Source organism: Giraffa tippelskirchi, chromosome 9 (assembly GCF_054371585.1).
Source record: "Giraffa tippelskirchi isolate mGirTip1 chromosome 9, T2T-mGirTip1v1.2.pri, whole genome shotgun sequence".
Classification (NCBI taxonomy): domain Eukaryota; kingdom Metazoa; phylum Chordata; class Mammalia; order Artiodactyla; family Giraffidae; genus Giraffa; species Giraffa tippelskirchi.
The window spans coordinates 161,741,642-161,812,920 of record NC_137283.1 but is presented as its reverse complement, the minus strand read 5'-3'; the positions used below and the strand labels follow the sequence as shown (position 1 = coordinate 161,812,920).

The 71,279-nt window shown below is 48.9% G+C and overlaps 1 protein-coding gene and 2 long non-coding RNA genes across 6 annotated transcripts in view; 1 reads left to right on the top strand and 2 right to left on the bottom strand.

Moving 5' to 3' along the window:
- LOC145519769 (uncharacterized) overlaps positions 1–2,285 on the bottom strand; it is an 8,314-nt gene extending 6,029 nt beyond the window's left edge. The window contains exon 1 of the long non-coding RNA XR_014063900.1: positions 1,614–2,285. This is a non-coding gene — a long non-coding RNA (uncharacterized LOC145519769). The remainder of the gene's footprint in view (positions 1–1,613) is intronic.
- Positions 2,286–2,323: 38 nt separating this feature from the next.
- Positions 2,324–10,924, top strand: LOC145519766 (uncharacterized). 3 transcript variants are annotated; one of them, XR_014063883.1, is made up of 7 exons: positions 2,324–2,385; positions 2,923–3,150; positions 7,640–7,869; positions 8,268–8,407; positions 8,793–8,903; positions 9,623–10,066; positions 10,485–10,924. XR_014063883.1 is itself a non-coding variant. In XM_081524468.1 (6 exons), exons 3-6 carry the CDS (start codon positions 7,851–7,853, stop codon positions 9,686–9,688), a joined length of 336 nt encoding a protein of 111 aa, XP_081380594.1. In that variant the 5' UTR covers positions 2,324–2,385; positions 2,923–3,150; positions 7,640–7,850; the 3' UTR covers positions 9,689–10,924. The 3 variants fall into 3 exon arrangements, 1 of the variants encoding a protein (XP_081380594.1); XM_081524468.1 differs by having other exon boundaries at positions 9,623–10,924; XR_014063884.1 differs by lacking the exon at positions 8,268–8,407 and having other exon boundaries at positions 9,623–10,924.
- Positions 10,925–32,642: 21,718 nt separating this feature from the next.
- On the bottom strand, positions 32,643–70,883 carry LOC145519765 (uncharacterized). Of its 2 annotated transcripts, XR_014063881.1 has the most exons (7): positions 70,647–70,883; positions 56,823–57,120; positions 56,565–56,715; positions 55,802–55,982; positions 39,966–40,108; positions 33,245–33,488; positions 32,643–33,019 (listed from the first exon to the last, which is right to left on the bottom strand). It is a non-coding gene; the product is annotated as an uncharacterized LOC145519765 (long non-coding RNA). The 2 variants fall into 2 exon arrangements; XR_014063882.1 differs by lacking the exons at positions 32,643–33,019; positions 33,245–33,488; positions 39,966–40,108 and adding an exon at positions 49,724–50,204.
- Positions 70,884–71,279: the final 396 nt, after the last annotated feature.

Here is a 71,279-nt window from a genome sequence, read left to right as displayed (position 1 = left end):
TCCCCAAAACTGAGATCACACATTTCTACTTTTTTAAGCCATCCAGTTTGTAGGACTCTGTTAAAGCAGCCCTACAAACTAATACTTCGCCTTCAAGTATCTCCATCCTAACCTATAAGGGTTGGCTCTTCACATCAGGTGGCCAAAGCATTGGAGCTTCAGCATCAGTCCTTTCAATGAATATTCAGGGTTGATTTCCTTTAGGATTGACTGGTTTGCTCTCCTTCCAGTTAGCTGACTCATTGGAAAAGACCCTGATGCTGGGAAAGATTGAAGGCAGGAGGAGAAGGGGGTGACAGAGGATGAGACAGTTGGACGGCATCACTGACTCAATGACATGAGTTTGAGCAAACTCTGGGAGATACTGAGGGACAGGGAAGCCTTGCGTGCTGCAGCCCATGGGGTCACAAAGAGTCAGACATGATTGAGTGACTGAAGAACAACAACATCAACTTATAAGAACTGATCTGGGGAAGGACACTTGGATCCAGAGTTCCTGTCTGGTCCGGAGGGCTCACAGAGCCCAAGAAAGACTAAGGCCTTGTGAAGCTTCTGTCTTCTGGGTGAGTCACTCCAGGTAGATGGTTCCACAAATAAATAAAGTCTATCACTTGTTTCTTTTCACCACTGTCAGGTTTACAAATATCATCTTACACTACCCTCACATCCTCATGCAGAGTTAGTACTACATTCCAAAGACGGAAACAAGGGTCCAGAGCCATGAATTGCTCCCAAGGCAGGGCAAACATCAGACACGTGTGTGTGTACACGTGTGTGTGCGCGCGCGTGCGCGAGCGCTCAGTCACTCAGTCACATCCGACTCTTTGTAAGCCCATGGGCTGTAGCCCACTAGGGTTCTCTGTCCATGGGATTTCCCAGGCAAGAATACTGGAGTGGGTTGCCATTTCCTTCTCCAGGGGATCTTCCCGACCCAGGGATGGAACCAGCTTCTCCAGTGGCTCCTGTAGTGGCAGGCGGATCCTTTAGCAGTGAGCCATCTGGGAAGTTAAATCCAGGTCTGTCTGACTCCACCATCCAGTCCACTGCCTGAGTCTCCCAGAGGCTGCCAGCCTACATCCTCTCCAGAAGGGAAGGGGCACTGACATGAGAGCTTCTTTCCTTTCCATTGCTGCTTCACAACAGTTGCTTCCTCCCCTTCTTGTTAAAACTCCCGGACTTTGGGTTAGTTCTCTCTTTCTTGCTTTTAAGTGTCATCTTCCCCTGACAACCGTCCTAAGCTCCCTGGAGGAATGTGTGAGCCCACAGTGACGTAGCCCCTGCCTGCTTTCTCTTCAGGTGCAACCGGCCCCATTCCTTCTCTGTTCCCCACACACACCCGACATTCCCCAGCCTCCTGGCCTCTGCACTTGCTGTGCCCTCCACCGGCCCTGTTTTCTCTCAGCTTTGCTGGGAGGAAGCCCATCTGCTCTCCCAGGGTGGCTGAATGTCCACCTAATAGAGCCACTACCCTGTCTCCTCGTGTTTTCTCATTCACTCAGGTTCAAATGTCCCTGTCGGTCACCTGGCTTGGGCTCTGAGGTGGGGCAGTGGGGGAGACCAGCTCCTGATTCATGGAGCTGGCGCCCTGGTGAGAAGGAGGGGCGAAGACTCACAGGACCGCGCTGAGCCAGAGGTCAACCCTTGCCTGCTGAGGTCCATGATTTCCACTCTTGGTGTGATTCTTGACTTTATGAAGAAAAAGCCTAGACTCCCTTCTAAAGCTAGTTGTCTCGTGTCCGGACTCTGTTGCCAGAGAACTACTGATGATGATAAGTATTCAAAGGCCACATTAATTCCAGGTGAGGCCATGAAACGGGCTTGGATAACGTGTGTGCCGTGTGCGAGCTCCTCTGATTCTGCACAAAGGCAGCAGGCAGGCAGAGGCCCCACGTCCCCAAATTCCGGACAGGAGTGCTAAAGCTGAGCGCCCAGAGGGACAGGTCAAGTCCACCCCTGGCGGAAGGGGCCTGCTGGGGGGAAGGGAGGGGCGGTGTGGAGAGTCAGCCCCATCGAAGGCCAGCCTGCCCAGTTCCACAAGGAAACACAAGCCTCCACAGCGAAGATGGACCCATACTTCAAAGAAGCCAGAAAAAATGCATTTTAAACCGTATGTCCAGGCACTTCATTTGGTGCTGATGCAAGTCCCTGCTCGTTAGATGAGAATTCTGGCCTGAGTTTGGCCCACGGCTGTCGGTTCACCCTCACCGGGGCTGCAGCACCACTTCTACCTCCTTCAGCTTTACAGCCGTCCCCACCCTCCCGCCTTCCCAGGATGCCCCACGGCCGGTGGTTGTTACAGCGGATTCCCCACATCCGGGTCCCTGAAGACGCTGGAAGTAGAGCCGGACGGAGCTGGAGGTTACTGCGGTCCAGCAGTGACGCCCGGTGAGCGGCTTCCTCCGCCACACACCTGGAGTAGGGCTGAGGCTCCGAGAGAGGCTTCCAGGGAAGGGTGGAGATGGCATGGCGAGAGGGGGGCGCGCAGGAGGGGAGGTTGGAGAGGGTGGGGGAGGGGAGGGTGAGAAGAGGAGACCGGCCTCTGAGGAGAGCTGGGGGGGCGGTCTGCGGTTTCCACGGAGGTGACCGCCGCCACGAAGCAGCCACCCGGTAAATGAGGTTGACAGTGTGTGAAGCGGAAAATGTCACCAGCAGAGAGACGCGGTGAACTTTCGTTCTGATTTAAATGAATGGGAACTCAAGGAGAGAAAATCCTTGCAACGTTCCGAGGACTGCGCAAGGTTAGGGTGTGGGCCTGACGCCACCGCTCTGCCCGGTGTGATCCACTTCTGTGCGCCATGCTTGTTCACGGATGAGGTGGAAATACTTAGACACAGAAATGCTTCAGTTATTGGGATGTCGTCGGCCTCCCGGGCTTTGGGCTCCACGCTCACAGACTCATTTTCTCTTTGCCATTCTTTGCAGTCACAAACCAGAGCCACACAGGAGGCCGAAACCAGCCCAGTAGCGAAGGAGCAGCAATGCGGTGGCTGACCGGCTGGTGGCCAGGGGTGCTGGCATCTGTGCGGCCGCGGAAATCAGCAGGCAGCCCTCTGAAATGTCTTCTTGTGGACAACACAGGAGGAGGGGGCAAGCCCCAGACAGCAGTTAGGGAAGGATTGCTTCTGAGATGATCGAACCACAGCGTCTTAGGTACAAGTGCGGACAGGCCCTGTAGGGGGTGGGTCCCTGACCTGGGTGGGAGGAAGGGACGTCACCCGCCGAAGGAGAGGGTGGCTGGTGGCCCACCTCTTCTGGACACGTCTCCCTGCTTACACACGCGCTCTCTATTCACTCACCTCCCTACAACCCTAAAGGAACAGATGGTAAAGTGGACCACACCTGCTGGGGAGAAATCAGGCCGCCTATTCCCTTTCTGCATTTATTACCCTAAAAAGTCAGGCTCACACAGTAAATGCTGTGCTGTGCTTAAGTCATGTGGGACTCTTTGCTACCCCCCAGACTGTACCTGCCAGGCTTCTCTGTCCATGGGGATTCTCCAGGCAGCAATACTGTGAGTGGGTTATCATGCCCACCTCCAAGGGATCTTCCCAACTCAGGGATCAAACCCAGGTCTCCCACATTGTGGGCAGATTCTTTACTGTCTGAGCCACGCAGGAAGCCCAAGAATACTGGAGGTGGATAGCCTATCCCTTCTCCAGGGGAGCCTCCCCACTGAGGAATCAGGCCAGGGTCTCTTGCATTGCAGGCAGATTCCTCATCAGCTGAGCTGCCAGGGAAGCTGGTAAATACCTGACACTAATGACCTGAAGTGAAGGTGGACAGGGCGTGTGGACATTAAATCATGATCCAACAAGAAGTCCTGATGGGAAAGAAGGCAAATGGATTAGAGGACGAGAGGGAGACTGTTACTGCAGGAATGTTTCTGAGATGTTTGGGATGCTGAGATGGCTGTTAGCAGAGAGCTGAGGAGCATCACCTTTAGAAGCCTGAGGAGTAAAGAGGTAGGTGAGGAGCTGCCAGGAGAATTAGCATAAGAGACATAAGAGTAATGGACACCTTACATTACACTTATGTCTCTTAAGTGAAGAACCTCTTAATGAAGGTGAGAGTGGAAAAGTTGGCTTAAAACTCAGCGTTCAAAAAACGAAGATCATGGTATCTGGTCCCATCACTTCATGGCAAATAGAAGGGGAAAAAATAGAAACAGTGACAGATGTTATTTTCTTGTGCTCCAAAATCACTGTGGATGGTGACTGAAGCCATGAAATTAAAAGACACTTGTTCCTTGGAAGAAAAGCTACGACAAACCTAAACAGCATATTAAAAGGCAGAGACTTTACTTTGCTGACAAAGGTCTGTGTAGTCAAGGCTATGGTTTTTCCAGTAGTCATGTAGGGATGTGAGAATTGGACCCTAAAGAAAGCTCAGCACCAGAGAATTGATGCTTTCAAACTGTGGTGTTGGAGAAGACTCTTGAGAGTCCCTTGGACGGCAAGGAGATCAAACCAGTCAATCTTAAAGGAAATCAGTCCTGAATATTCATTGGAAGGACTGATGCTGAAGCTGAAGCTCCAAGGCTTTGGCCACCTGATGAGAAGGGCTGACTCATTAGAAAAAACCCTGATGCTGAGAAAGATTGAAGGCGGGAGGAGAAGGGGATGACAGAGGATGAAATGGTTGGATGGCATTGCCAAGTAGATGGACATGAGTTTCAGCAAACTCGGGGAGATAGTGAAGGACAAGGAAGCCTGGCATGCTGCAGTCCATGGGGTCGCAAAGAGTTGAATACAACTAAGTGACCACAACAAAGTGTGATGGGAACAGATGATCCTAAGTGGCTCATCCAGACTGCTCTGTGATAGTGTGAGTGTTAAATGTGCCCCAGGGAAGCTGGGGCAGAAAAGGGAAAACTGTACATGAAACTAGGGTGGTCTTTAGAACTAGACGCTGCACTGGTGTCATTTGGGCTAGCCCTCAGGTTTACTTTGAATCAAAGGATGGTATTTTTTAAATGATAATCTATTGAACTCATCGCAACCTTGTTCAGAGTCTCGGAACAGTGCCTCTGTGGACAGGCGATGGAGATCATGCCGCTTCCTCTCCCCAGGACAGCCTAGAGCTACAAGCGGCCTCCCCTCCGTAGGGATGGGCATCCTCCTGCCTTAGGGACAACTTCCGGCCATTTAGCCAAACAGTTCCAGCACTGCCTCCCTGTATGGCCAATGTCTTCTGAATTTCAAAGCGAGTGTCTATTGCCTTTTCATGGGTAGTGTTTAGTTTCTATACACTATTGCAAGTTCTTTAAGACAGAGAAGAATCCCACACCTCCTAACCCCCTCCACCTCCTTTCTTGTCAGTCACTCTGTGAGCAGAGGGCTTTGTAGTGACCTCAGTCCTGCACCCCAATTCCTTTCCAGTCCCAAGAGCTAAGAAATAGCCATTTCGATGTCTATGAGTTTTGAGGAAAACTAGTATTTTCAGTCAGTAACAACACACACGTAACTGTGTTTGAAAAGGAGAAAGTACTCTGAGAATGGATATTAATGACAAATAACTGCCCTTGCTATTTGTTACTTGGGGCTTCTCTGCTGGCTCAGAGGGTAAAGAATCTGCCTGCAATGTGGGAGACCCAGGTTCAATGCCCGGGTCGGGAAGATCCTGTGGAGAAGAGAATAGCAACCCACTCCAGTATTCTTGCCTGGAGAATCCCATGGACAGAGGAGCCTGGCAGGCTACAGTCCATGGGGTCACAAAGAGTTGGACATGACTGAGCAGCTAACACACACACACACACACACACACACACACAGTCCATGGGGTCACAAAGAGTTGGACATGACTGAGCAGCTAACACACATGGGGTCACAAAGAGTTGGACATGACTGAGCAGCTAACACACACAAAAACACACACACACACACACACACACACGACTGCCCTCTGGCCATGCTTCCCAAGGTCATCCGTTCCAGGCGGGGTCTACAAGGAGGCAGAGTGACATCCCTTAGCCCCCTGGCCCATCTGCACCCCTTGGCCACCAGGAGAATATCCCAAGTACTTTCCTCTAGAGGAGGTACATGTTTGTGCCAAGGATGCTGCTGCTTGCTGCTTTTGGAGCAGCCCCCCAACCCCCACGGCTCTCTGTGTGGGAGCCACATGGGCTGAGCTACTGTTGAGGACAAGGACGATGGGGATGGTGAGGGTGGGCTGCCAGCCCTGCAGGCGCCCCCCTGAGCTGGGAGCCTACTGGGAAAAAGCCTCCTTCCTGTTTCAGGGGTCAGCCCTTGGGATGGGTCTGTGCGTAGCTGCAGGGCTCCCCAAACCCACAGAGATTTGGGGGGCATTTCTTTGCTGTCATAGTTTGGCATGGGCTCCCCTCTGTGTCCTTGGGCTTCTCTGGTGGCTCAGACAGTAAACAGTCTGCCCACAATGCGGTAGACTGGGTTCAATCCCTGGGTCAGGAAGATACCCTGGAAAAGGGAATGGCTGCCTTCTCCAGTATTCTTGCCTGGAGAATCTCATGGACTGAGGAGCCCAATGGGCTACAGTGCATGGGGTCACAAAGAGTTGGATACGACAGTGACTAAAACACACACACACACACACCCGTGAGCCATGAGTGTGGGCAGAGAAGGTGAGGAAAGCCACAGGTCCTCCAGAAGAGTCTGAACCTTTGAGTAAACATCATTTGGGTTCAAAGTGAGACCCACCAGGAGTTCCCTGGCAGTCTAGTGATTAGGACTCCAAGCTCTCGCTGCCAAGTCCCAGGTTCAATTGTGGTGGGGAAACTAAGATCCTATAAGCCTTGCAACACGGTTAAAAAAAAAAAAAAAAAAAGACCCTCCAACCCCATGGCTTTCCTGTGACCGGTAAGAGCTTATGAGGCTCATCCTATGCCTGTTACCTCACTAAGTTCTCACAGGGTTCAGAGAAACTTATGGTCCTATTTTATCTAATTTGACCAATGAGCAAATGGAGAACCAGAGAAGTTAAGCAACCTGCCCAAGCTTTCAGTGACGAGATGAAGATGTAAGTTCAGGTCTGATTCCAAATGAGGTACTTTTTACAGCTCACAGTTTTACTTCATCTTGATCTCTGATGGGGAGAGGTGAAACTGGGGCAAACTTGTTTCCACAACAAGGATCAGAGAAGTCATCCAGTGTGGTTTTCAAGTCTTTTTTTCTGTTTTCAATAACCACAATTGTGATATTGTGATCAATTCTCTGGAACCACGTCTTCCTAAGAAGCAGCAGCTTGTAATTCAAGAGTCCACTTGGCCCTGGCCCCATGAACAGCCCACCATCCTGGTGCCGCCCGGGAATGAGGTGCGGTGCTGTGTTACGGCCCAGTGGGGTGCAGGGTCTGCTCGTGAGGCTGAGTGGGGACCCCTCCCCCTTCTCCCTTCCGCACGTTCATGGGTCAGCTTACTCAGAGCATTCGAGGGTTTCACGTCCAGATATTAATAGCATCCAGCCAGCCAAACTCTGGCCTGTGGGGTGATCCTGAGGCTCTTGTAGAGACATCGCTATCCCAGGTTTTAGTCTCAGTGTGTGTGGAAGGGTGAGTCTTGGTTGTATCTGACTCTTCGCGACTCCATGGACTGTAGCCCGCCAGGCTCCTCTGTCCATGGGGTTCTCCAGGCAAGAATACTGAAGTGGGTTGCCATTCCTTTCTCCAGGGGATCTTCCTGACCCAGGGATGGAACTCGGGTCTCCCACATTACAGGCAGATTCTTTACTGTCTGAGCCACCAAAGCCCCATCCTTCAACTGCTCCTCCCTCGCCCGCCCCCAACCAAGTGTACAGAATGGAACAGGCAGCTCTTCCAACCTTGGAAACACCACCGCCGTGAAGCAGGCTTTCATCCTGGACTCTGGAAACAAAATCTCCATGCTCTGTTTCTTCACAGGTATTAAGATCAAGGGATAAGAATATACACAGTGTGGGGTTTTAAATTTTTAGGGGAAATCAGAAGACTTGTTCACTTGGAAATTTCCTTGATCACTCTTAAGACTATTCTTAATTGCAAAAACAACTCCATGAAGACAGCAGCTTTCTGGTTTCCTTCTCACACAAGGAGATGGCCCCTCCTGGTCCAGCATGGGACCCTCTTTCTGGGTGGGATTCACCTGAGACAGCACAGAGGTCCAGGGACCTGTACTCAGAGGCAGAGCTGTCGTGCAGGGCTTAGGAGGTTCCCAACAGACCATGATGGAAACCTTATTAACTATTCATTTAATTTCCAGCACGAAGTACATGTTCAGTTAGGGGAAATAACTTTCAAAACGCAATTTGCATCCACTGCAGGGCTCATGCAGACTTTCAGAACAAGGAGACATCTTGGAGCTGGCCTTGTCAGCAGCCAACTTCCAGGGAATTTCAGACAAGCCACACCAGTGCAGGGAAAGCACCTAGCACTCACTCCCATGAAGGTCCTCATGGTGCCGGTAGGTCCTCATGTGGGGTGAGGCCCGCTCCCCAAAACATTGGAAAGTGGGAAGTAGAGAAGGAAGCAAAGTAGAAAGGAACCCAAATGAAGCAAACAGTGATGATAACAGTGATCATTTACTGAACACCATCCATACGCCAGGCTCTGGATTTGGGATTTAATACCTTAAATAATGAGATCTTCACGATAACCTTATTATCCACATGTTATGATGCCAAGGTTCAAAGAAGTCCCAGTAAGCAGCTCTACAGGGTGGCAGAGCCCAAATCCCAGCCAGTTCTTTCCATGACATCACCTACTCTTTCTTGAAGCCGGAAGCCCGGAGCCCCCAAGTAAAGGTCAAAGTCACTTATACCTGGCTTCTTCCCTAATATCACCTGCAGGCATACATGAAATTTAATCAGAAAAGACAACATCCTTGCCTGGTGGGAGCTCCCCAGGATGAAGGCAGGATGCTGACAGAGCAGACAGAGGCCAACAGAGCGACCCTGCAGGTGAGGACCGCGGGGTCATCCACACTCATCCCTGGAGGCCACTCCAGCGACGGGCTGTGCCCACCCCCTCAGCAACCCCGTACCCAGGGGGGCCTGGAGCCCCTACCAGAACACTCCAGCAAAACACTGTTTGTTTTGCAACCAAAACAAAAAAAGAAGAAAACATCTTCCAAAGTATAGACTCAGGGTCTGGCGTCTCACTGGCAAAGCTCCCATTTTAAAATCAAGTGCATGTGAAATGCTTGCACGATGCAGCCCATTAAAAGATAGCATTAGCCACACCACTTTTAAACGAATCTCCCTGTGTCAGTGTTGTCGAGGTCAAACACACTGATGGAAATCCTGCCTGTAGCTATGACTGCTAAGACCTTGTCAATGCCTGTCTATTCTTTTGGAAGGTGTTGGTATATGTATACACCTAATTTGGGGAGAGGGCGCAGAATGACCTTTGCCTTGGAACTATCTCTGAAAAATGAATTTGGCAGCCTTGCAGTATAACTAGAATTGCACAGAAAATGCTCACTGTAAATACTCACATTCATGCTTGCTGTATGCATTAGAGAGTTGCCTACAGACACCTCTTTTCTTGCCCTGGTATTGGAATACCCTGTGTTCTTTAAAGCCACACAACATTCCGTTTTCTTCACAAACTTTTGAACAATAGATTTTTCATTGGCTGCTTTGGTTTTGAATTTAAGAGAGGGTTTTCTTTTCTAAAGGAAGCTGAAGCAATGAGACAAGGCCAAGGCCACGCTGGCAGAGCGAAGAAGCAGAGGAAAGGGTGACAGAGGCAGGAGGCAGCCAGGAAGAAGGTGGACGGAGGCACGGAGGCTTATCCTCCACCCTTGGAGGCCAAGCACTGCCGCTGCGGCAACGGGGCTGGCAGCTCCTGGTCTCTGTGGGGAACGGTCTCTTGTTAGTTCTCAAATGCTGGAAAATGCCCACCGACTTCCCACCGGCTGCCCAGAGTGTCTTTCTTGGCTGCGGCTTGGATGACATTTTCCTTAACCTTTTTAACAAACATGGCCTGAGGACCATGCTGTTTGGCTAAAGACTAAATTTCAGGGGAAAAAGTGGCTAGAAGGGGAATTATTTCAGAGCCTTCAGCAAACGTCACTAATCACCATGATCCCAAAACATAACAAACACAAATTAAACCCGGGGCATCTGGGGAGACTCAGTATTTGTGGATTAACTTCTCCTCATCTCCAGGCACCATCAAACAGCCAATTAGGCACATTTCTATGGACCAAATGTGATTACTTTTCAAATCCATCTGTGCCATGACCTCCCCTGTGTCCGAACTTGTCAGACCCTTCTGGTGCCCTGAAGAGGGGTCCCTTCCGGTGACTTCAGGGAAATGGAAACATTCTAGAACTGGCCCTCTTGAGAACTCTCGGGAAGGGAGGCATGTGCTTCCCAGGTCTCCCTCAGGGTCCCGTAGTCACTCACTCACGGATGGTGACTGATCTCTGAACAGGCTCCATTCTCCTTTCACCGAGCTGGTGTCCCCAGGACTTGCAGCACCCATGAGGGCACCCCAAATCAGAGTCTCTGCTGTGCTTGACTGTGTCTCCCCAGAATCCATATGTTAAAGTCCTAACCTTCTCACCCTGTACCTGGGAATGTGACCTTATTTAGAGAGAGGATTTTTAAGCAGATAGTTACATTAAGATGAGGTCATTATGGTAGGTGGTAAGGAGAATTGGGCAGCAGAGGATGAGATGGTGGGATGGCATCTTCAACTCAACGGGCATGAACTTGAGCAAACTCCAGGAAAAGACCCTGAGCTGGGAAAGATTGAAGGCAAAAGGAGAAGGGGGCGACAGAGGATGAGATGGCTGGATGGCATCATCAACTCAATGCACATGAGTTTGAGCAAACTCTGGGAGATGGTGAAGGACAGGGAAGCCTGGTGTGCTGCAGTCCATGGGCTTGCAAAGAGTCAGAGATGACTCAGTGACTGAATAACAACAGTTCTTTGTGTACCAGGCTAATAAAGTTTTTGAAAAAAAAAAAAATCTGGAAAGCCTCTTTGCAGTGGGCCCAGCAGGTTTCTGGAACATCTGATTGCTACTAACAAATAGCCTTTTAGTGAATTAAGTGTCAATGAATCAGAAGCTTATGGATCATGTTTTAGCTGAAACAAACAAAGGATCCAAAATTTATAAGAAAAGGTGTTTGGCAAACTCTTTATAATTTGTTGAACCCAAGCATTTGAAAAATAGTTTGATTAATTTTGCCAACTCAAGAACCCTGCCAATTTTCTCCTGTCCCTAAGTATTTACTAGCATTTTTCCAGATTGGGTTTCCTATCCACATTTCTAAATGTTCTTGGCCACCCTGCTGATAATTATTTGGAGTCTCTCATACACATGGGGGTAGCATGCCTCATTCTTTGAGAATCAGTCCAATGTTATTCTAACTTTACATGGTTTTACAGCTCACAAAATTCTTTTAAGAATATCACTTCATTTCACCCTCGTACCTGATCCTAGGGTCACTCCATTTTATCTCCTCCCACAGATAAAAAAGCTGAGGCTCAGAAAGGGTAAACGACTTCATTATAGCTATGTGGTCAGTCATGTCCGACTCCTTGTGACTCCATGGACGGTAGCCCGTCAGGCTCCTCTGGCCATGGGATTCTCCAGGCGAGAATACTGGAGTGGGTTGCCATTTCTTTCTCCAGGGGGTCTTCCCTACCACGGATTGAACCCATGACTCCTTTGTCTCCTGCACTGGCAGGCTGACTCCTTACCACCGAGCCACCTGGGAAGCCCTTTCATCATAGCTATCTGATCAAAAACTGCAAAACTAGAATGACTACCCAGGACTCCTGATCCCAAATCTATACCATAGGAAGCAGAGTGTGCTGAGCTCTCGGCCTGCTCTTACCAAGCTCTTTCTGGGGGAGGAAATCTGTGAGACTCTTCCTGGAGGAACAGGTACTCTCTGAGAAAGCAGACAAGACCCCCAGAATCAGGAGAGAAGACTCAACCTCCAGAGAGTCGAGGTAACTGGCCCCCAACATGTGTACTCTCCTCTGCCCCTGCTTCTGTTTCCACCCCTTCAGTTTCCCCAGAGTATTTGCTCTCTACCTGGACCCTTAAAATACAGATAAGATGACTCATCATTGGGTAACTAACAGAAAGCAAAAGATTTCTGGTATTAGAATATGCCTGTGAAAGAAGTCAACCTGAGTGCCAGCTATGAATTGAGCAAATGGTGTTGTCAACAGAGATATTCCACTTGCAGTCCGTTGACCCACTGAATTACCCAAGTTCTGTACATGGAGGAAGTGATAAAGTGATGGGTCTGCTTTTGTAACACCTCCCAGCTTAATATTCAGGGGTTTAATTAATGTTCTGTTTACATCTCACTTCCAGATCATTAATAAAGATGTTTAATAGAGCTGAACTCAACACCCATCTGCGTGCATAACACCCCACCAAGTGTCCCTTCCCCAGACGTGGCCCTACCCACTGCCGCCAGGACCCAAGACCCTGAGAGTTCTCATGTTTAGAACTCCCAGAAGTGCCTATTCTGTGTCCCGACACCAGAAATGGGTTGTGCCAGGGCCGTCTGGGGCACTGGACAGCCTGCCCACTGCTAGGAGTCATTTTGCCAGAGAGACCGAGCAGCCACCCAGAAATGACCCCCCAGCAGACCATCCCTCGGGGGCCAGGGGGCAGGTAGGAGTGTAACCCAGGAGCCCCACCTTCAGGAACCCCTGTGAGATCTCAGGTCAAGAGAAGATACGAGGGAAAATGGAAAAGCGGAAAAACTGTAAAGACGGGGGTCCGCCCCCCACCCCGGCATCAGCTGTGCATGAGCATCAGCTATGCATGAGGTACGAGGCTAAGAACCTGAGATTGAAAAGAAGGCAGTCCTTACCATCGAAGAGCTGGCAGTGTGATTGGGAAAGACAAGTAACCCAGAACACGGCCCCGCAAACCACGTGGATGACCACCCCACTCCCCTGGTGCTCCCTGGACCACCACACTCCTCACCAACATGCACCAGGGTCCTCTGTTGTTGGGGGACACCAGAGTCCTGTACCTGCATCAGGTGAGTCCAGACTGTGGGAACTGGGGCCTGAAAGGCAAATGATGATTCTCAGAAGAGATTTTGAACAGAATCCATCACAAGTGTGGAATTATACAGCTTACAAGCAAGCTTATCTATCTCAATTCTAGCTTAAAGGTACGATCTGTTACCATGGCTTCCCTGATAGCTCCGTTGGTAAAGAATCCGCCTGCAATGCAGGAGACCTCGGTTTGATTCCTGGGTCGGGAAGATCCGCTGGCGAAAGGGTAGGCTACCCACTCCAGTATCCATGGGCTTCCCTTGTGGCTCAGCTGGTAAAGAATCCGCCTGCAATGTGGGAGACCTGGGTTTGATCCCTGGGTCGGGAAGATCCCCTGGAGAAGGGAAAGGCTACCCACTCCAGTATTCTGGCCTGGAGAATTCCATGGAGTGTATAGTCCATGGATCGCGAAGAGTCGGACACAGCTGAGCGACTTTCACTTCTAACTTCTGATATCAGACATAGTTACTATGTTAATTTGTCTTAAAGGCGATGGAGGGCTGGAGCCTGCCAGGGAGGAGGAGGGCCCAGACCATTGATCATGCTTCTGAATCATGGAAGACAGACTTATATGGATGCAGGGTTGTAGGCCCTTCAAAGGTCAGCACTCCCAGGATGAGCTCCGAGGGCTAGAAGGAGGCAAGGCCTCGGGGCTTGGGCAGGAGCGGGGGTGAGCACCGTGGGATCCTGTGTGGCCAGGGCCGTGGGCGCTCCCCGGGACCGTTCCCGACCATACCCCAGCCCCACCTTACTTGGTCCCCGTCAACCCCCTCCAGGCCTCCCAGCCACACTATGTGTGCCGGTCCCTGGGGAGGTGAGGCTGTGTGTCAGGCCTGGTCCTGGTGTGATACACCTGCTGGGGACAACATCACTTTGAATCCTCACCTAGGGCATCTAGCCCGGGGGTGCTCCCTGCACAGTCCGCAGCAGACACGCCCTGGGCAGAGGAAAGCACCCCTTCCCAGCCGCCCCACGGTCCCTCCAACCTGAGCCACTTCTGGGCCCAAAGGCCTCCCAGCCCTCCGCTCTCCCTCCTCTGGGCCTGGAGCTGGTCCACGGCTGCTGCCACGGCGGTCCCTCTCCTCCCTGCCTCCCCGTGCGTCCTGCGTCTTCGGCTCTGACATCAGTGCTGGGACCGCGCACAGAGGCTGCTGATACATTACTGGGCAGCTGTGAGCTCCCGGTTGGCGGTGATGCCAGGGGCCGGGTCTGCCCAGCCTCAGGGCCCCGCCTTCTTCAAGCACACCTCGAGCCAGGCTCACAGGCGGCTCCAGAGATGCTGTGTCCAGGGAGGCCCATGGAAATGTACATAAATCCATCAAAACGACGGCACACAGCCTCCCTCACACCTGCCTCAAGCAGCTGACGTCTCTGTGCTGTTGCCCAAACCAGAGGGCATTCTCTTTAACGCGTGGAAAGCAGCACGTGGACCTGCCCACCTGTCTGGAGACCGGAAGCCCCTGCTTGAAAAGACAACTGTCCTAACACCCCTCCATGTGTCACCCCCTCCATCAGCCCCCGGTGACAGCCCCCAGCTGAATTCCACTGAAACTGGTGACACAAGGAATTCTCCATCAAAACCCTCTCTTGGAATAGCCTTTGGTTTCCCTTTCTGTAATGAGAAGCACCAGAGATGAAAGAAAGAGAATTTCCAATCTGTGCTGTTTTAAAGCCTCTGTGTTTTGGTAAATACACGTGTGTTAGTCGCTCAGTCGTGTCCAACTCTGCAACCCACGGACTTTAGCCCACTGGGCTCCTCTGTCCACGGGGATTCTCCAGGCAAGAATCCTGGAGTGAGTAGCCATGCCCTCCTCCAGGGGATCTTCCCAACCCAGGGATTGATCCCTGGTCTCCCACACTGTGGGCAGATTCTTTACCATCTGAGCCACCTGGGAATATGTGGTAAGCATGTGGTCTCTCCCAATTTCCTCGGAAGGAACGACCCATGGAGCCATGTCCTCAGAGCTGGGGTGCCTCAGGGACCCGTGTTTCCTCCCAGGAAAACTGCTCACGTCAGGGTTTGCGCTCACAGAGACCCTGTTACCATGGGGATTTGTTTTGAAGGAAAATATGCAGAGAGGGAGTAAAGGAGAGCCTGCAAGAAGAACAAGAGGCCAGGTGCCCAGCCTCCTAAGATCTCTGACTCTGGGGATACAAACTCAAAATTCACACACGGCCTCTGAGCGAAGGCTTCCAAACTGGAAGTTCAAAGACAAAGGAGACTTTCTCTTGGGTTTTTCTGAGCTCAGCAAAATGGGAAGGTCCCGGGGTCCTCAAGGGGAAGATCAAATCCTAAAAGACCTCGTTCCTCCTGGATGCAGCCTGCCTGCCAGGCCTGTAGCGCACAACTGCATTTCCATTTCCTGCCTGATGCAAGAGCTACTGTCTGATGAGGGGCCGCAGGCTCAGTGTCAAGGGGAACTACTCTGTGAAAGCTCGTTCAGCCAGAGAAATTAGTGAGCTGCTTAGAAGCAGAAAAAAACATAGGCCAAAGCGGGCTCCTGATTGGTGACTGAAGCTAATGGGAATTGATAAATTGCTTCCTGTCCCATTGGGCAAGGCATCTACCAAATCTGAGATTTCAGTCATATGAGAAATTACTTCTGCAATTCAGTCAGCAAGAGCACACAAAACTGTGTTTTTTCAATCTTATCAGAGGGTAACAAAAGTCAGAAAATGCATAGCCTTGCAGCAGCAATGTATGAATGCACAAGTTATGAGAAGCCTTGGTTGGAGAAACTGAATGTGTGAAGGCCACCTGCATGTTTGCAGGGCTCTCCCAAGAGCATGGGGTCCTCAGATCGCTGCAAGGTGGCTTTTGAGATCCTATTAATTTTCCTCCAGACGGCACAGGCCCACTACCCAAAGCCCTTTGCTCTGGGTTCCAGTCTTTCAAAGTTGTTCCGAGGCTTCATCTTTAGGAGACAGGACTTCCCAGGTCAGAGCCCAGGACAGGCTTTGCCTCCATAGCTTTTCAGAAAACGTGCACGTCTGTCCCCACAGGAGGCCCTGCTGTTCTGTGGGACTTAGCGAGACAGGATCTGTACCAATCATCACGTTTTTTCCCCCAAAACACCGCCACCAAACACTCCTGCGATCATACAGGCTGAGGGGCCAAGGGCATTCTGTGTCCAGGGATGGACAGCCAAGTCAGAAGGTAAGGAGCACGGCCACGTGAAGACAGGTGACATCTGCCAAGCACTTACACATGTCAAGCACTAGTCCAAGCTCTTGTGTGTGTACTCAGTCCCTTCAGTCATGGCTGACTCTTTGAAACCCCACGGGCCATAGCCCGCCAGGCTCCTCTGTCCATGAGATTTTCCCGGCAACTGGAGTGGGTTGTCATGCCCTTCTCCAGAGGATCTTCCCAACCCAGGGATCAAACCTGAGTCCCCTATGTCTCCTGCATTGCAGGCAGATTCTTTACCGCTTGAGCCATCAGGGAGGCCTCAGTCCAAGCTCTTACCTGTATTGATTCAGTTAACCATCCTGCAACCCTTGGAGACAGGGGACATTCCCATTCTACAGATCAGGAAACTGAGGCAGAGGAGGACAGGGAGCTGTCGGAAGTCACCCCCCTGGTACGAAGCAGAGCCTGGATACAAGCTGCGCCCCCTGCCTGCACACCTGCTCCACACAGTGGGCTCAGCCAAACATCCTGCTTGGCCAGCGTGTTCAGCTTCTGTCTCTTTCCCTTTGGTCACTTTCTGGCTCATATTTGGGGGCCAGGGACAGGGTCTGATAGATGGGTCACAACAGCCGCCAAGGAGGACACCCATCCGGGAAGGAAGGCTGTTAGAGGACCATGGATGAGAGCGGAGCGTCTCCCGGGGCTGGGTGCTGAGATGCTAGTGCTGGTCTCATGACAGCAAGACATCACCTGGGCTGTGGGACACAGGACCTGCTTTGCTGAGGGCTGGGAAGGGGAGACGTCCTGCAAACCCTCTCAGCAAGTGGACATCTCGGGAAGGCACTTCGCTGCCCAGGCTGGGCTGCAGTCCACAGGCGCCCGTGTTCCCAGGAGTCTCTGCGTCCCCTGAATCTTCATGCAAATGAGATCTTTCAGGTCGTCTCTGAGTCGGTAAGAAATCAAGGAGAAGATTATCTTTCGTCCATGGTTCGAAGCTTGAAAATGAAACAAACTCTGAGCTGATAAACTCAAACCACAAGACAAAAATGTTTAAGGAGAGAAAATTCAGACCTGAGAGATTAAAGGATGTCACAGTTTCTAGTTGTGTATAGTTTTTAAATTTGGAAGGGACCATAAAAATTACTAATCTGGCTTCCTCGTTTTCTAGATCAAGACACCGAGGTCTGAGGTTTAAAGTAAATCCTTTGAGCTGGAAAGGAGCAAAACCAGTCTCTGAACTCAAGTCTTCTGCTGCAGATCCACAGTTATTTTCACTTCACCTCATACTCTCAAATGAGGCTCAACGTTAGACCAGGGCTCATGCTTTCTAAATCACTGCTGTTTTCTCTAAGGTTTAAGATATGCATTACCAACTCTATGTTTGTTGAGGGCTTCTCTGGTGGCTCAGAGGTAAAGAATTTCAATGCAGGAGACACAGGAGACATGGGTTCAATCCCTGGGTTGGGAAGGTCCCCTGGAGGAGGAAACGGCAACCCACTGCAGTATTCTTGCCTGGAGAATCCCATGGACAGAGGAGCCTGGTGGGCTATAGACCCTGGGATCTTAAAGAGTCAGACATGACTGAACACAAATACACACACACACACACACACACACACACGTATTTATTAAGCAATTATGGTGTGCCCAGCATCACTAGACACCATGAAGGCGACATAATTGTAAGAAGTATAAAAATATTATATATGTAATTTTACCATGTGTTAATCTCTGTGACAATCAGAGTCAAAATACAGAACACGTCATCACGAGGATCCCTTGTGATATACTTTTATGGAACTAAATACACATGTGCACCCACACACACACAACTGTGTGCTTGTAAAACTGAAAAATCTGAATAAGGTCAACTGATGGCAGCAATCAGTTTCATAGGTGGAATACAGTTGTGCAAGACATAATAGCTATATAACCCTGGGGGAAATGGTTAAGGAGTATATGTATCTCTTGGCATTATATCTTACAATTGCATGAGAATCTACAATCACCTCAAAATGGAAGTTTTAACATGGCCAAAATATAGGTCACTGACAACACTGGGTGTTGACAAGGATGCAAAGCAACAGGCATTCTCATTCATTGCTGGTGGGCATGCCAAGCAGTGCAGCCACCTTGGTGGCGCACTTGATATTTACTCAAATGAGTTGAAAATTTATGTCACACAAAGCCCTGTACATGAATGTTTATAGCAGCTTCATTCATAACTGCCACAACTTGGAAGCAATAGAGGTGTCCTTCAGTAGGTGAGTAAGTAAAACAACTATGTACATGCAGACAGTGGAATATTCAGTTCAGTTCAGTCGCTCAGTCATGTCTGACTGCAGCACATAGACTTCAGCACACCAGGCTTCCCTGGAGTTCCATCACCAACTCCTGGAGCTTGTTCAAACTCATGTCCATCGAGCTGGTGATGCCATCCAACCATCTCATCCTCTGTCGCCTCCTGCCTTCAATCTTTCCCAGCGTCGGAGTCTTTTCCAATGAGTCAGCTCTTCACATCAGGTGGCCAAAGTACTGGAGCTTCAGCTTCAGCAGGACTGATTTCCTTTAGAATTGACCGATTTGATCTCCTTGCAGTCCAAGGGACTCTCAAGACTCTTCTCCAATACCATAGTATAAAAACATCAATTCTTCAGTGCTCAGCTTTCCTTATAATCCAACTCTCACATCCATACATGACTACCGGAAAAAACCATAGCTTTGATGCAGCTCTAAAATGTAATGAGTTATCAAGCCATGAAAAGACATGAAGGAACCTAAAATGCATATCATTAAGGCTTCCCAGGTAGCATTAGTGGTAAAGAATCCTCCTGCCAGTGCAGGAGACACAGATTCAATCCCTGGGTGGGAGGGGTCCCCTGGAGGTAGGCTTAGCAACCCACTCCTGTATTCTTGCCTGGACAATCCCATGGACAAAGGAGCCTGTTGGGCTACAGTCCATGGGATCACAAAGAGTCAGACACAACTTAAGTGAATGTGAAAAGGCTACATATTACATGATTCCAACGACATGACATTCTGGAAAAGGTAAAACTATGGAGACAGTGAGATTATCAGTGGTTGCTAGGGGCTTGGGGAGAGGGAAAGGGATGAACAGGTGGATCACATTCAGAGCAGTGAAGCTACTCTGTGTGAAAACATGATGGTGAATACAGGTCACTGGACATGTGTCCAAACCCATAAAATGTACACCACCATGAGTGAGCCCTAATGTCAACTATGGACTGTGAGGGATGATGGGTCAATGTGGGTTCATTAACTGTAACAAATGTTCCCTCTGGTGGGAGGTGCTGATGATGGGGGAGGCTGTGTGTGGCGAGGGGGGCCAGGAGGTCATGCAAAACCCCAAATTTGCTTCTCAAATTTGCTGTGAATGCAAGGCTGCTCTAACAAATGGTCTTTTAAAAGGCATATGACTTAAGTGTCAGGACTGTAATGATCTGAACTGATTTCATATCAACCATCTCAATTTGCTAGCGGAAGGGCTCCCACCATTGATTAGAGGGAGGGTGATTACCATGAACCTCGGTCTGGGATGCATTCCATGGACGATGGACAAATGCAGGGCGTGGACAGGTCAGCGGGGCCCTGAGGACAGCGCAGGAGGCACAGGGAGAGCCAGGTTCCAAGGACGGGGGGGAGGGGCCTGAGCTAGCATGGAGCAGAATGGAGCTGGGGGCTGGGTGACCACGGGGAGGCTTTTTGGGCCACTGTTCAAAAGCAGCTGGTGAGAAGCCTGGAGGCAAGATCGGGGAAAGAAGGATGAACACGAGGTTGTGAGTTTTAACTCAATTCCAACAGAAGTAAAATCAAGGAATCACTAAAGCGTGGTGCGGTTGTTTTCCAACTGCTAAATGTAGAACCCTGATTTCACAGAAAATCCTCCAAGAAGACAGACTCCGTAACACAGATGACAGAGGGCTTCTTGGTTTAGCGTGGGAGCATCTTCCCAACCCCACGCGGCCTCAAGTGTCCTCTGAGTTCAGCATCCTGAGAGCGCACAGGGCTCAGAGTCGGGTTGGGGACGCCCCTGCCCAGTCCCAGCAAAGTGACGGTGCAGAAGGTATTTAGATCTGCTGAGTCCCGTCTCCATCTTTTCTAAAAGGAGGGATAATAACCCCATTCTCACAGGCCAGACAGGCCATGTGGCTAGACACAACTCTGTTTGAACTGGACACAAGGACCACAGGGGTTTCACCTGGGGCTGACAGTCATGAGTCACCCACGTGTACATGAACGTGAGGCCTCGGTCTGCAGCTTTCAAATGGAATGAAATAGAAGATGGTGTGGAGATCGTTCAGTTCCACTGCTCCATGTACTGTACAGTCCATGGAATTCTCCAGGCCAGAATACTGGAGTGGGTAGCTGTTCCCTTCTCCAGGGGATCTTCCCAACCCAGGGATCCAACCCAGGTCTCCTGCATTGCAGGCGGATTCCTTACCAGCTGAGTCCCCAGGGAACAACTACCAAACTGAGCGCCTACTTTGTGTTGGGCCCTGTGTGGCGACACTGTCCTCTCACGTAATTTAACTACCTCCTGAGAACAGCACTACCAGGATATCAGAACCCTCAGGATGCGCCAGGGGGGGACCTCAGGCTTGAAACCCAGGCTGTCTGTGGGAGGTTTCAGCGGAGGCCCCACACTCGCTGTCTACTTCATGGGGAAGGAAGGAAATCAATTCACTCGTGCACCCTCATGCATAAATAAATAAATGTATAAATTCGTAATACTAAAGCCCATGCTCTGGAGCCCCCGGCATTTGGTTTGACTTGGAAGGCGACGAGGGTCCCAGCTGAGGGCCCGGAGAGGGGAGGGACCCCAGGGCTCAGTCTCCCAGCGCCCACATCTGACCCATAAGCAAGCCTGCCGATGTGCCGCCTTCATTAACTCATCTCTTCCTCTCCCGATGCTGCCACTGTCTTGGCTCAGCGCTTCTCAAGCTCCCGAGTGGTTTACAGGCCGTGGTCCTGCAGCGGCCTCAGGCTGGAGCTGAGCCGGTGGACCCACGCAGCCCTCTGGGGTCAGACTGTCTGCTCCAGCCCGGGCCGTGTACGCAACGTTACTAGCACCAACCTCGGGCCAGGGGCCTGACTCTCAGAGCCTAGGGATGGGGTGAGGAGGACACAGCGGGGACCTCTCCGGGGGCTGCAGGCCCGTCCTCACGGAGCGCTTAGGGGCCTGCACATGAGACACACTCTGCGAGCCAGCTGGGCTGCCCTCGGCCTCACGCCTCCCCTGCTGGGGTCAAATCTGAGTGAGGCAGCCTTGCCAGAGGGCCCCCCTGCTCCCGAGATGGAGTCACATCCCGCCCCGACCTGCACCGCCCCCCCCGCCCCTCCTCCAGGCCCCGCCCTCCTCCCAGCCTGAGATCCCCCCGGGCCAGCTGGCGCCGCAGACTTCTCAGCCTTGTCCCCGCGACCTGCCGGCTGGAACACTCCCACCCGGGACCCCGAACTCGTCCTGGAGATTGAGCCCACCGCCTCTTGCTCTCCCAGGCGTTCCCACTAGCCTGGCCCCTGACCCGGGCTGCACGGGTCCCCCCAGGACCGAAGCTGTTTACCCCACAGCCCCCAGGGCGCGTCCCCCTGCACGTCTGTCCACTCGTCCCCTCGGACGACGACTCCATGCCGGCCGCTCACCTGGCGGGACATTTACCTGGTAAGAGATGCACACGGACAGGGCAGCGTTGGGGCTCCCTGTGGCCGCTGTAACAAAACAGCACAGTGTATTCTGGGGGGCAGAGGCTGATCACGGGGGTCCCTGGGCTAAAGCCCAGGGGTGGGCAGGGCTGGCTCCTCTGGAAGCCCCCAGACAGTCTGCGTCTCCCCATCCAGCTCCCAGCCGCCCGCAGCTGGCACCCCCCGAGACTGTTTCTGCACTCCAGTCTGCTTCCTGTCTCTGATCTCTCGCTCTCCCACTTGGCAGGGCCCTCCAGTACATGGGGAGCCGCATCACCCACCTCTTCACACACTGTCTTCAACCCCCGCTCTGACACACCCACCAGGTCCCTCGACCACGTGAGGGGCCGTGGTCACAGGTTCCGGGGTCAGGATGGGCACAGCTCTGAGGGCCGGTCTTCCACCCACCCCAAGCAGGGATGACAGGGTGGGAGGGGAAGTCACCGTGTCACTCACCTCACTGAGAAGGTGCCCCTCAAGGACGGCTCCGCGGTACAGGGGAGGGTGCCAGGCAGACCTGGGGTGGGGGGCAGCGCAGGCAACTGGGAGGCAGGGGGTTGGTCAGCGGTGAGGCCAGAGATGGCCGTACCAGGAGCAGATGCAGGAGGCAGGACAGGCAGAGCCCTGGGCCTGGGGTCCCAGGAGGCCTGAAGGAGTGGGGAGCCCTGGAGGAACAGAACCCCAACCTTCACGTCCCAGGTCGGCCCTGAGGATGGACCCGCGTGATCAGGGTGGGGCAGGAACAGCGGTGTCAGGCAGGACGCCACCCGGGTCCCCAGGAACAAGCGGTTCATCTCCAGGCACAGCACCCCCACACCCCAGCCTGCACCCCAGGTGGTGACACGTCCTCGAATCCGGGCCGCTGACCCTGATCTGTGACAGGAGGACCCCTCAGGCCTGCCGGAACCCCAGCCCCTGCAACCGCACCGGGATCCCCATCTCCGCAGGGACTGCGGGCAGCGGGAGCAGCGGTGGTCTCCGTAGGGACCGCGGGGGCCGTGTAACATCTGCCCCCCCACACCGGCCGCCAAGGCCCTGAGGATAATTAGTCCCGAACTCGGGAGCAGATTGATCTTACACTGGGGATACTCCATCACAGGCCTCTTTCGATAGAACTCATTTAAGAGAGGGCAGGAACACTCCCAAAGGACAATTAATAGGCTCTCCATCTTGGAGTAATTTCCAGCAGGTGCCTCAGCCAAAGGCACAGCCCCTCCCACCCCCTGCAGCCAGCGGGGTTGGTGGGGGGGCTGCAGGTCACCCTTAGCGATTTAGTCTGAACAGGAAGGCTGCATCCTACAGCTTCCATGGGTTAAGAAAAACACATTTCATCTTTCCAGCTCTACTGAATTCTTCCCACCTAAAGCCCACGTAGGTCAGATACACATCAATTATGCAAAAGAAGAGCTTATTGCAGACATTATAAACAGGGCGAGACAGGCACCCAGGGATCCAGTCTGGCTTGCAGGAAAGTGATTGGTGCCAACTGATCCACCACAGACGTGTTACCCTCAGAGGGTCTGACAGTGTCCCCCATGTCCTCGTAAAAAAAGTGGGCCAAAGAACTAAACAGACATTTCTCCAAAGATATATAGATGACTAACAAACACATGAAAAGATGCTCAACATCCCTCGTTATCAGTGATGATAATCAAAACCACAATGAGGTCCCATCTCATGCCGGTCACAATGGCTGCCATCAGAAAGTCTATGAACAATAAATGCTGCAGAGGGTGTGGAGAAAAGGGAACCCTCTTATACCGTTGGTGGGAATGTGAACTGGTACAGCCACTATGGAGAACAGTGTGGAGATTCCTTAAAATACTGGGACTAGAACTACCATATGACTCAGCAATCCCACCACTGGGCATACACACCAAGGAAACCAGAATTGAAAGAGACACATGTACCCCAGTGTTCACTGCAGCACTGTTTACAATAGCCAGGACATGGAAGCAGCCTAGATGTCCATTGGCAGATGAATGGATACTGAAGTTGAGGTACATATACCCAACGGAATATTACTCAGCTATAAAAAAGAACCCATTTAAGTCACTCTAATGAGGTGGATGAAACTGGAGCCTTTTACACAGAGTAAAGTAAGTCAGAAAGGGAAACACCTATACAGCATATTAATGGAATTTAGAAAGTCGGTAATGATGATTCTATATGCAAGGCAGCAAAAGAGACACAGAGGCAAAGAACAGACTTCTGGACTCTGTGGGAGAAGGTGAGGGTGGGATGATTTAAGTGAATAGTATTGAAACATGTATATTACCATATGTGAAATAGATGACCAGCGCAAGTTCTATGCATGAAACAGGGCACTCAAAGCTGGTGCTCTGGGACAACCCAGAGGGGTGGGATGGGGAGGGGCGTGGGATGGGGAGGGAGGTGGGATGGGGAGGGAGGAGGGAAGGGTTTCAGGATGGGGGGACACATGTGCACCCATGGCTGATTCATGTCGATGTGTGGCAATAACCACCACAATATCGTAAAAAATTATCCTCCAATTAAAATAAATTAAATAATTAAAAAAAAATCCTCTGATAGACAAAATGAAAGGGGCAGGAAGAGAGACTTGGTTAAAAAAAAAAAAAAGGAACAATCTTCTTATTTTTATTTTATTTTATTTTTTTTGCTTCAGGAGCATTAGGAGCCCAAGCCCAGTCTCAGTCTATTCCCGGCATGCAGCAGGGCCTGGCTTGGGTCCAGCATATCCTCCAGGCCTACAAGCAGACCCCTGACCTCCTGGAGGAGGCGTAGAGCAGAGTTCCTCCACGGCAGCTCTGCCGACACCTCGGGCCAGGTCATTCTCTGGTGGGGGCCATCCTGAGCACATGGAGGGCATTCAGAGGCCCCTTGGTGGCCACACTGTAGAGACCAGCAGCACCCCCACCCCAGTACATGTGTGTGCTCAGTCGCTCAGTCGTGTCCGACTCTTTCGACCCCATGGACTGGAGCCGCCAGGCTCCTCTGCCCATGGGATTCTCCAGGCAAGAACACTGGAGTGGGTTGCCATTCCCTTCTCCAGGGGATCTTCCTGACCCAGGGACCAAACACAGGTCTCCTGCACTGTGGACAGATTCTTTACCCTCTGAGCCACCTGAGAAGCAGTGGCAACCAAAACTGCCTCCAGGCACGGCCAGTGTCTCCTGGGGGCAGATCACCCCAGTTCAGAACCACTGGTTTGGGGGAAAGAGAAGGGACACGGTGCCTGGTGGAACTGCAGACCCAGACAATGTGTCTAGAGCTCAAGGATGTCAGGGTGGGGATGTTCTTGGCCAGCATTCCTAATCTGGCTGCTTCTACAGACACTGCGAGACATGAGGGAGGAGGGGGTGAGGGCACCCTAGAAGATGAACCCACATGGAAGGGCTGGGCGATCCAGGAAGGCACCATCGGATCCCCGCAGTCCAGCCCGCCATCCTGTCATCAGGCACTCCCTGCAGAGAAGAGGCCTTATCAGGACCAGAGACCACGTCAACAGACATCCAGAGGTACATGCTGCAGCCTTGTAGGTATCAGCAGACTGGAGACCAGGCAGTTGCCCGTCAACTGGGCACCGGCTGAAGAAACCACTCACAGTGACGTTCTGTGAAGACATTTACAAATGCACCAGATCTGTAGATGTCGATGGGGGATGGACCCCGGGACAGACTTGAGAAAAGCAAGACTCAGTCGTGACCACAGCCCGCCTCCATCCCTGAAACGAAAATGTGAGTCAGAGTCCATGAATGAGCAGAGCCTCTCTCCTTTAACTGGAGTCACTTCTGGAGGGTTTTGAAAGTCTTCAGCAGGAAGGAAATGATTGCCAGTGTGTGTATCTGTTCCTACTCTGAATATTTTACAATGTACGTGCAGACTTTTCCAATAAAATACGTGTGATTCAAAAATACAGATTTTTTTCCACATTGTTGTCATTCAGTTGCTCAGTTATGTCCAACTCTTTGTAACCTCACAGACTGCAGCTCACCAGGCCTCCCTGTCCCTCACCACCTTCCAGAGTTTGCCCAAGTTCATGTCTATTGAATCAGTGATGCCATCCAACCATCTCATCCTCCGCCACCCTCTTCTCCTCCTGTCTTCAATATTTCCAGGCATCAAGGTCTTTTGAGTCAGCTCTTCCCATTAGGTGGTCAAAGTATTGGAGCTTCAGCTTCAGCTTCAGCATCAGTCCTTCAAATGAGTATTCAAGGTTGATTTCCTTTAGGACTGACTGGTTTGATCTCCTTTTTTTAACATACAAATACGCAAACCACACTGGACATTACACATCTAAAAATAAGCATAATCTTGGCTGAAGAATAAAATACTAAGGATCCCCTTACAATTTTTCTTCATTCTTATACCAATTTGAATCCTTCTGAACAAAGAAGTTCACCCACAAGACAGGAAAGTGATTCAGATCTTTAAAAAGAAAGTGTTTCAAGGTGACCCTGGAAAAGGCAATTTAGCTGAAAGTAGTTGGCAACTGAGCTCAGCTGGCCGAGCCCTGAGGTCTCTTGCCTTTAAATTTAATGTACTTTTTAAGTCCTTGGTGCATGCTAATTCTTGATAAACAAAGTTGAAACAGTTGGTGAGTTTTTATGTGACCATTATATTATCATGAATGCTTATTTTTCAGGATTAATACACATGACACAATAAACAGAAATCTGCTAACATCCTTTGACTAGAGGGGGAATTTCTACTAACATCATGAACGCTCTTTGCTGGAGGTGGGTCTGACAAAGAAGGGGCAGGATCAGATGAGCATACTGAAAAATTGGTAAGTCCAAAGATTACAACTGTCTATTTGTTTTTAGTTCAGGGAGTAATGTAACTGTGTAACTAGATGCCTGGTTCAATCTCAATTTCTTCCAAAGTACTAAAATGTCAATCTCTCAGTATATCAACTGTCATATTTTCTGAGCCTAAACACCATCCTTCAGGTACTGCTAAGTCACTTCAGTAGTGTCCGACTCTTTGCAACCCTATGGCCTGTAGCCCGCCAGGCTCCTCTGTCCATGGGATTCTCCAGGCAAAAGTACTGGAGCAGGTTGCCATTTCCTCCTCCAGGGGATCTTCCCCACCCAGGGATCAAACCCGAGTCTTTTATGTCTCCTGCATTGTCAGATGGATTCTTTACCACTAGCACCACCTGGGCAAACACCATCCTTCAGGCTGATGCCAAATCGATGAGTCAGAAGCTAACCAGGTAAAGCCTTATTCACAACAAAGAGTGAAAGGTGCACATTCAAGCACAGTTCTGTGACCGTAATACTGTCTGCTCTCTTGAAGGTTTGGATAACTTAAAATGTCACCAAGTTTTCACAAAACGATTGACTCTTTGAATACTCAGCTGTGTATTTGAAAGTGTGCTTGGAGAGCTTCATCTCAGAACATTGCCGTTTATTTTGCAATGGGGATCCTGCTCTGGAGCTTTCTGCTAATTTAGGGCTCATGCCCCACGACCACCGGATAATATGAGATGACTGTGTCTGCTTTTGATACTCAGTCTCTCTGAGGAAGACCAGAATCTTGGTGGTGCAACACAGCAGCTGATTGAAAGAAAATGTGTCTGTTTCTACTGCTGTGCGTGGACACTTAATCACATGAACTATTTACCAGGATGCAGTTCTAAGGTGATTCTTCTACGTCAGCCTTTCGGCTCAGACCCGGGAAAGCTCAAGTAAGCTCCGCCCCTCAAGCTCACATCGCAGTCACCACAGCCTGGTCTGTTTATTCCCCTGCAGGTCAGGGCGGATTGTTCTGGTTTTTCAGATGAGGGAACCGAGGTTCCAGATGGCTCACCTGAGACCACACCGAGTCAAGTGGCCCAGGCGGGCCTCCCGCTGGGACAGGGGGTCCACGTGTGTCCCTCGCCGAGTCCAGCTGACTCGGTATCCAGAGTGGATACCATCATCTCATATTATCCGGCGGTCGAGGGGCATGAGCCTCTAAAGAAGCAGAAAACTCCAGAGCAGGATCTCACTTCGAAAGAGACAGCAGCGTTCTGGGATGAAGCCCTCCAAGCACACCTGAATGCTGTGCATCAGCACACAGACGCTGTGCCTCAGGCCAGCAGCTCGGCCTGGCGGTGAGGCCTCTTTGGAGAGACGGGGTGTCCCGTCCTGTCCCAACATCCCGGGGCTGAGGACCCTGGAGGCACCATGTCTGACCGTCTATTCGTCGGCGTTTCTCCGCCCGCCTTGCTGACCACCCCTGGCAGCATCTCTTTTGTCAGAAAGAGGAAGAAGGCCGAGGTCGCTGGCCTGACTGCTGGCCTGATGCTCCGAGCTCCCTTTAGAGCTTGGGGAGGGGGCGTGAGGGCCGCCACCTCTAACATCCCGGGAATGAGAAGCCACTGCCTCTGCAGAGGCATCGTCCTTTTTTTCTCCCACTCCTGCAGCCCACGTCGTGGGCAGGGTGGCCCAGCACTGCACCCGAGGCCCCGCTTCTCCAGGCAGACCTGCGGGGCGCTCGGGCCCTGACATCTGATGACCCCATTGCCTCCTTTCCTGTGTTGGGGAAAATGAGGCCATTTAAAGAGTTCATGGAATAAACTGATGAGCCCAATGAGCTGGAACCGCAAAACAGATCACAAGTTGGCTTTAAGTCTTCCCAGAGGGAAAGGCAGAAGAAATATGTTGAACATGGGTTCTCTTAGTTTGGTCTGGAAGAAACTTTTATAAGGAAAGGGAACTAAAGCCGCCGGCCTCATCCCTTACGCTTCCTGCTAGCCAGCGCCCCCCGGGGAGGACCCATCCATTAACTCGGGCACGTCTGGAATCCCGCCAAGATGCCCAGCCCCATCTGCTCACAAAGTGCTGACCGGCCACTCGGCAGTGCTGCCCATGGGCACAGGGGCTGCAACACGGCAGGCCCATGTGTGTGTGCGTGCTGAGTCGCTCATTCGTGTCCGACTCTTTGCATCCACATGGACTGTAGCCCGCCAGGGCCCTCTGTCCATGGGATTCTCCAGGCAAGAATACTGGAGTGGGTTGCTGTGCCCTCCTCCAGGGGATCTGGGCCCATGGATGGAACCCACATCTCGTAATTACGTCTCCTACACTGGCAGGCGGGTTCTTTACCACCGTGCCCCCGGGAAGCCCATTTCCCCAACTTGTGACTCAATTTTGAGAACCCTCCTCCCTACTTGCTGCCTGATTCTGCTCTTGCAGGGGTCACTGGGGCTCGCTGCCCACCCTGAATAATTGTTTTCTGCGGTTCACTCTCACCTGGCCAGACTTCCACCAGTCACATCCATCCCATTCAGGCTGTCAAAGCAAGAAGCCAAACATCTCAGCCATGATCCTTCTTGGGGTTGAGTCCCCTCCATCCTTGAACCGAGCCAAGGAGATGTGGGAAAGCTGAGGAGGCCACGAGCTGGTGAGGCCACTGTCACCAGGGTGCGGCCTGTGTCCTTCCTCTCCTCTCCGCTGGCACACAGGCACGCGTGTGTGCATATGTGTGTGCTTGAACGCAATACACACCGCATATATACACATGCACATATGCACACATGCACAAGAATACAACCACACAGCACACACATGCAAACAACGCACACACCACAGGAACCACTTGCACACACACACCTGTGGGCTAGATACAAATACACACACGTACACACGTGTACATACATGTGCACACAATACACACCACACACACATTTGCTGCTCTCCATTCTAAGTCAGGCGTGGCAAGCCTACACAGTGTTCCAATCTGAAACCGACCCTGCCCAAAGGCCCCTGAGCTGGCTGACAGGGACAGAAAAGTCTAGTATTTACTGTCCAGTTGCAACTGGGATATTTTCCAAGCATTAAAGTTACTTGATTTTTTTCCCACGGGGTTTAGAATGTGTTGAATAAATGAACTGATCTAGTTGCACAAACTCTGGCAAGTCGTTTAACCTTGCTGTACTTCTGTTTCTTCCCTGTAAATAGGAGAGTGACACCCACTTCCCAGGGGTGAGAGGAGTGGGGCTGGCGCTGCTCACCCGATATCTGCATCTGAACTCGCAGTGGCCTGCCGACGCCTCACGAAGGAGACGTTCTCGTCGACACCTCTGCATCAGGTGCTGGGGTCAGGGCATCTTCACCTAAGAAGCATCAGTCCTTGTACTGATGCAAAAACGTGTGCAGCAGGCAGGCAACAGGGGCCCAGCTCCCCTTCGACTGTAAAACCTAAAGGTCAAGGTGCCAGCACCTCCCCTGGCACAGGCTTGTCCAGCCCCCAGGCCACTGCCTCTCCTATACTTACTGCCCAGACCTGCCCTTAGGGACCTCATCTCTTCTCCAAAGCTGTAATCATGAGAGCAGGTGGATGAAGAAAAGGGAAAAAGGTGGTGAGCACAAGGAACTCAGTCCAGAGACACCAGCCACCAACCACAGCAGAACTTCTAAGCAGGGACAAGTCTAGCTCTGGGGAGGTCTGAATCTTATACCCTTTGGGGGATGCTGTTTAAGAAGAAGGACATAAATAATAAATACAAAATTAAGAGTCAATAGGAAGATCCGCTGGAGAAGGGATAGGCTACCCGCTCCAGTATTCTTGGGCTTCCCTGGTGGCTCAGCTGGGTTGGGAAGATCCCCTGGAGAAGGCAAAGGCTACCCACTCCAGTATTCTGGCCTGGAGAATTCCATGGACAGAGGAGCCTGTCAGGCTATAGACCATAGGGTCACAGAGTCAGACACAACTGAGTGACTTTCACTTTCATGAAGATCTAGAAATATTTAGATTTTGAATATGGATTTAGAAAAGGCAGAGGAACCAGAGATCAAATTGCCAACATCCATCAGATCATACAAAGGGCAAGAGAATTACAGAAAAACATCTACTTCTGCTTCATTGACTATGCTAAAACCTTTGACTGTGTGGATCACAACAAACTGGAAAATTCTTAAAGAGATGGGAATACCAGACCACCTTACCTGCCTCTTGAGAAACCTGTATGCGGGAAAAGAAGCTTAAGAAAATCTACGATAAATGTAGACATGTATTAAAAAGCAAAGATATCATGTTTCCAACATACAGGTCCATACAGTCAAAGCTATGGTTTTTCCAGTAGTCCTGTACAAATGTGAGAGTTGGACCATAAAAAAGGCTGAGCACCGAAGAATTGATGCTTTCGAACTGTGGTGTTGGAGAAGACTCTTGAGATTCCCTTGGACTACAAGGTAATCCAACCAGTCCATCCTAAAGGAAATCAGTCCTGAATATTCATTGGAAGGACTGATGCTGAAGCTGAAACTCCAATACTTTGGCCACCTGATGGGAAGAGCTAACTCATTGGAAAAGACCCTGATGCTGGGAAAGATTGAAGGCAGGAGGCGACAGAGGATGAGATGGTTGGATGACATCACCGACTCAATGGACATGAGTTTGAGCAAACTCCGGGAGACACTGGAGGAGAGCAAAGCCTGGCGTGCTGCGGTTCATGGGGTCTCAAAGAGTCAGACGTGACTTAGCAACCGAACAACCTCACGAAGATAATGTGTAGTTAGAAGAGAAACAACAACAAGTCTCTGGAGCGTGGAGTCCCTTTCTTCTGGGACATCCTGAACCAACCAGTCCCTAAGGCTCCCGGAAATGCCCCCTGACTGAGGCTTTACTCCACACCTGTGACCTCAACCTGGCTTGGTCAGCACTTACACGGCCACTCGGTGGTGTCTTCACGGTAAATCCAACTCTGCATGTCTTTCAGGGACTAGGCTGCCTGCATCTGTAAAGAATGATGTTAACTGAGGCAACAGCTGGGGTTATCCACAATTTTAAGGGTCCACCTTGCGGGGAGGAAGTGAAGTCAAAAAAAAAACTACTTTTTTATTAAGTGAACCAGATCCTCAAAATAATCCCACAAGAGCCCCCCTAAATTCTGAAATGCAGGTGAAATCATTGCTGGATTAGTGCTTGATATTTATCCCAACTAGCATGTGGGTTTTCGATAGCCTGGGTTTGCAGGGCAGGGGACTGGCCCCCAGAGTGGACCCAGCTCACCTCTTCTCTGATGGCTCAGGCCCCTCTGCCAGCACCTTCCTCTCCCAGACTGCCCGAAGGTCCACGAGGACCACTCCCCTGTCCTCTGACTCTCCACCTACCTACACTTATGATCCGCATAGTGCCACTTGTATGATGGTCTGTCCACAAGCGTCACTGCAGAATGCTCCAGAAATTTATGCTAGAGCGCTCATCCGCTCCCCCTAGACCACAGTGTGGTGGGTGAAATGCCCACCCCCTCCCCATAGCCTCACCGCCTGCAGCCCCTGGGACAAGCACCCACCTCCACCTCACCTCTGACCCCTGCACCTGGGCAGATTCACTCCCGTGACCTCAGCGGGATGAGGGTCCCGCCTCTGCTGAGTCATGTGATGCTTACTTTCACCACCTCCTGGCTACTTTGACCACAACTACACAGATGCAGAGTTCACCAGACCTCCCGAGATGGCCAGTTTTCTATACTCAAGTTTCCCAGAATACCGAGGATTCTGGGGTGGGGTAGGGGATGAGTGTCGGAGAAGGCAATGGCACCCCACTCCAGTACTCTTGCCTGGAAAATCCCATGGACAGAAGAGCCTGGTAGGCTGCAGTCCATGGGGTCGCAAAGAGTCGGACGTGACTGAACGACTTCACTTTCACTTTTCACTTTCATGCGTTGGAGAAGGAAATGGCAACCCACTCCAGTGTTCTTGCCTGGAGAATCCCAGGGACGGGAGAGCCTGGTGGGCTGCCATCTATGGGGTCGCACAAAGTTGGACTTAGCAGAAGCAGCAGCAGGGGATGAGTGTAAAGAAGATAAACATGCTTTTGATATGAAAGAACTATTGAAAACTGCAAATTTTGAAAATCATTTATGAAAAAATGTGTTTTGAAGAGTGGCATTGGGCATCTGGAGGTGCCCGTGTGAAGGTTCTCCGGCAAGTTGTTCACCCTTCTGGTGTCGAGGTTCCCACAGCAGGGAAGCAAGGGGGATCGCAGCACGGCCTCTGAGGTTTGTCCAGAACGCAAAGGGGTTCAGTCAGTTCAATCACACAGTGGTGCTCAAACTTATGTCCATTGACTTGGTGATGCCATCCAGCCATCTCATCCTCTGTCATCCCCTTCTCCTCCTGCCTTCAATCTTTCCTCTTTTCCAAAGAGTCAGTTCTTTGCATCACGTAGAGAAAGTATTGGAGTCACAGGGGTTAGGTGAGCTTAAATGGGCACATGGAGGCACTTGTAAAAAAGAATAATAATAATAATATTAAGTTAATTTGGGATTTTCCTGGCAGTCCAGGGATTAAGACTTCTCACTTCCACTGCAAGGTTGGTGGATTTGATCCCTGGTCAGGAAACTAAGATCCTGCATGCCAAGTGACCAAACAAATAATTTAAATAAATAAGCCAAGTGTTCTAGCCTGGGTTACAGGGGAGAAATACTTTCTATCTGCCCCCTCTTACCTACAGCAGTAGAGTGGTATTTACTTCGGGGAATAAGGCCTGCTGGGAAGCCAGGCTTCTGGAAGGGGCAGCTCTCAGACACCCAGACACATCAGCTCTCCTCCACGTGGCTTCCGCCTGGAGAGTCACGCTGCAGCTTCTTGGCTGTGAAAGGCCCATCTTCACACGAATGCTCTCCTGCTTCCAGCTGTATCCATTCCAGACTTGTCTGAGTAAGAACCGCTCCGTGCTGGTGGCTCCTTGTCTGCATTTTATCAGCACTCAATCTCAGGGAAGTGTTTCTCCTCCACTCCCTCCTCCCCCAGCCCACCAAGAACTTCAAGTCCTGTCCATTTGCTTGAAATTTCCAACATTCGAATCTCCTCTAAATTAACAAACATACTTGACTGTGTAAGGGTGGGGCCTTATCTGGTGTTCACATACACTCTAATCAGAACTGTCCATAGGCCATCATGCTTGGTTTCTGCAACCTGAAAAGTTCCACCCGGGTGACTTGATCGAACGTATTTTTAAAGGTAGAACAAGAGATTCTTAGCTAGAAGGACCAGAGCAATAACTCGTTCACCTTGAAACTACACAGACCGGGCCTATCGTGCCTTCAGTCTGCCTCGTACAGACGTACAGCACGTGGGACGCACCCTGTACTACGGTCTCCGTCGGCATGTGTCACAGCCCCTTCACCCTCCTCCTAACCTAATGCAGGCACCATCTACCTGGCCTCCCAGCCCAAATCTTGCCTCCTCTCCCCCATATCCATCCTTTCTACATGTCGTTATTTTTAAAACTCTTAGCTAATGAATTTAGAGTGAAAATAATAAAGTAGAGGTGACCTTCAATATCAAACGCCTTGGGACTTCCTTGGTGGCCCAGTGGTTGAGAATCTGCCTTCTGATGCAGGTTTCAGTTCCTGGTCTGCGAACTATTATAAGATCCCACATGCTGTGGGGCGACTCAGCCCATGTGCCACAACTAGAGAAGCCCAGTCACTGCAACAAAGAGCCCATGTGCGCCATGAAGACCCATTGCAGCCAAATACATATATACGGACTTCCCAGGTGGACAGCGGTAAAGAATCCCCCTGCCAATGCAGGAGATGTGAGTTTGATCCCTGGGTTGGGAAGATCCCCTGGAGTAGGAAACGGCAACCCACTCCCATGGACAGACGAGCCTGAATGAAATGCCTCACAACTGAGAATGCCTACTTACTCATGTCATTTTGTTAGGTCATTAGTTTAAGTGTCTCAGGTTTTCCAAAGTGACTTAGAACCCCTACCTGACAATTCTATAAAGAGTATCAATAAGTGAGTGACAAATTTGGAGCAAGCAAAGGATATCTTCCGTGTTCAGCACATTGGTAGCACATGACTGTCATTGATCTTTGCATATATCATAATAATTATAATCCCAATGAGCCTGTGAAAATGGAAAACCACACTGACCACATCTCACAGCTCAGAAGAGCTTTCAGATCCTCTGCACCATTGCTGGTTTAAAACCTTCTGAGTCAGGGTGTTTCAAAATGATGTGTATGTATCAGTCTTAGAGGTGAGAATGTTAATCTGAAAATATTTTCCTATTTTGGGTCTTTGTTTTAAAAATCTTCAGAAGTAACATATTGTCTGGGTCAGATAGTGTAGAGGGATGTCCCTTCATGTTCCTTCTGTGCTGTTTGAAAGCTCAACTTCACGTCTGGACTTTTAAGCCCAGTGGTCACTTAAAGGTACATTACCTGTTGTACATTTGATATGCTGCCTTTAGGTTGCCCTGCCCTCAGGCCAAAGCCCTGTAATCTTCCAGGTAAAGTTATGTTGAGGGTCTTTTTAACTAGTTTTAAAAAAAATTTTCTGTTCAGAAAGAACAATTTACAATCAAGAAACATTTTTTTTCAAATCCTAAAGGTTTGATTTCTCAAATTATTAAACATTTCATTGGACATCATAAAATCCACCAGCACAATGGAGTGATGTGTAACACCTAAGCAAGAGACAAAGGGACAGTGGTTAAGAGTGACGGTGGCTAGCTTCAAATACTAGCATTGCCGCATTTTAACTGCAGGGTCCTGGGTAAGGCACTTAACGTGTCTGGGCCTAAGTTTTCTTGACTGTTAAATGGGTATAATCTACAGGTCCCAAACACGACTTTCAACAAGATTTGTAATTCTCCTCTATCCTCGATACATGTCCTCTTGAAGCTGACACAGTCTGTTAAGTTTTGATCAATGAAATATTAGTGAAAGTGATGTGAGCGACTTTGGGGGATAAATATTTAGGAGCTGATGTTCCAAGTTTTTCTCCCCCTAGAGAAATGATCATGCATGTTCAAACTGATTTGGAGGTGACATAAGATGGAAACTGAGACTTCATAAAGGACTTTTGCACAAGAAAGAGGTATCTACTGAGTTAAGCCATGAGATCTTGCTTGTTACCGTAGCACAAGCCAGCCTGTTTTGATTAATACATTTCCCCATAGGGTGTTGTGAGATAAATGAAGTGTACAGAAACACTTAAAAAATGCCTAGCACATAAGAGCTATATAAACATTTGCCAAAATTACTCAATTGCACTTATTTTGACACGTATAGTTTTTCACCTTTTTTAAATGATGGCATCTCCTGCTTTAATTGGCAGCAGCATCTCTTTCTAAACGGTCCACAAGACACAGGGGCATTTTCGATCTAATGAGATAACATGGTGTGTCGACAATGACGACGATGGTTTTAGAGACTAGTGAGGAAAGGCCAGAGGCCGAGTCTTAATACCTAAGCACTGTGTTCCCAACTCAAGGTACAGAAAAGGTTTTGCAATAGTTTGAGTAGAAGACAGTGGGGGAGGATACAGTCATCATAGGAAATACAGCAGGGACACGTGCAGACTTTAGCACAATCATTGCATTTATATTTGGAGTAGATGCAATATTTGGATTCGATCTTTGTACAGACCAACTACTCATTGAGTGAAAGTTGTTCAGTTGTGTCCGACTCTTTGTGACCCCATGGACTAGGGGTCATTAGGGGTCATTAGTAGTGAGTATAACAGTAAATATGCAAGAAAAGACTTTGGTAAATTTTCAATTTACAAAATTCACCAATTTCTAAAGATTTCTCAGTATTATATTAATATTTAGGGTGCACTGATAAATTAATTCTATCAGAATAATAGATTGGCAGTAAAAGCAAATGCGGACTTCTCCGATGGCTCAGCGGGTAAAGAATCCAACTGCAGTGCAGCAAATGCAGGAGATGTGGGTTTGATCCCTGGGTTGAGAAGATCCTCTGGAGTAGGAAATGGCAACCCCACTCCAGTATTCCTGCCTGGAAAATTCCAGGGACAGAGGAACCTGGCGGGCTACAGTCTATGGGGTCACAAAGAGTCAGACATGACTGAACACAGCACCAAAGAAAAGGCATTGGCTCTTTTCCCAGCAGAGCCTCAGTCATCACAATAAATTAATACTAATCTGAATTTTTGATTTTTATAATTGTCTCTGTATTGAACTTATCGATGCATCTTGTTTTATAGTTGCATAAGAACTAGAAGGGCAGATTTTTCCCTCAGTTTTATATTTGTAGGTATTCATGTAATGGAATAGTACACACAGTTTATTTGAGAAACATTGGCCCAAACCCTGTAGCCATACAGTGGTCTTGGGTTTTCCAACAACACTCCTAGAATACTTTCTGTAAAAGAAGTCCTCACAGATGTACACACAGAAAGAGACCTGGTCTGACAGCCAGCCTGTCCGTCGAAAGATAAATCTGCATCCTCTCCCATCTCAGGCCTCACAGATGTGCAGGGTTCTCTCCCCTCTCGGAGCTGCAGAAGGTCAGTCACAGTGAGCTGAGGTCTGCGGCCAGCTGAGAGGATGAGCAGAGAGACCAGAGACCACGCCTGACAGCGCTTCTAGGGATTAGGTCCTCCGCTTCTAGGGGTACGAGAGAGGAAGGCTGTGAAATCAGCCACTCCACCCTGAGTGGGGGGAGCTCTTGCACGAAGACAGCCTCCACCTGCTGCCCCCGCCACCGTGGCCCCGGCCCCTGAGCCCTGCTCCGGTCGGGCTCCCGTCGGGCTCCCGTCGGGTCTGCTGGGGCCGCTGGGGGCCTGCACCCACGGCATCTGTGTGCTTCTCACCACGGGCCCCGTATACTCTGCCAGCTGGCTTCTTCATCAAGAGCAAGAAAATGCATGCTCTTCTTGCCTATTGATTGGCACTGGGACCGCGACTGAGCTCTTTAATGAATTAATTAATGACTTAGAAACCCTGACTCGAAGTCATCTTGGCTTCTTGGAAAAATACATTGTTCAAGGTAAAGAACTGAGAAACCATATTTGATTGTCTGACTCCGAATCAACATATGGGCGAAAACAAGAACTCTTAAACAAAGAGATTTTAGGCAAGGACTCATCTTCTCCAGGGAGAAGGAAATGGCAACCCACTCCAGCATTCTTGCCTGGAGAATCCCAGGGACAGAGGAGCCTGGTGGGCTGCCATCTATGGGATCGCACAGAGTCGGACACAACTGAAGCAACTTGGCAGCAGCAGCAGCAGCATCCTCTCCAAGATGAGCAGACTTGGTGGCTACGGCGCTGGAGCTGACCTGCGAGTGTTCGGGTTCTACCCCCTGGTGTTACAGAGGAGTCGCGACCTGGAGTCGGGGGTGGCAGTCACCTTTCCAAGGCCAAGGAGCTAACAGGCAGGAACAGGGCTTCGAGTCCAGCGCAGGGCTCTTTCCTGCCTTGCAGGAAACGCACTCTAGCATTTCACTTCATCTCCCCTCACCGGCCTGTGGGTCCCGCCCCTTGGCACCCTCACATGATGGGTACACCATCACACGTGAGTCCAGATGTGGGCCAGTGGGTGCACCAAGCAAAACCACTATGTGGCAGCATTAGGAAGATGAACTTGGGGCACAGGGTCAAGGTCTGAACTAAGAAAAACAGTGACTCATTGATGCATGCCCCGTGAACACACAAGAACGGGGCTAGGATGCTGTTGAGGGCTGAACTGTGTACCCAAGAGATGTGTTGAAGTTTACACTCTCTAGGTAGCCCAGTGAATCTGCCAGCCAATGCAGGAGATGCCAGAGACGCAAGTTTGATCCCTGGGTCAGGAAGATCCCCTGGAGGAGGAAACGGCAACCCACTCCAGTATTCCTGCCTGGAAAATTCCATGGAGTGAAGAGCAGGGCAGCCCACAGTCCATGGGGTCACAAAGAGTCAGACACGACTCAGACCCAGCATGCACACAACTGTGAGTGTGACCTTGTTCAGAAACAATAGTCTTTGCAGACGTAATCAAGTGAAGATGAGGGCATTAAGGTGGGTCCTGGTCCCACATGACTGGTGTCTACATAGGAGGAGAACAGACTCTGAGACAGACACACCGAGGGAAGACAGCATGGAGAGACCGGGTGACGTGCCCTCGAGCCCAGCAACACCGAGGATCGCTGACAACCGCAGAAGCTGGAAGAGGCGGCAAGAACCTTCCCTGCAGGTTTCAGAGGGAGCCACGGCCCTGCTGACACCTTGACCTTGGCTTTGGCCTCCAGAACTCTGAGGCACTGCGTGTCAGCCACACCGCTGTGCTCCTTTCTTACAGCAGCCCTGGCAAACTAACAGAGTCAGTAAACAGTCTTCTTCACCAGCACAGCGCTCACTTGTGTAGTGGCGATTTTAAACTTTTGAACTCTTCAAGGGCACCACCAAAAATTTCTGGTATTTGACAGTATCCTGCAAACGTGAAAGAATAGAGAACAACCGCCGAGACGTTCTCTTTTCCCTCGGATGCCCACATTCCTTCTTTCTTTTTTTTAAATTTTCATTTCGTATTGGAGCACAGCCGATCAACAATGCTGTGACAGTTTCAGGCGAACAGAGAAGAGACTCAGCCATACATACACATGCATCCGTGCTAAGTGTGTGTGCTAAGTCACTTCAGCTGTGTCCGACTCTTTGCGACCCTATGGACTGTAGCCCAACCAGGCTCCTCTGTCCATGGGATTCTTCAGGAAAGGAAAATGTTGGAGGGGGTTGTCATTTCCTTCTCCAGGGGATCTTCCCAACCCAGGCATAGCACTCAGGTCTCTTCTGTCTCCTGCATTGGCAGGCAGGTTCTTTACCACTAGCACCACCTGGGGAGCCCACATGTACCCATTCTCCCCCCAAACTCCCCTCCCACCCAGGCTGCCATGTAACACTGAGCAGAGTTCCCTGCATGATATAGGAGGCCCTTGTTGGTGGCCCATTTGAAAAGCAGCAACGCGAACACCACGTTCCTTCTAGTCACCAGCCGCACGCTCTCCAGACCCCCGCTCCTCCTCCTCCAGCCGGGCTCCCTGCCCGCTTAGGAACAGATACAGGCAGGTGACAGTGACAGCTGACCATGGCCTGATTCTGCTGCCTGTTTATGCTCAGCCACACACAGGTCACTCATTCAGCGGATAATTCCTGAGCACCTGCCATGTGGCAGGTGTGGCTAGAACAAGCTGACACTGCAGTGAACAGGGGAGCAACCTTCTCCCGGGGAGCTTGAATCGAGAGATTAGACAGACGGAGAAAGAGGCAAGAGGCAGCAAGACGAGATGGACAAACAGCTAGATAGACAGACAGTGATAGAGATGCAAATGAGAAAAATGTCAGGGAGCGATAAGTGTCAGGCACAAATGAAATGAAATCAATGACAAGGGCCTGTTTCTAGCACAAGGAATTATGAATATATTCAATACCTTGTGATAACCTGGGCTTCCCTGGTGGCTCAGTGCGTAAAGAATCGGCCTGCAATGCAGGAGATGCAGGAGACATGGATTCGATCCCTGGGTCGATAAGATCCTCTGGAGAAGGAAACGGCAACCGATTCCAGCAGCCTTGCCTGAAAAAATCCCACAGACACAGTCAGCCTAGTAGGCTACAACCCAAAGAGTCAGTGATGCCATCCAAACATCTCATCCCTTCCTCTGTGACAACCTATAAGAATCTGAAAAATACATATGTATATAACTGAATCACTCTACTGTATACCTGAAACAAGCACAACATCGTAAATCAACTATACTTCAGTTTTAAAAATTAAAAATAGAATGAAGTGATGTGATGTGATATGGCCTGCCGGGTGCTTATTTTACTTGGCAGGGTCAGGAAGGTCACTGGGCTGGGGATGACTGGAGCTGAGGTCTGGATGAAAGAAACGGTCAGCTGTAGCCACATGAAGGGTGGGGCCCACACCCCCGCAGAGGGCCAACGGGCACCGTGGTTCTTATTATTGGACATTAGCCGTCCAGGCCCCCGTCAGAGCCAGAGCTGACCTCGAGGGGCTCATCATCAATGTCTGAGCTCTGCTCAATGCACTTCAGAGTGCAGGAGCAGGAACGTGGCACAGATGTTTTGAAAAACCAGCGGTCAATTAGGAGAGACTTGGAAGCTGCCAGAGCTGCTGAGCAGGGGCCCAGTTCTGGGCCTGATGGACGTGATGGTGGGGACAGGCAGGCAGGACAGAGAAAAGGTTCAGTGAATTAGTTCAACGGGCCCTGGACCGTGGTTTTTCACTCATCAGTTTTGATGAATGCAAACCTACAGTGGACAAAGTATAATTAGTGAGTTCATTAAACTGTGACTAAAGAGATCAAAAATGAAGAGATGCTGCCCAAAAAAGGCTTTGGACATCATGCTCTCCTGAAGCACCAAAGACCCAATTGCTGCTGGGTCCACCTGTCCCAGGGGAACTTTAATTCCCAGAGAGGCTCCAACCTACACAGAAGGGACCCAGTTAGGTGACCATGCAGAAGGTGTGGAAAAGGGTCAGCAAAAACTGATTTCCAAGTAAAAACAAAAGTAGATAAAACACAGCTAGATGCCCCCACGTAAATATCACAGCATTTTTGGCTCTGGTCCTCTCCCCAAACCCAGAGTGACTGCCTGTGGTCAAGACACAGCAGCTCACAGATCAGAAAATGCTGCATTTTTATCTTTCAAAATATCTGATGTTTAAGACCAAACAGCTGTAGGCCATCAAAGAAAGATCAGCCAGGAGGTCAGCAGTGGAAAACCACCCAGGCAAGCTTCTGCGTCTGTCTTCCTAAATGAAGGCCAGAAGGACCTTCTCCCTCCGCCCAGGCCCCTCCGCCCTGTCTGGTCAGTTTCTCACAACCACCCTGACCTGCAGGTATCCTGGTATTGCTGGGTGTCCTCCACCAAAGGGCCAGTCCCTGCACACGGAGTCTGGCTCGTTTTTGTCTGCTGCACAATGTCTGAACCCTTGCACACGGTGGGCGCTCAAAGAGCTACTGAATTGCACCCAACGAAATGAATTGAATGTCCAGCCCCCTGGTCCGGCCATCCTGCGGCTGGAAGGACAAGTTGTTTGGCCCCTGCCAGCCTCCGTTTCCCTCAGGGAAAGACTCCCTCTGTCCTTCCCCAAATCGCGCCCCCCCAGGAGCGCCAGCAGGTCCTCCCACCACGCCCAAGGCCTTGACACTGAACCAGGGTCTCCCTGTCCACCCAGGCCGGTAGCTCAGGGGTCTGAGCTCTCAGGTTTGATAACACCCTCCGAACAGCTGAAAGGAGCAAAGGAGGCAGGGGCCCTGCCCCTCAGCTGGAGGTCGGCTGGAGCCACCGAGGAGCACCCAGCAGCTGTTTCAGCAGCTTCACAACAACCACAGGTTTCCCAGCGGCCATGCTGCAAGAGTCCCTTTGGTTGCCAAACCTGTGATGGACATTGAAGGCTGGCTCATGAGAAATCCGCCCCTCAACGCGCACTTACACCAATTCTACCAAGTACTTTTTAGTTACTTCTGAGCATCACTTCCCTTGCTAGATAAAGGATGTTTGTTTCAAAAACTACTACAAAACTGAGAACTGGCCGGTGCAAATGGTTCTAAATTTAGCAAATATTGTTCACCCAGCCCACGTTGCAATATTTCTCCTCCCACCCTTTCCGGGCCTGCCGGCTGCCGGAAGCCAGAGCTGAGCTGGACCGCAGTCCCCCACGCCCGGTCAGGCCTGGCAGGTGTGGTTCCGAGCGCCCCCTGTGCAGCGGCAGTGACCTGTGTCCCCATTCCACCGGCCTGGCCAACGACCTCCATGCCGTGGGTGGAGGTGCAGGGAACATCTGCACATCTGGCGTTCACGTTTCAGCCTTCCCTGAAACCCTCCGGGGAGGAGGACAGGGTGTCCTAACTGGCTGGAAACTCTGGCGCGGGTAGGCGGTGAGGACAGTTCATTTGTCCAGGAGTGAGGGGTGTGGAGGGCCCTGACAACTGGCCGCCAGGCCCAGACCTTGCTCCTGACCTCTCCCCCGCAGGCTCTTGTGACTGCCGATTACTTTTACCCTTGGTGGCAACACGGTAGCAAAATGCTGCCCAAGTGCACCTGTTTTGTGCCCAGCAGGTTGACCGTGTCTCAAAGCACACACAAGGGCACTTGATCAGGCTCAAGTAATGCCAAGAAGAAAAGAGTCAGGGTGGTCGTAGGCCTTACGGGCCTCGTGGTCATCAATGAAGACTTTGAAGCTAGAGGGACTCCTCTGGTTCCTCCACCCCAAGCTGCCCCCTTTTCAGATGACAGCTCCTCTCCTTTTTGTTCATCCAATCATCACTTATTTTGGATGTGTTCCCAGATGCTCCAACGGCAGCCCACGATAGCATACATCCCAAGGGGCCTGGGGCTGGGGCTCTGATCTCTAGGCTGCTGGACACAGGCAGAAAATTCCGTGTGAACTTAGCCAAGGTCGGCAATTAGCCAAGAGCGGGGGCGTCTGTTAGGACAAGCCAGGTCCTCCTAACTAGGCGCCCCTTTGCTCAGATTCACACTCCAGTCATTTTTCTCTTTCAAGGAGGAAGAGAGAGAGGGGCTGCTTTTCTTGAGCTGATTGAAGTTTTAATTTTAGAAAATGTTAAAGTTCGGTTTTTATGGAAGCAGGAAACAGCACAGGAAGTCCCAGAAGTAACCAGAGGAAGCGGGGTTGAGAGAGGAGGAAGGAAGTGAACACCAGGAGCACCTGATTGGCCGCATCAGGGCACAGGACTCCTCCCACGACCGTCCCTCCCCTCCCTGAGCCTGAGCGGCAGCCTATGAATTCTTTGCCATATTGTCAGACAGAGTCTGCTCTTCTCTCTTGCGTGTGCTTGTTCGTTCATTTCCAGGTAATCTGGTTGCACAGCCAGGTTTAGACCCATCTTATTGGTTTTCCTTCCCTAGCTATGAAATGCCAATGTTATTATTTTCTTAAGGGCTGGAAAACAATTCCGGAATTCAAGGGGGAAAGGTCTGAGTTATTTAAATACAAGGTTTACTTTGAGTATGACTTTGATGTTCATTTTATGTGCCATACCAGTTTATGAACAGTCTATAAGGTTTTTCTGGAGAAGGACATGGTAACCCACTCCAATATTCCTGCCTGGAGAATTCCATGGACAGAGGAGCCTGGTGGGCTACAGTCCAAGGGGTCAGAAAAGAGTTGGACACAACTGAGTGACTAACACACACTACAAGGTTTTTAATATACATAAAGCATTTTATAATCACAATCCAGTCTCGAAAGGAGAGGGGCCCCTATAGCTAATTTGTCTCAAAATCAGCTCTATTTATTAGTGGGAAAGGATGCTTAGGAGCCACTGGTTTAGACCAGCCTCCAAAGTGCTGCTAAATTTCAACCGCCTGTTGAAAGAATCTGTCTTTCCCTAACCCCCCACGTGTGTTTGTTTGTGTGGGGTGTTGAAGAGCCATAAAACACTCCTCCAGAGTCAGGAGGGCGTTCAGGATGAGAGATCATGGGCAGCCCACTGTGCCTACACTTTGTGCACAATGAAAAGAACTCCTATACAGCTCTGCTATTTCAGCAGGACTGGGCACTGAGGACCAGGTGGCCCTGGACTCTGAGTTCCACCCTCAGCTGCTCCAACCAAGCCAAAGAAGAGCCCACAGTTGGCAGGGGAAGGGGAGGTTTGGGAGTTCTTTTGGCCAAGTTGATTATGTATTATTCCCTCCTGCCTTTTGACCTGCCTGGTCACTGTCAGAGCCAGACCAGCCCGACCTTCCCTAAGGAGAGGGAGCCACCGCCCACTGGAGGCTGCAGCCCAGACTCCCTCTCCTACAGGCAAGCAGGTGCTGCAGGTCAACTGCGTCGGATTGGGAACGTGCCTGTAACGTGAGACCTTCCGCCCTCTCCATTCCGGTGATGATGTACCCCAGGGGCAGGTTTCCTGTGGCCTGAATGAACTAGACCATAGGTTTTCACTATTTCTGCACCTTATGCCAACCTGCATTTGCTCACGTAGTGTTCGCACACAAATGTTCCCGAGCCCGGAACCTCTCCAGCTCTTCGGTGGCCATCGGTGGTGATGCTGCTGGAGGAAGTTAGTATTTCAGACCACACTTTGGTGCCTCATTCACACGAGTCCGGAGTCACCAACACCACTGTTTCGGTTTCCCTACCAGAGGCCCTCTTGTTTGGAAAAGTGAGAACCCCCTAGAAATGAAAGAGGAAAAACTAATGATAAGCACTGCACCAGGGAAATTCTCACAAATGAAAATCATAGATTGGAAGAGTTTTGCTTCGTTTCGAAATGGAATCACTTGATCCCTAGTTGACATCACAGCCTGGTGTTTGACAAATACGTGCAAATCTAACCATAACCAGCTCGTAAACTATGTTAATCTAACCATAACCAGCTCAGGTGCCAGGCTTGGTCCCGAGCTCTCTCCCTGTCTCCCACTGATATGAGGATTTGGTTTCTCCCTCCCCGTCGTTGTGTGTGTCCAGAAAGACTTGGAATGAGATGCCGCGCGCTGTCCTGCCTTTCCTGTCCTGTTGACAGAGAAACCATCCCGTCAGTCCCTCCCAGATGAGCCTCCGCCGTCTGCATTCTGTCCTTCGTGAGACGTTGTCCGTGCCTTTTGGCAGCTCGAACACAAAACCCCACTTTACCTGGAGACCACATTCGTCCTGGTTGAGCCCACTACGTGGCCCTTGCCCAGAAGCGCCTGCCCTCTCTTCACTCGCTCCTTCCTTCCAGTCTCTGCAGATGCCTTCTAGAAGTTGCCTCCTGCATCACAAAAGGCAGCTTTCACTTCCCTCTGTGTTCACCCACCGCACCTCTGAAGAGCTCCAGCTTAAATCTATCACACGGCCTCCCTGTGGGCTCGGGTGTATAACTCACTCTCTGTCGATGGGGTTTACAGATGGCGTCTGATGTCCTTGAACTCTGGAGGGACAGCAGAGAGGAGCACATGAAGTAGGGGGTATGCTGAAACCAGCTGATGGGGAGGGGGGAGCGTGCAGCCCAGGCAGAAGACAGCATCTCTTCCCATTGAATGTCAAGTAAACGTGAACCTCCTGCAAGCATTTCAGAATTCATATCTGTAACCACACATTTATATCGCAGTTACTCATCACCAGGGGAACCAGGATTCTTGACTGACACGTTTAATATAATAAAGACAAAAAAGAAAGAATTGCCAAGATACAGATCTCCTCTGGGGGCAGGTAATTTTCTAGGTGGTGATGTTAATGAGGTGAAGTTTTCCGGGGATGGTTTATATTCACTGTATCCCCTGCCCCACCACCAGACCTTATTTTGCTGGTCCTTCAACGGATGGGCTTCAGAATAACCTGGAGGCCTTTGAGAACCCAGATCCCTTAGGCCTCTCCCAGAATTTCCATTTCAGTGGGTTTGGGGGGCCCAAGAACCTGAATCTCTCACAGGGCTACAGATGCACCTGCCAGAGATCACACTTTGAGAAACCGCTGCTTCACTCACAAGGAGAAGGACACCCGGTAGCTGGGATTCCCCGCTTTTTCGTCACCCTCAACTCCCTCTACAGCCTCTCCTCGGGAAGTCCTACTCGGTTTCCTCTTCATGTGAGTGTTCGAAACTCTAGAATTTAACAAAATGACATTTCAGCCAAGGAAAACGTTGCTCTGACAACATTCTAAATGACCTCAAATAGACCCACCACATATTTAATTTAGGTTTAACAGGAAAGTTTCACATGTTAATTAAATACCAGCTGATTATGCAAGGCATACCCACTGAGGATTAACTATGTCACAGATACCGACTTCTGACATAACTGCTAAATCTAGGACTTAATGGGTAATAACAAGCTGTCTCGTTAGACAGAAATCAAATGGCTATGGAAGAAACCATTTTTGGGGGTATTTTTCACTGTTTGACTTGATGCATAGCAACAGACAGACTTGTTTTGGGATCAATTTTCCAAACTATTGTCCTATTCCTGCCCCATTGATTAAGCTGTTCACATTGCAGTGGGATGGCTCTCGCCCTTCCTTGCACTGACTTATACCCACAGATCTTAACATGAGGCACGCTCAAACCTAACCTTGACTTCCAGCCTCAGAGCACTGAAGAGGAACAGGGCAGCACTGCGTCTGTTGAGTCTACTGTGCTTCGTGTGCTACATGAGATGGATATTGTAACAGCCTTTCTCCAGTTAACGGAATGAGGACTCAGATGGATTAGGAAGCCGATGGAGACCACCCGAGAGACGAAGGTAAACTTGATAGCCTGACTCCAGAGCTCTTCTGCTTAATCACTAAAGCTCTGTTGAACATTGAACGATTTGGATCTTATAAAATCTTTAACATACTTTGTTTCCAATTTTTATACAAAGTATAGCAGAACAACTTTATATGGTACATAACAGAATATTATTAACATTTTGCAAATAAAAGAACTGTGGCTCAGTGGAGCGATTTGCACAAGTGCACAGAGCAAGTTCACAGAATCCAAGAATCTAACTCTACTATTAATGCAAAGGCCCCCTCTGTACTCTGTTATTTCCATTGGGAAACAGATTAATTTGCTTCACTCAGTAAGTTAAGAATATTTACTAAATGCTCACTCTGCACTACATGCTGATAGAACATATCTGCAGATGATTTTTATGATAGATCAATTTGATTGATGAGCTACTGTGAGTGAGTAAAAATGGCCATGTATTTTTTGATACTTCTCCCACTAAGAGAAGGGAACCATTTCTCCTCCCATAGGTTTGAGGCGAGTCTCTGACTGCTTTGACTAATAGAGTACAGAGGAAATGACACAAGGTCAGGTCTGGGCACAGCTCTGCTTCAAAAGGACTGGCAACTCGCACTTTGGTCTCCTAGAGTCCTGAGCCACCATGTAAGAAGTCTGACCATCCTGCCTTAGAGGGTTTATGGGGAAGCCCTGAGATGCGAGGGGAGGAGGAGGGACCTGGTTGAGTCCAGCCTTCCCTCTATCCATGCTAGGGTGCCAGAGCCCAAGGAGAGCTAGGGCCCTGGAGTTCTTTGCTAGGAGCTCCAAGCCCCAGGATCTTGTCTTAAATCCTCCCAAGCCAGCCTGACTGCCAGCTGAATAATAACAGGTAATCTCATTTGATGCAACATGGAACAGAAGAACCATACAGCTGAGCCCTGCTTAAATCCTTCACTTCCCAAATATGAAGTGTAATAAAAAATTTTTAATGTTTTAAGTCACTAACTTTTAGGTTAGTTTGTTATGCAGCCATAGGCTATTAGGTGGGGTAGGGGGCAGGAAAAACTTTTAACCTAGAAGCAGTCTGCCGCTATGACAAAAATTACGACATGCGGTGCAGGGTTTGGGACCTGGTGGTAGAAAAAGGTCTGAAACGTTTCAAAGGGCCTGTTGGTGAAAAGAAAGAACAGTGAGAAATTTTTACTGGAAACTGGGGAGAAGATGATGTGTGTTACGTAGGAGCAAGTTGTTTAACAAAACCATCCCTTGCAGTAACATGGAAAGTGAAAGGCATCTTCTATAAATTCCTGGATTTGGCTGAGGAGCTTTGCTGGCAGCATACAGAACTCTTCTGGCTGGCAATGATGACATTCAAGAAGACAAAGATGAACCAAGGAGGGAACTATTCATTTTTTCAGCAGAATGTAGAGGAAGTATAAGGGAACCATGGATTGTTAGGTTTGAGAATAAAATCTTATCCTTAGCCTCTCCCAGCAAAAGATTCTCAAAGGGGGAAAAAGATGGCTTCAGGGCAAAGATCAAAAATGTTAGCATAAGATTCTTTGTTAGGGCCTTAGGAGACCTAAGGTGGCGTTTCATAGATGGTTTCAGACAGACAAACGTCCTGCTGAGGATATGCAAGGAAGATATCCCCAAAGATCTTCTCTATTAAAAAAGATGACTTCCAAGAATCTTAGGGGCATGTTTCCAGAGCTAAAGATAAAGAAAGGCCTTTGTGACTTCGGGACGTCTGTGAATGTTGAGTAGAGGGGCCCGGGAGACTCCAGCCTTCCAGCTGACCCTTGCAGGTGTCATGCACAGGAGTCTAGCCATCTCACACCACCCATACCAGCCCAGTTGCCACTTACGGCCACTAAAGGAGTGTGCATGAAGCAGAAGAATTGCTAAGCCGAGATCTACCCAAATTTCTGATCCACAGGATTGTGAGATGTAAGAAAATAGTTGATGTTTTAAGCCACTAATTCTGAAGGCCACTTGTCATGCATCAAGTGACAATTATGATAACATGAATTTTCACAGAAAATGATAAACACTTCAAAAGCCAAACCGTCATTTTTATCATCACCTTCTATGTGCTCATAACCATAGCTGGTTCCACCAAGCTCTGACCTGCTACTAACCACCTAATAACCAGATCCAAAAGTTTCTCACCCTTTCTGTGGCAACCACTGGCTGCCTCCTCCTTCATGAAGCTCCTCTCTCCACTTCCACTGCACATGGAACTTATAATTCTCTCAGCTCCGCTGCTGTAAATAGCAATCTTTTGTCCCTTTCTGTTTTCACTTCTACCACCCTAGCTTGAGCTGTCCTCTCTCTTACCTTGCTGGCTCTTCCTGAGGAACGTAAAGATGGTGCGTATAATAAGTGGGACTGTGAGACTCTGACCACCGTTGGTTGTCCTTTCTCTGAGAGTTGGGGCTCAGAGCCAAAGAAAGCTGATCATGGAGGGCCCTCCTCTGTTATCCTGGGCTTTCTTTAAGACCTGCAGACTGTAGGGTTACTGTAGCAGGCCCTGTCCACCTGTTGGAGCCCATAAACTCAGCCCGTAAGTTCAATTTACGAAAAAAAGAGTAGGACCTCACATATGTGACCTCACATATAAGCCCCAGTGGGCTATCCTGGTAGCTCAGCTGGTAAAGAATCTGCCTGCAATGCAGGAGACTCCGGTTCGATTCCTGGGTCACGAAGATCCCCTGGAGAAGGGATAGGATACCCACTCCAGTATTCATGGGCTTCCCTGGTGGCTCAGACAGTAAAGAATCACTCACAGTGCAGAAGACCTGAGATCGATCCCTGGGTTGGGAAGATCCCGTGGAGGGCATGGCAACCCACTCCAGTATTCTGTCTGGAGAATCCCATGGACAGAGGAGCCTGGTGGGCTACACTCCATGGGGTCGCAAGGAGTCGGACGCGACTGAGAGACTAAGCTCAACACAGCACAGCACAAGCCCCAGTTTTTCCAGCAAAGAACAAATTCAACCCTATCTGAATCCTGTGTGTCTTTCTTTATTAGTTCAGAATTTAGAGGGGAATTCAGAATGTCTGAAAATTCCCCAACACTGTCATCCTGAAAGAAAGATCAACAAAAATGCATTTTGTGTGGAACATCAGCCCACTGGTCTCTGAGGACAGAACCTGCAGGGCGAGCTGACAGTCACTCCCGAGCGACCCCTTAACTTCCCGAGACCAGGGCTGGGAGTGGAGACCCCCACCCAATGTATGCAGAGCTCCGGGCTCGAGTTCACTGGATTTCTCCAGGTTCTGGGGCCTCAGCTGTGTCCTCCTCCTCCTTTGTCTTCCTTCTTCTCTGCGCACGGGGCGAGTGGCCTCCCTGGGACCCCCGGGGATGCACCTACGGCTGTCAGAGCTGACACCAGCCCCAGGAAGACCCTGACCGCTTCATCGGGGCTTCGGGAATGAGCCGCAGAGCCTCTGAGGGGGCACATGGTGGCCGTATGTTTCCACACCTACCTGTGGAAACAAGAGAGCAGACAAACAGAGCCAGGCCCACGGGGAAGGAAAGCACAGCCCCTGAGCAACTGCAGTGCACCAAGCTCCGTCTGCCCTCAGCCTGAAGGCTGGGCCGGCCTCGGGCGGACGGCCCCATCCAAAGCCGCTGGTCCCCCTCCTCCAGGTGCGTGCCTCAGCCCTGAGCCGGACCCCGAGACCCCTGCCCTCCCCTCCCCCAGGCCTGGCCCCACGCAGCATCCCTCCCCATTTCTGCCCTGTTGACTGGGTCCTCTCTGCAGCCTAAAAACCTGCCCTGGTTTCTCCCACCCAGGAAAAAGGGCGGGGAACTGCTTGCCTCCTTCTACCTACCTCCCCGCCAAGCTGCCTCTGCCCTGCTCTCCCCCGCCAACGGGGTCAGGGCGCTACCCACACACCCCGAATCCTGCTTCCTGTCCATGCCATGCAATCTGCACTCGCCCACCCCCTCACTGAAATGACTGTCTCCAACCATCTTTGAAAGGTGACCTGTACTAGTGATGTGAACAGTGTGAGCTCAGTCCTGTCCAACTCTTTACGATGACCCCATGGACTGTAACCTGCCAGGCTCCTCTGTCCATAGGCTATCCCAGGCAAGAATACTGCCGTGGGTTGCCATTTCCTCCTCCAGGAGATCTTCCCAATCCAGGCATGGAACTAGCATCTCCTGTGACTCCTGCATTGGCAGGCGGATTCTCTTACCTCTGAGTCACATGGGAAGCCCCGAGTTGAGCAGTGTTCCCTGAAAATCTAGGTCCATCTGAAAGGTATGCATGTGGCTGAATTTGGAAATAGGGTCTTTGCAGATGTCATGAAGTGAAGAGGACATTAAAGAAGGTTCTAATCCAGTGTAACTGCTGGTCCTAATAAGACACGGAGAGACACAGGGAGAAGGCCACATGGCGATGGAGGCAGAGAGTGGACAGATGTGTCTACAAGCCAGGAAACACCGAGGATTGCAGCCACCACCAGAAGCTGGAAGAAGCAACGGGGGATTCTTCCCTGGGCCTTCAGAAGAAGCATGGCCCTGCCAACACACTGATCTTGGACTTCTAGCCTCTGTAACTGTGAGAGAACAGTTTCTGCTGTCTTCAGCCACCTAGTTTGGGGTGCTTTGTTACAGCAGCTCTGGGAAGGTAATAGATGACCTCTTTCCAGTCCTTATCCTGTTCATGTTTTTTAAAAACTGGCCCTTTTCACAACTTCATCCTTCCTGAAATTCTCTTCATCAGTGACTTTGCAAGACAGCTCTCTGGTTCTCCTCCCAACTTTCTGATCATCCCTGGACGTTTTCAGTGTTGGCTTTCCCCCAAGTTCTGTCCTGACCCCTCTTTTCTTCTCATTCTCTTCTTCTTTCCAGGCATAAGCATTTGCCTTCTGTGCACGATGACTGATATTTATAGCTTTCCTCTCTCCTGAGTTCCAGATCCGTATTTCCAAACATTGCCAGGCATTTCTACCACACACACCTCATACACTACCCATCTGGAATTAAACTCACTATTTGCAGATGGTAAATTTTTTTCTGAAACAAAATAGAATGAATATTCAGGGTTGATTCCCTTGAGGATTGACTGGTTTGATCTCCTTGCAGTCCAAGGGATTCTCAAGAGTCTTCTCCAGCACCACAGTTCGAAAGCATCAATTCTTTGGTGCTCAGACTTCTTTATTGGAGAAGGAAATGGCAACCCACTCCAGTATCCTTGCCTGGAAAATCTCATGGACAGAGGAGCCTGGTAGGCAAAGAGTCAGACACGACTGAGTGACTAACACCAACACTTCCTAATGGCCCAACTCTCACATCCATACATGACCACTGGAAAAACCAGAGCTCTGACTACAGGGACCTTTGTCAGCCAAGTGATGTGTCTGCTTTTTAATATGCTCTCTAGGTTGGTCATAGCTTTTCTTCCAAGGAGCAAGCATCTTTTAATTCCATGGCTGCAATCACCATCCGCAGTGATTTCGGAGCCCAAGAAAATAAAATCTGCCACTCTTTCCACTTTTTCCCATCTATTTACCATGAAGGGATGGGATCAGAGGCCATGATTTTAGTTTTCAAATGTTGAATTTTAAGCCAGCTTTTTCACTCTCCTCTTTCACCTTCATCAAGAGGCTCTTTAGTTCCTCTTCACTTTTTGCCATAGGGTGGTATCATCTGCATATCTGATGTTATTGATATTTCCCCTGGCAATCTTGATTCCAGCTTGAGCTTCATCCAGCCTGGAATTCTGCATGATGTACTCTGCATATAAGCTGGCATGCTGCAGTCCATGGGGTCGTAAAGAGTCGGACATGACTGTATGACTAAACAACAACATTTCAGCATATAAGTTAAATAAGCAGGGAAGACTGGCCTGGCACCCTAACTCAAAGCAAGAAGCTAAGAATTCAGGGTTTGGGGCTAAATCTGGAAGCCCCTTGAGGCCCAGCCACCCTGGGATGGTGGTTGGGGAACAGTGGCTGCAAGTGTGTGTGAACTGAAATGTATGACATCCAAGAGCAAGGCACCCAGGGAGCCCATGAATGGACACAGGAGTGGCTTTCACTGCTACGTGGATGCAGGCACCAAAGCCAAGAAGCTGGTGAGCTTCTGAGCAAAGGGTGACCCCAGGTTCTTAGGGATTTTTGTGGATGGGAGGGGATGAAAGGCCTCAAAAGTGAGGTGGTGGAACTCTTGCTTTCTGGACAGAGAGCACCTTCATCAACCACCTGAAAAGTGAAAGGAATACGACTCTATTTTTTGAGTTGGTAAAGTGTGTCAGTGGCTACAAATACGTAAATACATGTCATATGAAATTCTGCATCTAATACATGCCTCACTTTGGCATCTCATGTCTACCTTTATGGAGGTTTAGTCTAAGCCTCGATTTTAAAACTCAATCATAAGATTAACAATTTTTGGCAAAATTTGAAGTTATTATTTTAGCACCACATGTGTTTTTATGAGTTAAGCAAAGTCTTCCCCTTTTTCCAGTTTTGAATGTGAAAGCGTCAGTTGCTCAGTCGCATCCAACTCTTTGCGACTCCTTGGGCTGTAGCCCACCAACCTCCTCTATCCATGGAATCCTCCAGGCTACTCACTGGAGTGAGTAGCCATTTCCTTTCCAGGAGATCTTCCCAACCCAGGGATCAAACTGGGGTTTCCTGCATTGCAGGCAGACTCTTTAGCATCTGAGCCACCAGGAAAGTTTTACTCTGATAAATATATACCATTTTTACTTGTCAATTTTAAGTTGTACAACATGATGTCTAGATATACATGTAAAATCATCACTGAAATCAAGCTAATTCACATATCCATCCCTCACATAGTTATGTCTGTCTGTCTGTGTGTGTATGGTGTGAACACTTAAGATCTATGATCATTGCAAATTTCAGGTATACGACATTACTAACTATAGACACCGGTACTTTAGACCTCCAGAACTTCTTCATCCTATGTAACTACTTTGTACCCTTGGACCATATCTCTCCATTTTCCCCTCCCCCTGCCCCTGGCAGCCACCATCCTGTTTACTATCTAAAGATTCCACACATAAGTGATACTTGCAGTAATCATCTTTCTGGGTCTATTTCACTCAGCATATGTAGTTCAGGTCCATCCATGTTGTCGCAAATGGCAGAATTTCTTTTTTATGACTGGATAACATTTGCTTGTCTACACACACACACACATTCACATACACACTCTCTCGCGCACACACACACACACACACACACACACATTTTCTTTACCCAGTCACTCTTCACCATTCACTTGGTTCACGTCCATATCATGGCTGTGGTGAATAATGCCCCAGTGAATGTGGGAGTACAGAGATCTCTTCAAGATACTGATTTCATTTCCTTCAGCCATGTACCCAGAAGTGGGATTTCTGGATCATGTGGGGGTTCCATTGTTAATTTTTTGAGGCAACTTTATACTGGTTTCCATAATGGCTGTTCCATTTTACATCCTTACACTCAAACAGTACACAAGACTTTCCTTTTCCCCACATCCTCGCCAAGACTTATTGTCTTTTTGATGACAGCCATCCTAACAGGTGTGAAGTGACATCTCATTGTGGCTTTGATTTACATTTCCCTGATGATTAGTGATGTTGAACATCTTTTCATACACCTGGCCATTTGTATCTCTTCTTTTAAGAAATGTCTGTTTGGATCCTTTACCCATTTTTTAATTGGGTAGGTTTTTTGCTAATGAGTTTGAGTTCCTGATATTAATATATTCTGGATATTAGGGACTCAAACAACTCAGATGTATGGTTCTTTCTCTCATCCCACAGGTTGTCTCCTCACTCTGCTGACTTTTTGCTCTGCTGTGCAGAGCTTCATAGTTTTACACAACCCCTCTTGTCTATTTTTACTTTAGGATCATCCAGAAATAAATCCACACATTTACAAGTCAACCAATCTTTGGTAACAATGACAAGAAAACACAAAGGAAAAGAGGGATCCTTTATTGAATGCTTACAGTGTGAATAGTTACATGCAGACAAATGAGATTGGGCCCTTATCTCACACCATATCCATGAATCAACTCAAAATGGATTAAAGACTTAAATGTAAGACTGGAAACTATAAAACTACTAGACAAAAACATAGGGGAAAGCTTCTTGACGATCATGGACAATAATTTTGAGGGACATATTTATTTCAATATATTTTCTATTTAGGTTTTGATATATATACTTTATGTATTTGACATGATTAAACCAAAAAAATACTCAGCCTAAGCAGAAATTGGTTGGCATGCATTGAGTGATTCATAGATGTTGCTCTTAGCAGTGATCTTGCCAATGCCACAAAGGACCCGTGATCTAAGAAATACACATGCATTCAAAGACCAGTGGGGCCCAAGAGTTGACCAGAGCTCCATTCCTGAAACTCCAACATGTATGATTAGAGCAAATATCATAACCAATCCGATTTATTGTTGGTGGTGGTTCAGTCGCTAAGTCATGTCTGACTCTTTGCAACCCCATGGACTGTACCCTGCCACGTTCCTCTGTCCATGGGATTTCCCAGGCCAGAATACTGGAGCGGGTTGCCATTTCCTTCTCTAGTCCAGTGTATTAGGGGTCAGCAAATAAAGCAACATGATAGTGGGGATTTGTAGTCCTAGTTTTTCATTAAGAAATAGGTATCACAGTTCAATGTTAGAAGGATATATTTATTTAGAAGGGCCTGTTCACACGATGTTTACAATGGTATAAAATGTTATTTGAGAGCACATAGGTATATTTGGAATGCAACACAAAAGTATTTAAGCTTAAATACACTTAAGCTTTTCACTGAAAGTATCAAATTGAAAGAAAAAAAACTTTCCTAAGTATCAAATCAAACAAGTTAAATTTGTCTTTATTCTGCTTAGAAATATTACCATTACCTCCTGAACGTTGAAGCTGAGGTCAAATCAAATGTTGCTTTAAGAGGCTTTGTTAACGTCATAGGTTTGCTTTTTCAGTAGATTTTATTTTCTAAAGATTTCTCAACAAAGATAGGAGGGGAAAAAAATAAAACATAATCTATGATTTGAAAACTAAAGTGGGGCCATGAAAGGAAAATTAGACGCTCACCTCTTAGTGGTAAGATGCAAACTAGTCTCCCGTTTTCTGTTTGGTGTGAGTCACTCTGTAAGCCTCCAAACACGGCAGCCTGGTGTGCACTGCACCACTGCCTACACATGGGGTGCGGTGGCTCTGATTCCAGGCCGGTCTAGAGTCTGGGGTCACCACAAGTAGACCCTCTACTGGAGAACTATTGAGAGAAGATCAGGATGAGCTCTTCTCACCGAGACCCGCCTGGACCTGGCACCACCCTCCGTGATGCTCCCTGCACATTCCCTGCAGAACCACTACCAGCCCATCGGGCACCTTTGTGAAAATTAGGAGAAGGCATCCTTTCCTTCAAGTGGACGCAGCCAGAGGCCCAGGCATGTGACTTGCCCAGTAGAGAGAAGGTAGACGTCAGCCCAACCAGCTAACATAACCGCCATCTGCACCCACTAAGAGGAGCCACGATCCCACTGCCCACGTGGGATCCCACCCACCATGGAAGCCCCTCCTGGCTCCCTCCTCCACCACCAAACTCTCAGGCCACTTGGTTCAACTAACAATGCAACATTGTAATTATTTGTTGGTGAGTCTGTTTCCCCGGATAAACTCTGAGCATTTTATGATACATTTAATAGGTAGAATAAATTATTTGATTGACATTTTATGGAATTGAATACAGCTTTTCATTTTAAAAGACTGATTACACCAAGTTCGACTGTTATTTTATTTCCAGGGAAACCCTTTGGGCTTTCTGAGCAATTGAACGTTTTCCCAGCAGACTTACCCAAATATGAAAATAGCCGCTGTCTAGAAGAGGGCGCTCACCCCAGCGATCAGGTGTGTGACTCTCATGTAGATGGATCTCTAGTTCTCATGAGAAATGGTAATATGTATTAAATCCCGCTGCGTGTCAGGCTACAAAGACAACCAAACACCTGCAAGACACGGTGAGGAAAGGAGGTGCTGAGAGGCTAAGCCCTGCCCCCAGGCCCCCTCCCCTCCAGAGCGGTGAGTGACCCCCCCAAACTCTTCCAGTACACACCGAGGAAATGGTCCTTTCTGCTCCCCTGAGGCAAGACTGTAGACATCCTTCGGGAACCCTCTCTGGATACATTTAAGGCCTTCCTGTTATAATTCCGCTGTCTGGATGGATACCAGATTAACCCTGTTTATGAGCTGAGAACCTCTCGATTCCTTCAGTTTGTTCCCTCCTGCGCTCCCATCGCACTCTGAAGGGCTGCACTTCCCGTGGCCTTTCATCTGGAGTGGTCTCAGTGCCTCATGAATTGTCGTGAACTTTCTTTCATAACAAGCCTGTCTGGGGGCAGCCGAGTCCCGCCCTATAACAATGGGATAAAAAAGGTGCATGATCTGTTTCCTCTTGCCTCCTGCTGCCAAGAACGCATTTCCCAGGCCCTGCGCAGGGTTCCCATCCAGAAACCACCGCAGACTTGGTGAAGGCTGGATGTGAGAACTCCACAAGCAACCTGTTAGCACAGGCAGAAAACCAGGCCTTTGATTCATTCATCAGGGCTGCTCTGCCCTCCCTGGGCAGGGGGTGATGTGCCCGTGAATGGGTCCCTGAAGCTCCTGAGGTCTCAGTTTCGCCACCCTTGGCCTGGGCACGTTCTGCCACAAAGCGAGAAGCACGTGGGGTTCCTCCACCTTTCTTCAGTCCCCCACCCTCTGCCACCAGTTCTGAAAAGGAGAATAAGGAACTTTCTTTCTCAAACAGTCGCCCTGAAGAACACAAGTTTCAATGCTATTCTCTCAAATCATCCCACCCTCTCCTTCTGCCATTATGGCCGATTTATGCTGATGTATGACCAAAGCCATCACAATATTGTAATTGTCCTTCAACTAAATAAATAAATTGAAAAAAAAAAAAGAACACAAGTTTGATCTATCTCTGAAATACTAGCAGCCCTCAAAACAAATGGAAACATTTTTGTACACAATGGTTTGAACAGAAAATTTTAAGAGGGAGCCCAAGCGTAGAGAGAGCCTATTTATCAATTCCTTCCTCTGAGATCTCCTCTGCTTTTCAAACTTTTGAGAAAGTCATTTTGGAAGATCATTTTGGGCTTCCTCAGTGGCTCAGTGGGTAAAGAATCTGCCTGCAGTGCTGGAGACACAGGAGACACGGGTTCAATCTCTAGGTCAGGGGGATCCACTGGAGAAGGAAATGGCAACCCATTCCAGAATTCTTGCCTGAAAAATCCCATGGACAGAGGAACCCAGCAGGCTACAGTGCATGGGGTTGCAAAGAGTCAGACACCGCTGAGGACTGAGCATACACCTTTCTCTAATGACTTTTAAGGCACAGGTTATCCTTAGGAAAGGTGGAAATGAATTAGGCCTTAGAAATCACAAGGACTGAACTGAAAAATCCTACCTTTGGCTGTTCAAATTATACAAGTGCACACACAACCCTATGTGCACGTACCTACGTGCAGGGTAAACAGAGAACAGATGAGATTTGATTTCTTGTACTTTGTGAGAAAAGCCCTGAATTAATCAAAGTTCCCCAACACCATCTCCTCCATCAACTTCCAACTAGCTTGCTTGGAAGTCCTCCCATGGGAGCACTTCCTGCAAAGACCGTGATTTCCGGAAGGACCAAGCAGGGCAGCCCCACCATGAAAACGCAGGTTGCGGTAAACGTCAGGCGTCACGCCGTGTCCAGACCTGACCTCCTCCGCTCCGAGGTGGAGGCTTAACACTCACGTTCACAGCAAAGGCCCCGACAAAGTGGCCAAGTGTACAGACACCTCCTCCCACCGTCCTGAGTCCGGGACACAGCCCCGCTCTGGAACGTGATCAAAGCAGAGTGCTCTCAGCACTCCTCCCCTGCCCGCCCGCCTTCTGAACACCCTCACGCTGCCACCTGCTAGTTCCCAGAACAGAACAACCAAGCTTGGTGCACGTAAATAGGCTCTGAGTTTTACCTGAGTCACTTCCCGGAGGTCACTTTTGCTTGTGTCTTTATTTGACAAAAGGAAAAAAGGACAGAACACAGAGAGGGCATTAGAACACTGACCTAATGATACTTCACTTAACTGGAGGCCTGGGTAATGTGAAGGAAACTTCCTCTGAGCCAGTTATTCCTGTAAACACACAATAATCCCTGGTTGCTGTGGACATGTATGCATGCAAGTGTGAATTACTAATAAATGATTGTGCCCAGTTAACACACCCACTCACCCATTTTCTCTGAAACTTGTAGATATGCAGCATATTTTAATTCAGGAGGAAGGGATTTAACCATTGCACTTAAAGGGGAGAACTCTTTAATTGTTAGTGTGACATCACCAGTTCGTTACCGTAATCCTAACGACGTGAGTCATGTTTTCTGCCGGGTTTAAAACCACTTATCAACACTCCAGGAAGGAAAGCAAATCTTCTGACCACCAAAGTACGAAGATAATCCCTTTCAACTTGGCCCAAGAAAATGTTAATCCTTTGTATCCACTAATGGGTACACCTGGGCTGGTATCTCTCTCTACTGATGAGAGATGTGAGACTGGCCGCTACTCTCCCACTGCTCCCTGCCCACTGCCAGGAGGGGATGGAATTACCTATGATGCAAAGAAGAGTGTTCCAAGTGCTGGACATCATGGGCTGCAGCCCGAAGAGGAAGCATATGTTCCACCCTGCGTGGCACCAGGGCCAGACCTGCGGCGGGGGAGGGGGAAGAGTCTCACCACAGCCCCGAGGGAGGCCGGAAAGGATCTAAGGGAGCAGGGGGTTCAGGGAGGGGAGACTGAGACAGCTCCAGGAGCACCAGGGGGGAGTCCTGACGTGTCTCGGTCAGGGTCCAGCCAGGCGAGCACAACCAGCGCGAGACGCACACAAGCAGAGGCTGGGGGCAAGAAAGAGAAGACCTCAGCAGAACAGGGTTCCTCGGCACAGACAGGCAGAACCTCCGCTCTCTCTGCGGAAGCCTCAGCCCTGTTTGTGGGAGGAGGAAATGGCAACCCACTCCAGTGTTCTTGCCTGGAGAATCCCGTGGACAGAGGAACCTGGTGGGCTACAGTCCCCAGGGTCGCACAGAGTCGGACACGACTGAAGCGACTTGGCATTCATGCATGCATTGGAGAAGGAAATGGCAACCCACTCCAGTGTTCTTGCCTGGAGAATCCCAGGGACGGGGGAGCCTGGTGGGCTGCCGTCTATGGGGTTGCACAGAGTCGGACACGACTGAAGCGACTTAGCAGCAGCAGCAGCAGCCCTGTTTGTAAGCCAACTGATGAAGTCAGGCTTACAGATGACCCAAGATCATCTCCCCACTTCAAGTCAGCTGACTAAAGGCCTTAATGGTGGTTGTTTAGGTGCTCGGTAGCATCCAACTCTTTGCAATCCCAAGGACTGTAGCCGGCCAGGCTGCCCTGTCCTTCACTAGCTCCTGAATTTTGCTCAGATTCCACTGAGTTGCTGACACAAGTGAACCATCTCATGCTCCACAACTCCTTTAGTAATTCCTTCCCAATCCCGTCACGGCCACACCCAGGTGAGTGTTTGATTACAGCCTCACCAAGCTAACACAGCACCATGTGGGGTTACCACTGCTCATGTCATCCAGCGACTGAGGCAGAGACTGCCTGGGTCTGAACCCTAGGGCTCTGTTCCTCCGGCAGGTCAGCCCACAGCCCAGTGCCTCAGTTTCCCCACTATAGCCTGATAATGGCGTGCTTTATAGATGTGTTATAAGGATCAAATTAGTTAACACGTGTCAAGTGCTTAGAACAATTATTCAGTAAGTATTCAGTAACACGTATTCAGTAAGTGCAATCTATTGTCATGATGTTATTACTATTATTTAAAGCATATCTGTGTGAGAGTGCATATGGCTAACACACCGAAAGCTAGTTAAGCAAGTTGGCTGCAGAACCAGGATTAGAATTTGAAGGTCCAAGGATCCAGTCCTTCGGTAGCTATTTATTTAGCATCTGTTGTGCTTGGCAGTGCGCAGATTTAAAGAACTGTGAATAGAATTCATTCCTTGTTGAAATTACATTCTAGCTGAAAATCTGAGGCAGACAGACGGTGGCCAACAATGCATCCGCATGGAGAAAGAAGGTGATGGAAGATGGAACTTCGGAAGTCCAAGTGCAGAGAGATCACTTCCCCTTGGGGCAGTCTGGAGAGAGGCCCTGGGAGGGAGTATTTCCCCCTCCATACAGGGGTGTTTCTGTTCTGGGGCTTAAAGAATGGGCTGGACCAGAGAGGTAGCAAGGAGAACAAGGGGAGGAAATGGTAGCAGGGGGCCAAGTGGGCAAAAAAGACACAAAAGCCAGGGACATGACAAAGGCACTTGGTCAACAGGAAAGGCCCCAAAATACAAGCCTTTGACTCTAAGTGCCAGGAGGCACTGATGGTAAAGAACCCACTTGCCAATGCAGGAGACATAAGCGACATGTGTTTGATTCCTGGGTTGGGAAGGTCCCCTGGAGAAGGAAATATTGGAGTGGCAACCCACTCCAATATTCTTGCCCGGAGAATCCCAAGGATAGAAGAATGTGGCGGGCCACAGTCCACAGCGTCACAAAGAGCCGGACACGACTGAGGCGACTGGGCACACATGCACGCTAGACAGCTATTGCTTCACTTAGCAAAGAGTTAAGTTACATCTTCAGCCTTTGTCTTTGTATACAAACCCCAAAGCATAGTCTCACGAGCCTGATACCACATCCAGAGTTTAAAACACCTCTGCTCATGATTTTTCCTTTCAGGGAGTTAGGTTTCTCCTGGTATTTCTCCAGTTCTAGGTTTTTACCGAACCAACAGATACAGCAGCCCATGCCTTATATTAAAAAAAAAAAAAAATAGCTTCGCCAGTCTGGCACAGCTGAAGGGATCTTATTTTACAAAATCTATAATCAGAAAACACTGGTTTTGTCTTTTGTACTAGAGATGTGATGGAATTAAAGGATTCAAGATTGCAAAGCCTTCGTGAATAATTTAGAACCCTCAATCCTAGCAAACTTTCCATGTGCCAATATCGGGCGCTGACATTTGAAGAAGGTTTAATGGTGCTGAGCACACCTTAATTCGGGATCATCTTCACCCACACAAATGTGACCATGCTCCTCCAGGCTGTTGCGTGTCACCTTGTGCCTAAAATCTCAGAGTTAATTCATTTTTCAGTGCAATGGCATCTGTCCAATGTATTGTAACAAACATTTATTTGACATTTACTTAGCACACCCCAGATAATAACTCATCAAGGAAATGGCAACCCACTCCAGCACTCTTGCCTGGAAAGTCCCACTGACTCAGGAGCCTGGTGGGCTACAGTCGATGAGATCACAAAGAATCAGACACAATTTAGCGACCCAACAGCAACAGTCCTCGTAACAAACCTTGGGTAGGAACAATAATGATGCTCTTGCTGCAAATGAGGTAACAAAAGCACTGGGAGGCAGACACTTCTCCAAGTCACACCCCTAGGAGAGGAAGAACTGGGGTTTGGATGCTGGCTGTCTGGCCCCCAAGTCTATACCCTTATCCATCACAGCCCCTGTCATATTGGTCATGAGAAGAGTAACAGAGGCATCCTGGGGTCCCCAAGCTTCCGCTACATGATTGGGAAGGGTCAAGACATTGGGTGAATCTCTGCCCAGTTTGGAAAGTCTGTTCTCAGCTTGAATCCCAATAACAGTTATTCTTCCCATCAACCTGTGAATCAGATTGTGTTCCCCATCACCCCAGCATGGCAACAGCAAGATACAAACACAACAAGCAGACACTGACAATGTGCTGGATTAGCTCCATAGCCCAGCGCAGAGAAAAGAGCATTCCCGAGGCTAAAAGGAAGCAGTGGGACAATTTTGGCTCCCTGGTGGCTCAGACAGTAAAGAATCCGCCTGCTAATGCAGGAGACACGGTTTGATTCCTGGGTCTGGAAGATCCCTGGGAGAAGGAAATGGCAACCCACTCCAGCATTCTTGCCTGGGAAATCCCATGGACAGAGGAGCCTGGTGGGCTTCAGACCATGGGGTCACAAACAAGTCAGACATGACTTAGCAACTAAACAACAACAACTAGAACGATTTACATCCCATCTTTAGAGGAAAAACCTCAAGAATGCCAAGGGATGTTGAATACTCTGAACAAATGCTGAATATTTACCAACGCACACCCTGATTTTTCCCTAAAAGGTCATGAAGATTCTTGGATAAAAAGTAGCCAAATGCAGATCTGCATGGAACACAGAAAAGAACCACTTTAATCTGGACCAGACAAAGAAAGGGAGAGGAATCCAGACCAGTGGACATGTACCGTTGCCCAGTCTAGCTATGGGCTTTCACCAGTTCCTTGGAATGAAGGATTTTGGAGTTTACACCAGACTTGCATTATGTATGATTTATTACAGGAAGTCCTGTTATCATCAAGTTGTTAGGAAGAAAATCTGGCACAGTGAATTCACATAAAACAGAAATCAGTATTTCATAGTGATAAAAACCAGTAGACTGGGGTTTATCTTGAACTGAAAACCATAAAAATGAATTTGTTTTGTTTATATTTAACATAATTTTAGGTTTTTATTAAGCTAACAACACACCAAGTATCGACAGGGGGCGAGGTCACAACCTGTCTTACGTTCTATTAATATATTCAATTCCTTGGTGCAATGGAAAAGGTACAGAAAGTCAGAGCACTTCATCACTGCTTCCAAGTGTCCCTCTGAACATTTTAAAACGTCTACACATCATTGTCCTTGTCAACTGTCTACTCTTCACTCATTGGCTGAAATTCCTCTATCAGAGGCTCACTTTTCAAGGGCTATCGAAAGATTGGAACTGCTCCCCAATATCACTGTCATCAACTTGATCTAATCCTGCCTCTATTGCAAGACCCCCAATTTCATTTTGCACATGTTTTGTATGCAGAACAATGTCTCATGTAGTAAAGACCATGATAAAATAAGGGACGGAGAAGGCGATGGCACCCCACTCCAGTACTCTTGCCTGGAAAATCCCATGGACAGAGGAGCCTGGTAGGCTGCAGTCCATGGGGTCTCGAAGAGTTGGACACGACTGAGCGACTTCACTTTCACTTTTCACTTTCATGCATTGGAGAAGGAAATGGCAACCCACTCCAGTGTTCTTGCCTGGAGAATCCCAGGGATGGGGGAGCCTGGTGGGCTGCCGTCTATGGGGTCGCACAGAGTTGGACACGACTGACGCGACTTAGCAGCAGCAGCAAAATAAAGGAAGCAGTTTCCATGAGGACTGGTCTCTGACCTCCAGAATTTCTTTTAAAAGGCTCACCTGATTAGGTCAGGCCCACACAAAATAATCTCCCTTCTGATCAATTTAAAGTAGACTGATTAGGGATCTAAACTATATCTGCAAAATCCCTTCACCTTTGCCAAATTTTGTGGTTAAAAACAAGCTAGATTTCCTCAAGAGGAGGGAATTATACAAGGGGGTGGGTCATTGGGCTTTGAATTCTGCCCACCTCACCCTTCACGTGGCAGAATAGCAAGGAAGCCAGTTGTACATTTCCCACCCTGGGCCTATAGCTAACGTTGCATTGCAATGTGGAAATGAGCAGTCTGTCTCTCTGAGAATACTGCTTATTGTTTCATCTTCTGCCCTTTTCAGTTATTCATTCAGAAAACATTTTCCTCCTGCTCACAGCATCCTGCTGCTGCACTGAGGCTGGTATGTGAAAATGAATAGTCCTTGTTCATGTGGACATCACAGCCATGACCCCTTGTCCCGTCAGCTTCACAAGAGCAGAGTCAAGTGGCTCTTTTGTTAGTCAACCTCTTAGTCAACCATCTTGCTACATTACTTGATGTTTTCCTGCTAAAACCTGCCTCTAGCAGGACTACAGAGGTGACTATTAAGCCTCATTTTATTATGAGCATGAAAGTTGGAACCTGAGGCCAATGCCCAAACCAGATGTTTCAGGAAACTACTCTGACCTGCTCTGTGTTTAGTGAAAAGAATAATGATCTGTTTTCAACCAGCTACCCAAGCACAGACGCACAGCTTTTCTCTTCTAAAAATCATCCAGGATAAGGGGAAACCTGCTTCAACAGCAGACTGTTTGTGAGCATGTCAGGGCAAACACAAGCTTTCCTACCAGTGTGCAAGCAGAGCTACGGTGCAAGGCTGATAAACCGGCACCCTGGGTTACTTCCCCACCCTGGGCATCCCTGGAGCACGTGAGGCATTTCTCAGGTTAGCCATCCAGGATTCAGAAGCTCAGATGGGTGACCATTTGCCTAGGAATTCTCAGTCAGCTTAAGTGAACCTGAATGTTAAGTCACCACACATATTATCCGGCAGAGCAGCCTGAGAGTGACCCTTGCGATCAAAACCAGATCAACAGCCCTGGAGCTGGCTCTCCCAGGAGACAGCAACATCCTGCTACTAGCTCAGTCGTGTCCAACTCTTTGCAACCCTGTGGGCTATAGCCCACCAGGCTCCTCTGTCCATTGGATTCTCCAGGCAAGAATACTGGAGTGGGTTGTCATTCCCTTCTCCAGGGGATCTTCCTAACCCAGGGATTGAACCCAGGTCTCTGCACTGCAGGCAGATTCTTTACCATCTGAGCCACCAACAAGGAAAGGTTATAAGGGGAAGACATGTTCAAGGTATTTTCCAAAAATAACTAATTGCTTTGTTGCTGCTCAACTTTGCATGCATTATGAGTAAATAAAATAAATCGCTTGATAATAATCATTGCCCTAAAAGAAAGAGGCGTGTCTATATTTTGTCTAAGGATTCTGTTACCCCGGGGAGGTGGTGAAGAAGCAGAGCTGTCAGCAGCTGCCAGACAGATGAATGGTTCAAAGCTGCCATCACCTTTTATACCGAGTCTTATGACTACAATAAATAATAGATAAGTAATACATTATATGTCATGCACAAAGTTGTATATAAAAAGCATACATAATTACATATAAAGAAATAATATAAATATATAATTATATGTATTATGTAATATCTAATGTATAGTGGTAGATCCAAAGCTGCTTTAAGAACAAATAAACAGAGAAGAAGAAAGCTAGAAGATAAATTCCTCTAGCCTATTTAAGTACAAAATGCCCTGGTCTGTGGATCACAACGCTCCCTTCACTTGCCCCGACTGAACAGCTGTGGACTGTGACCTGGTGTCCTCTAAGAATAGAACCTGATTGATTACAGTAATTGATCAATTGAAGAAGCCATAGGAAAACATCTTAAGAAAGAAAGCGGGCTTCCCTGGTGGCTCAGTGGTAAAGACCCCACCTGCTGATGCAGCAGACACGGGTTCGATCCCTGGGCTGGAACGATCCCACGTGCCACAGAGTCACTAAGCCCGTGCGGCACAGCTAGGGAGCCTGTGCCCTAGGGCCCAGAGCCGCAAGCACTGAAGCCCACGCTCTGGAGTCTGTGCCCCACAACGAGAGGAGCCACGGCAGTGAGAAGCCCAGACACACAGACGGGAGAGAAGCCCCCGCTCACGGCAACTGGAGAAAAGCCCATGCGGCACCAAAGACCCGGGATGGCCAAAAATAAATACATTAATGAAATTATAAAAAAAGCAAAGAAAATGCTTGACAAACACCCAAGCCTGGATAATCACAGTTTTAAAGAAAGAAAGATGGGGGAGGGAGTAGAGGAAAGAAGGAAGGGAAAGGGAGAGAGAAAGAAACAAAGAAGGAGGGAGGGAGGGAGAGAAAGAACTCTGTCTTAACTTCTGGGAATTACGCTGCCAGGCCGTGGTGCTAAACTCATTCAAAGACGTCTCCTATTATTACTCTTCTCATTTCCGGCAATTGAAGTCCACTTCCATGTTGGATGACATCAACGGAGTGAGCCCTCCCCCCACGGAGCACAAAATGTTCTGTTGGTTCAGCATCCAATCCCGTCCCCTTCAACAAGGCAAGCGGCGCGTCGGTATCCCTCACGCTGCCCACAGCAACAGGCCTGCTCTCCTTGCAGGAGGAAATGCAGCCCTGGGAGAGCGGCCGCCTCTGCAGAGCCCCAGCCCTCTCCCCGAACTCCTAGCCCCACTTCCTCTCCACCACAGCCCTTCCTTCGCCCTCCCTTTGTAGCAGCCACTCACACACTCATGCACCAACACACACACACACTCATGCGTGCACCCAAGCACGTGCACGCACGCCACCCGCCTCCCCCACTTCCAGGAGAACTTAGTGACTGCTGCCGGGTGCGAGATGTGCGCACACCTGTCAGGCCCAGTAGCTAGAGGCTTAGCTGGAGATTAGGAGTGAAAATCGCTATATTCAAGTGATAACAGGGGATTTTTGCAAGGCTACAGATACAATATTAATTATTTACCAAAAAAAAATGACTTGCACCTGCATTCAAATGTAACTATATCAAATAAAATTTATAACATGCAGGTAATTTTTACTTCTTTATCACACATTTGTTTCTTAAAGCAATTACGTTCCAAGAGGCTCCCTCAGGCAATAAATCCTTATGTTTAACTCAACTCCCACTTTCCATCCTAACCAGGCTCCTCTGTAATAAAACCAAAACTCATCTGACATGTTTGTGGAGCACTTTATTCAAAAAGTCCCAAAGGCTTTACAGATTTCACTCTATCCGAGGGAAGGGAGTAAATTATTCACTTTATAGAGAGCAGTGAATAATGCTTCCTGGCTTCCTCGGTCAACCACCTCTAACAGCGATAAACTAAATCAGGGTCCTCCAGCCAGTCACGGGCCCACATCCATCTGGATGAGACCAGAGAGGCTGGATCTGCCTCCCACGCCCTGCCTCCATCCATCTTTCCTGTCTTCAATCAAAAACCAGCTTCCCCTCTTCATTCTGGTTTTTACTCAGCCCGTCAAAATGTGGAGAAAGAAAATGAGAATGTTTCAAACATTTAAGATCCCATGCACTAAACGGCCCCCAGTTTCTCTGAAATATTAATGCCATTTCCAAGAATAAGGCTCCATTCCATCCTGGAAGCCTCCCCCTGCCATTTATCCCCAAAGGAGCTTCAGGCTGCTCACCTACATACCACCATCGGTCACCAAAATGGGAGCAAAATGGGAAGAAAGGAATAGCAAATGGTTAAAATAAACTAACATCTAAAGACAGACACTATTTGCATATATGAATTGTAGTTGCCACAAGAACATCATCAATAAAACACTAAAGACGACCACAAAGGAACTTTAAGAGGTCTTTGTCAAGAAATGAGTGAAACAGTCCAGAATCAATTCTTACAGGACTCCATGGTTTTTCTCCAAGAGGCAACAAGAATCACCCCATTTTTGCTCTCAAGGAAAATAAAGGGGGAGGATTTGCCTGTGTCCATTTCTGGAAGATTCAACAATAACCCCCACCCTGCCTTGGAATCACTCAACCAACCAACATTAATCAAGCATTGTTCTAGGCCTGATAAGGCTATAAACACACAGTATCTGCCCAGAAGGTAATCCACTGGGCAAAGCTTTATGTTTTCTAACACTGAGCTAGACTTATCTGAGTAGCATCTTTTTTGAATAAATTTTATTATTTGACTGCATCAATGTAGTGCAGACTCTCTAGTTGTGCCAGCAGGCTCAGCTGCCCCAGCATATGTGGGATCTTAGTTCCCTGCCCAGGGATTGAACCTATGCCCCCTGCATTGCAAGACAGATTCTTAACCACAGGACCACTAGGGAAGCCCCTGGGCAGCATCTTGAAAGACGTAACCACAGAATTTTCAAATGGTCACTAGGAATACACACACACCCCCCCCCAATATTCTTCTTAATGTTAGCATTACTTACACCATGGTAATAAATATATGCAGAACTGCAAATAAACAGCTTTATAGATGGAGAATCAATGCACTAAATGTTTCAGCTTCACTCTAGTATCTAATCAATCCAAGAGCAGCTTACTGCTGTGTATAGGCCAAATCAATAAAAAATACACCTTAAAAATACCTATAAAATAGAATGCTACAGAACAGATACTATGGGACTACAAGAAGCAATGACACCGTACAATTATAGAGCATAATACCAACAGCAAGGAGTTATCTTAACTGCCCATGAAAAATTATGGGATGTTTGAAGCTTTCCCATTACATCTCTCTCAAACAAAATCCAATATCAAGGAGTATCTTTTATAGGCCTTTATACACATATTCTGGCACTGTCACCAAAATTGAAATTTTTAGTGCTGAGTAAGACTAACGCAATGATTCAAAGATTGTATTCAAAGTCTGAGCTCCTTTTGGTCCCCAAGAGGACACTGCTTGAGGCTGCAGAAGATCATTCCTCAGTCTCAGTGAAGTGACCCGTGCTCCCCTGTCTAACCCTGAACCCTAGCTGCATCCTTTCCTGGGACCCCATTACTGTTCCTTGTCCCTGAGCACATGTGAGGAAGTATCTGGACACATATCTGCAGGTGACCCTGTGCCTTCTTTGCCTCTAGAACTTCTGCTGTTGGAGATTCCCAATAGAGCCTGACCCCTAGCCCCAGACACACCCCCTGGGTCCCAAAATCAGCTCGTGTGGTGAACAAATGAAAACAGAAAAAGAGGGGAGAGAAAGGGAAAAGAAGAAATGAAAAGAAAGGAAATGGAAAAAGTAGAGGCACCAGGAGAAATGAAACTTTAAAAAATGAAAAGAAATATGACCCAAGAGTTTGAAAACCATTTAAATCTGTATTAGGAGCTCTGAACGCCCATTTTAAAGTCACTACTCGACATTGATGAGACTCTAAATGGCGTGGGCTCAAGTTCTGAGAGCTGTTTCTTTAAAAGGGCGATAGCCAAGTCACCCTCTGATGGAATGATGGAATGATTTACAAGGCTAGGGATTCTATTGTATGAACAATGAATGAAAAAACGATTAAGTGTAGCCTGAAGAAAATAAGAGACGAAAAGGAATAGTGTCTTCACCATTTTAAAATAGTGCCTTCAAATACTTCAACGGGTGTCACATAGAAAAGGGTTAGACTCATACTCCAAGGACCCACGGTCAGAACAGTGAGAGCTACTGGGAGAAACTGTTTTCAATGTAAAGAAGGATTTCCTAAAAAGTGTGCCACACCCCGCATACAGAAATAGGTCATGTCAGGCCTCAGAGAACTCCTATCATTGAAGACAGCCAAGACCAGACGTCTACCAGCAGGACAGAAGAGAATCCTGCCCTTTGGAGAAGGAGCTTGATGACACCCCTGGCTCCTCTACACTCTCTCTTGGGAAAGAACAGGAGCATGTGACAGGACCGCTGCAAGCAATACTTCATCAGAGAGGGGAAATATCCTGGCTGCTCTAGAAAGAGAACATTCCAGAATGGAACAGAGCTAACTGCCCTGAAAACCAAGAAAGAATCACACAGGATAATCCAAAGAATTGTGCCCTTATTAAATAAAATGAGTAACAACATAACTGTCCACCCTGTGGAGTGGCACCCAACTGCTGAAGACAACTGAGAATATTCCAAGAAGGAAATAGCCAAGCCAGAGTCGCCATAGTAAAGAGGAAAGGTTTTTTTTTTTTAAGAAATCTTTTATATGCATCCTCTCTCTCTCTCTTGTTTGGGCTTTTTGTGTTTCATTTTTGCTCTGTAAACTATCACAGTATATTTGAAGCTAAAGTAGGTGTTTTACATTTTTCCGTGATTAAATAACTATTTCACGTTAATAGAGACGTAAGCATCTCACCGGCTTTGTGTGGGCTTTGTTTTCACACGCTGCCTAAAGCATTCGCACTGTTGTGCTGCCCCCGAAAAGTGACTCCTGTGACTAGGAGTGAGGAAAGTCTGCGGATGGAAATGAGAAGTCTCCAGATTCAAGGCCCCATGCTCCCCCTGATGGGAGCTTGATGAAGGCGGTGGCAGGTGCACAGACCTCCCCCCAGTGTCTTCAACGGTTCAGTAATTTGCACTCACCTATTTCACTTTACTCCAGCCTCACCGTGAAGCCGAGGTCCCCTCAGGAGCCCACCCAGCTCTGCTAAGCACTGATTTAGGAAGGACAGGACGTCAAGGTTATGCTCAGCCCACAGAAGTCAGCTGCAGCCTGGCCACTCAGGAAGCCAGGCTGATGGGGTTGGGGCACCACCAGTTGCAGAGGCAAAGGGAAGGAGAATAGCTGAGTCATTGAAGAGGCAAACCTCACTTCCTCTTGTATTTCATTGGTCAGAGAAAATCATGTGACCACATCCTTTGCATGTCATTGGTCAGAGCAAGTCATGTGGCCACAGCTGACTTCAAAGGGAGCCAAGATCCTGCGCTTACTGGGGCCCTAAGTCAGGGGAAACAGTCTTTGTGAGCATCCCTAAGGAGCACCACCAAGAAGGAGTGATTCTAACCTAACTGGCCTGAAGTCTATGTGAAGCTAAGTGCTTCACTAAGGGAGATACAGATGTGCAGGAATGACCACCAGGAATGCAGATCCTGAAGCTGACTACATTGCAAACCATGCTAGATCAGGGCTTTTCAACAGAACCACTTGAAGCTCCTTAAAGAATAGTAATCGGAGGACCACCAACAAGGTCCACTGGGTAGAATCTTAGGTGGTTG

Coding starts and splice junctions, on each gene's coding strand:
- LOC145519766 (XM_081524468.1), top strand. Junction 8,408..8,792: donor TGAAGGTCCTCATGGTGCCG/GTAGGTCCTCAT, acceptor TATCACCTGCAG/GCATACATGAAATTTAATCA. Junction 8,904..9,622: donor CCAACAGAGCGACCCTGCAG/GTGAGGACCGCG, acceptor TCTTTTCTAAAG/GAAGCTGAAGCAATGAGACA.